General features: G+C 45.7%; 1 protein-coding gene across 1 annotated transcript; it reads left to right on the top strand.

Annotated features, from left to right (window-relative positions):
• The first annotated feature begins 27,834 nt into the window (after window positions 1-27,834).
• Window positions 27,835-47,867, top strand: LOC120993350 (gastricsin-like). The gene is made up of 9 exons (XM_040421876.1): window positions 27,835-27,890; window positions 34,881-35,040; window positions 39,578-39,695; window positions 40,263-40,381; window positions 41,912-42,108; window positions 42,211-42,318; window positions 42,427-42,574; window positions 42,967-43,065; window positions 47,715-47,867. Exons 1-9 carry the CDS (start codon window positions 27,835-27,837, stop codon window positions 47,865-47,867), a joined length of 1,158 nt encoding a protein of 385 aa, XP_040277810.1.
• The last annotated feature ends 24,222 nt before the right edge of the window (window positions 47,868-72,089 follow it).

Genomic DNA, 72,089 nt, shown 5'->3' with positions numbered 1-72,089 from the left:
TGATTCTGCGCTGACATAAGGCCAGATTCTCTGTTACGGGACCTCTCTCCTCTGTCTGGGTGCCGGGGCCTAAATATGTGACAGTGGCCTGTTCCAGTGGTGGGTGACGTGAAGCCTGATTCTCTGCTATGACACGAAGACTGATTCTGTGCGACATAAGGCCAGATTCTCTGTTACGGGACCTCTCTCCTCTGTCTGGGTGCCGGGGCCTAAATATGTGACAGTGGCCTGTTCCAGTGGTGGGTGACATGAAGCCAGATTCTCTGCTATGGCATGAAGAGACTGATTCTCTGCTGACATGAAGCCAGATTCTTTGCTATGGCATGAAGAGACTGATTCTCTGCTGACGTGAAGCCAGATTCTCTGCTATGGGACCTCTGTCCAATTGATATTTGTTAATTTTTATTTTTTTAATTTTTATTTTAATTAATTTCCCTATCCACATTTGTTTGCAGGGGATTTACCTACATGTTGCTGCCTTTTGCAGCCCTCTAGCTCTTTCCTGGGCTGTTTTACAGCCTTTTTAGTGTCGAAAAGTTCGGGTCCCCATTGACTTCAATGGGGTTCGGGACGAAGTTCGGGTCGGGTTCGGATCCCGAACCCGAACATTTCCGGGAAATTCGGCCGAACTTCTCGAACCCGAACATCCAGTTGTTCGCTCAACTCTAGTCATCGTGTATCAGGAGAAGGGGTAAGGCCGTCGAGGGACAAGATAGCGGCTGTTCAAGATTGGCCGACACCGACTACCCTGCGAGAGGTAACATAGTAACATAGTACATAAGGCCGAAAAAAGACATTTGTCCATCCAGTTCGGCCTGTCATCCTACAAGTTGATCCAGAGGAAGGCAAAAAAAACCCTGTGAGGTAGAAGCCAATTTTCCTCACTTTAGGGGAATAAAAAATTCCTTCCCGACTCCAATCAGGCAATCAGAATAACTCCCTGGATCAACGACCCCTCTCTAGTAGCTATAGCCTGTAATATTATTACACTCCAGAAATACATCCAGGCCCCTCTTGAATTCCTTTATTGTACTCACCATCACCACCTCCTCAGGCAGAGAGTTCCATAGTCTCACTGCTCTTACCGTAAAGAACCCTTTTCTATGTTTGTGTACAAACCTTCTTTCCTCCAAACGCAGAGGATGTCCCCTCGTCACAGTCACAGTCCTGGGGATAAATAGATGATGGGATAGATCTCTGTACTGCCCCCTGATATATTTATACATAGTAATTAGATCTCCCCTCAGTCGTCTTTTTTCTAACGTGAATAACCCTAATTTTGATAATCTTTCAGGGTACTGTAGTTGCCCCATTCCAGTTATTACTTTAGTTGCCCTCCTCTGGACCCTCTCCAGCTCTGCTATGTCTGCCTTGTTTACAGGAGCCCAGAACTGTACACAGTACTCCATGTGTGGTCTGACCAGTGATTTGTAAAGTAGTAGGAATATGTTCTCATCACGGGCATCTATGCCCCTTTTGATGCAACCCATTATCTTATTGGCCTTGGCAGCCGCTGCCTGACACTGTTTTTTGCAGCTTAGTTTGCTGTTTATTAAAATTCCTAGATCCTTTTCCATGTCAGTGTTACCGAGTGTTTTACCATTTAGTATGTACGGGTGACTTGCATTATTCCTTCCCATGTGCATAACTTTACATTTCTCAGTGTTAAACCTCATCTGCCACTTATCTGCCCAAGCCTCCAATCTATCCAGATCCCTCTGTAGTAGTATACTGTCCTCTTCAGTGTTAATTACTTTACACAGTTTAGTGTCATCTGCGAAAATTGATATTTTACTATGCAAGCCTTCTACAAGATCATTAATAAATATATTGAAGAGAATAGGGCCCAATACTGACCCCTGAGGTACTCCACTAGTGACAGTGACCCAATCTGAGTATGTACCGTTAATAACCACCCTCTGCTTTCTATCATTGAGCCAGTTACTTACCCACTTACAGACGTTTTCTCCGAGTCCGAGCATTCTCATTTTATATACTAACCTTTTATGAGGTACAGTGTCAAATGCTTTGGAGAAGTCCAGATACACGACATCCATTGATTTGCCGCTGTCAAGTCTAGTACTTACCTCCTCATAGAAACTGATTAAATTAGTTTGACATGACCGATCCCTCACGAAGCCATGCTGATATGGCGTTATTTGCTTATTTCCCATAAGATGCTCTAACATAGCATCTCTCAGAAAACCTTCAAACAGTTTACCCACAACAGATGTTAAACTTACCGGCCTATAGTTTCCAGGCTCTGTTTTTGGACCCTTTTTGAATATTGGCACCACATTTGCCATGCGCCAATCCTGTGGGACATTCCCTGTTAGTACAGAGTCCGCAAATATCAGAAATAAGGGTCTGGCTATGACATTACTTAATTCCCTTAGGATACGGGGGTGTATGCCATCCGGTCCTGGCGATTTGTCTATTTTGATTTTTTTAAGTCGCTGTTGTACTTCTTCCTGGGTCAGACAGGACACTTTTAATGGCGAATTTATTTCAGCATTCAGCATTTCATCTGACAGTTTATTTTCCTCAGTGAATACATTGGAGAAAAAAATATTTAACAGCTTTGCTTTCTCCTCGTCGCTCTCTGCGACTCCCCCCTCATTACTCTTTAAAGGGCCGACACCTTCAGATTTATACTTTTTAACATTTATATAATTGAAGAACATTTTAGGGTTAGTTTTACTCTGTTTGGCAATTAATCTCTCGGTCTCTAGTTTGGCCGCTTTTATTTGTTTTTTACATGTTCTGTTTTTTTCCTTATAGTTTTTCAGTGCTTCCGTGCTACCCTCCTGTTTTAGGGTTTTATATGCTTTCTTTTTGTCATTTATTGCTTTCTTTACAGTTCTGTTTATCCACATTGGTTTCTTTTTGTTCCTTAACCTTTTATTCCCATACGGTATGTACCTCTCACAATGAGATTTTAGGATGTTTTTAAAGATATCCCATTTTTTGGCTGTATTTTTATTTTTGAGGACTTTGTCCCAGTTAGTTAGGCCTATGGCCTCTCTTAGTTGGCTAAATTTAGCTTTTTTGAAGTTTGGTATTTTTGTTTCTCCCTGTAGAAACGCTCTTTTGAATGATAATTGGAAGGTTATTACTTTATGGTCACTATTTCCCAGGTGTCCCCCAACCTGCACGTCTGTTGTTCTGTCAGGTCTATTGGTTAATATTAAGTCCAGTATGGCCGTCCCTCTAGTCGGGTCCTGAACCAGTTGGGAGAGATAATGGTCTTTGGTTATTGCCAAGAATCTGTTTCCTTTATGAGATATACAAGTTTCAGTTTCCCAGTCTATATCTGGGTAGTTGAAGTCCCCCATAATAACCACCTCATTATGATTTGCCGCCTTGTCTATCTCGTTTAGTAGTAGATTTTCTGTGGACTCTGGTATATTAGGTGGTTTATAGTAGACTCCTATTAGTAATTTATTGTTGTTTTTAGCTCCATGTATCTCTACCCACAGTGACTCCACATGTTCATGTCCCTCACTTATATCTTCACGGAGTGTGGGCTTTAGACAAGATTTTACATAAAGGCAGACCCCTCCACCTCTCCGGTTTTGACGATCCTTTCTGAACAGACTGTAACCTTGTACATTAACTGCCCAGTCATAGCTATCATCCAGCCATGTCTCAGTTATTCCCACTATGTCATAGTCCTCCTCACACATCACTAATTCCAGTTCTCCAGTTTTATTAGTCAGACTTCTGGCATTAGTATACATACATATGAGAGGTTTATGTATATTTTTTACCCTACACCTTTCCTTCTGAACTGTTCTTGTCCCTCCTTCCATTTCTCCCCCAGTCCCACTACCTTGCCCCCGGTCTCTATCTGCACTATCTTCCCCTTCTATAGTGTAATTACCCTCCCCCCCAGTCCCTAGTTTAAACACTCCTCCAACCTTCTAGCCATCTTCTTCCCCAACACAGCTGCTCCTTCCCCATTGAGGTGCAGCCCGTCCCTACGATAGAGGCTGTAGCCGACAGCGAAGTCGGCCCAGTTCTCCAGGAACCCAAACCCCTCCATCCTACACCAGTTCTTGAGCCACTTGTTAATTTCCCTAATCTCCCGCTGCCTTTCTTGTGTGGCCCGTGGTACCGGTAGTATTTCGGAAAATACTACCTTTGAGGTCCTTGCCCTAAGCTTTTGCCCTAAATCCCTGAAATCATTTTTAAGGACTCTCCACCTACCCCTAACTTTGTCATTGGTTCCGATATGGACCATGACCGCTGGATCTTCTCCAGCCCCTCCCAGTAATCTGTCAACCCGATCCGCGATATGTCGAACTCTAGCGCCAGGAAGACAGCACACTGTTCGGCGATCACGGTCTTTGTGACAGATTTCCCTATCTGTTCCCCTAATAATTGAGTCGTGTTCCTGGGAGTAGCCGGCTACTATCGACAGTTTATTAAGGACTTTGCTAGGGTAGCAGCACCACTTAATGCTCTCCTATGAGGCACCTCCGGGGCTCCGAAGAACTGGTCTGTGAAATGGGGCCCTGAACAGGAACACGCCTTCCAGGAATTGAAGGATGCTTTTACAACGGCCCCAATCCTGGCATATGCTGATTACCACTTGCCCTTCCAGCTATATACGGATGCAAGCCTGTATGGTCTCGGAGCAGTGCTCTCTCAGTTCCAGGATGGCCAAGAGCGTGTCATAGCGTATGCCAGCCGACCTTTGCGAGATTCTGAAAGAAACCCTGACAATTATAGTTCATTTAAGTTAGAACTGTTGGCACTGGTATGGGCCATGACTGAGAAATTCTCTGAGTATTTGACCGGAGCTGAAATCTTAGTACTGACTGACAACAACCCATTAGCTCACCTGGAGAATGCCAAGCTCGGGGCTTTGGAGCAGAGGTGGATAGCCCAAATGTCTAAGTTCAATTACCGCTTTAAGTATCGGTCCAACTGTAGATGTGGGGAGCCGAGTCCGTGTCTTGGCCCCGAACGATTCTTTGAACTACCTGGGGGTCGAGATCGGGGTTCCAATAAGTAGGTATTATGACTTGAATTTGGCCCCAGCTTTGAATAAAGTTGGGGCCAAAGTTGGCGCTTGGCGGAAATTAACATTGGCACAGACAGATCGAATTGCACTGATCAGGATGATTATTTTGCCTATAGTTCTGTTCCCGATGTGTGCCTCTCCTATCTGGATTGACGATATCTTTTTTCATAGACTGGAGACCTTGATTAACGATCTAATCTGGGGCAGAAAGAGAGTGCGTATAAAGCAGAGATATCTATGGTTGTCGGAGGCAGATGGTGGGCTGTCGCTACCTTTTTTTCAAGGTTACTTTTTTTGTGCACAGATTCAGCGGTGTTTTTATTGGAAAGAGAGTTTACTCGCACGATATCTGAATAAAGTGATTGATAGGCCAATAGAGAATATTTTTGCGTGTTTGGAAACTGGGACTATGGGAATGAGGAGGTCCTTGCTGATCCCTTGCTCACTACAGAGGGTGTGGAACAGGCTGAAGGAGATCCTTAAAGTCTCCGGTCCGTTTGGATTCACCCCTCTGTGGGGGAACGGGGGGCTGGAGGAGTTCTTCAAAATTACAGATTATGGTTATTGGTCACGAAAGGGCATCTATATGGTGTCTCACCTTTTTTATTTAGGACGCTTTAAATCACTTTTGGAATTCGGTTTTAATCAATATTCACTACTTGATATATTTATGTATGCACGTTTGAAACATGTATTTGAAGCTTCTAGGAATAGGGGCTGTATTTTTCCACGAGAGAACATTTTCTTTGATTACTGTGATGCCCAGAAGGATGACAAGGTGAAAATATCTAGACTATATACTAAACTCCGAATGGCACTGGCAACTGTAACGCCTTTTAAAAGCCCAAGCAAATGGGAACAAGAGTTGAATTGCCCTCCTTTGCAGTGGCCTACTATCTATAGGAGCGTGAGAAAGGCGACAGTTTCCAGTGCACATAGACTAATTCAATTTAAAATCCTCCATAGGTTGTATTATACGCCCAAAATCCAGGGGAAATTCCCCCAAAATAGGGGCCGGGACTGTTGCTGCCCTAAATGCGGCTATGTTGATGCGGACTATGTCCATCTGCTTTGGAGTTGCACTAAAATAAGAAAATATTGGGACGAGGTTTTCTTTGCTTTACAACAGGAATCCCTAATGAACTATAACCCGGGGATATTGATAGTGATCTTCGGTGACTATGGTTCAGAAACGGAAGTCCCCCCCCAGATTAGACGGATTTGGATGAGAGGTCTGATGGTAGCGAAGGCTATATTGGTTAAGTACTGGGGCTCTGTCTCTCAGCCCTCTTTTAGGGAATGGGATCTATACCTTCAACAAATCAAAATCTATGAGGACATTGAAAGGAAGCGGAGAGTAGCACGCAGAGCCACGTAGATATCTTTAATGTTTGTATTATCTGTAGTATTTGAATGAATTGAGGGAAACGACAGCCAATGGGGGTGGGGGGGGAGGGATAAAAGGATATTTATGTTTAAGACTATTATATTATTTACAATGATCTGTTCTGAATCGGTCTTTGTACTAATTGTATGTCTCTTTCAAAATAAAAATATTTATTTAAAAAAAAAAAAAAAAGTATCGGTCCAAGACAGAGAACCAAAATGCCGATGGACTCTCTAGGGTAACTACCCAGGCGCCCAGCGGAGACGTGGATCATGAGTTAGAGCATGTGGAGGTGCCTGACTTCAGCAGATTTTCACAAGCCTTGGTCATTGCTATGCAGTGTGCAGTGGAAGGGACCGAAACAGCTCCTTTCTTTGGCCCCTCACGACAGGAATGGGTGCAAATACAGCAAGCCCATGAGGGGCTGGCGAAAATGATCAAGTATGTTAAGAAAGGCAAGAAGCCCTGTAAAGAGGAAAGAGAACGACTGACACGTGAAATGCTATCAGTCCTGAGTCAGTGGGAAAAGTTAGAGATGAAAAATGAAGTGCTATGCCGAAAGGTATATCTACCTTCTGAAATCGACATTCGTTACCAAATCGTAGTGCCTAGTGAACTGGCTCAATCATTGGCTCTTGAGGCTCATAATAAGAATGGACATTTTGGTCATGAGAAGGCCTTTCGTTGGCTACAGCAACTGATTTACTGCCCAGGCCTCCGTCAAATGGTCGAAGAAGTATGTCATAGATGTCGAACTTGTGAGATCCATAAGGCAATAGAACAAAGAGCTCCCCTGCAAACCATAGTGACCCAGGAACCTTTGGAGATCGTCATGATAGACTACCTAATGGTGGGCCCATCCAACAGTGGGCACCAGTACTGCCTCGTAATGGTGGACCACTTCACCAAATTTGCGGTGGTGACCGCCACCAAGGACCAGACCGCTGAGTCGGCAGCTTGAGCCCTATGCCAAGATTTCATACGATTGTACGGGTGTCCACAACACATACACTCTGACTAAGGGGCTTGCTTTGAGGGACATGTAATGAAAGAAGTTCAACGTATCTACGGGATAAAGAAGTCGCACATGACTCCATACCATCCCCAAGGAAACGGAGCCTGTGAACGATTCAATAGAACTCTGCTACAGATGGTGCAGACTTTGGAGGAGGACAAAAAGTTACAGTGGCCTCAGTTCTTGTCTGAGATGGTGTGGGCCTATAACAATCAGGTCCATTCTACAACAGGGTATTCTCCTTATACTGTCCTCTTTGGACGGTCTGGGCGAAGTGTCGGAGAGTTACAGTTAAATGATGTGGATGGGTTCCCTCCAAGAGATCCAGCCTCCTGTGGGTGCGGGCACACCGGCAGAGACTTGAGACAGTTCATCGATTGGTGCAGCAGCGTCTGCAAGAAAATTCTCATCCTGATAAGACCCCAGTGCAAAGGGCACCATTGCAGCCAGGTGACCTGGTGCTGGTACGTGTCAAGAAGCCTCAAGGAAAATTGGACAGCAGGTGGGAGGCTGTGCCGTATTGTGTAGTTGCCCGCAAGTATGCAAATGGGCCAGTGTACGAAGTCCAGAAGGAAGGAACTGATTGTGTCCGAGTACTTCACAGAAATATGTTGCGACTGTGTCAATCTGAAGAAGCAAATTGTGAGTGAACTGATAATGTCAACAAGCTCCAACAGTCAGAGACTGGTGGTGTGGAATGGGCTTACGATGATGAGGATGATTGTTGGCCAATCCCTACTCCTGAGGATGTTCCACCTGTGACTACTGTGCCCCCATCCTTCTCAGCCTATGGCTACAGCACCCCAGAGTGTACCAGTGGTTCTCAGACGCACCACTAGACAAAATGCTGGCACTCCCCCTGTTCGGTATGCGCAGGATGAGTTTATTTGGCCTGCCATACAACAGTACATTACCACTCTACGTATAAGAGTACAGCCCTCTGGATATTCAGTCATTGGCAGGGACTGCCAATCTTAAAGTGGGGGGGGGGGGGGAATATGTAAGAAACAGTCATGTAATGTCTCTAAGTTTCATTATCCTGGTAAACTGTGTTAAAATTTAATGTAAAATGCCTGCAGTATTTGTTTGGTCAGTAGATGGCAGCATAGGACCACTTTGCGCTGGAGTTTACCATAGAGAAAGTGTATTAGTGATACTGGTTCTTTAAGGCAGCAGCTAAGTGTTGAAGTGACAAGCCCCTTGTGATGTCAGCCTGCCTCAGTGTGAGCAGGAAGAAGGAGGAAGAGAGATTGGAACTGCAGCTGCCGCCATATTGGCAAGATAGAAAACAAGTTCTGTGTTGTGTAAGACGTGTGTGGAGATACTAAAGGATATTCCTGTTCAGCCAAGCTGTGTGAACTTCGGTCTAGAGACGGATGGAGTACAAAAAAAACCGTGCATTTAGTGAAGCCAAGTTAAAAGGACTGTGTGCAGCAACTAACCTGTGGAGCCGACATTGGGCTGAGTGGATTGCCCCAAACAGTAAAGAAACTCACAGTGCTGTCGAGGTTTCGGACAGTAACTGTAAAAATCTGCATTATATTCAACTGGTTTTCCGGCCTGCTGAGGAGGACTTCTTTGTTGTGGATCCTGCGCTGGTTAAAGGAAAAGGACGGCATCGGGCCCCACTGTGCACTTCCACAAACTGTAAGTTGTCCACTTGGACCACTGGGATAAGGGGGGTGCGTACCCGCTTGAACGTTAGGGTCAGTTAGGGATAGTTTCTGGGACTATTATTTCTTAGTGTCCGCACTGCAAATACGGACACAGCAAAGGTGAAAATTGTTACAGTGTTTAACTTGTATTGTTTATAATGTTTTGAATATTTTGCTTGTCTTTACCTCTGTAACTGCATTGTTAACCTGCTTTTATTAATTTATAGTAAATGCAATTTTCTTAATCTTGACTTCTGCGTACGCACTCTTTTCTGGTTGAGGAGTCAAACCACCTGCCTTGCTCTCGGTTCACACAGGCACCATCAGCGACCACATTCACTTCCGTGTCCCAGCGCACCGTCCAAATATCCTTACCCCAGGCCTTTGAACGCAAGCGAAAATACCCAGCCACCCACCCACAGGCCATAGCACTAAATGCGCAGCTTTCCAAATTACTGGCCCTAAAAATTTTGCCATTTAGGCTTGTGGACACTGAGGCCTTCTGCAGCCTGATGTCGGCGGCCTTCCCGCGTTATTCAGTCCCCAGCCGCCACTATTTTTCAAGGTGTGCCGTGCCTGCCTTACACAGGGCCGGTGCAAGGATTTTTGCCGCCCTAGGCAAGATAAAAATTGCCGCCCCCCCTTATCAGATGATCTGCCCATATCATGGCATCACATATGTTCCACCCCTTTCTCAGCATTTAAATTAAAAGAGAGTTATATGTTGCAATAAAGCCCCCTATTAAGAATGGTGGAGAATAACTACCATAACTTAAGCCATAGCTAAAGAAACAAGCCTGGGGCGAAAAACAATAAGGCCCCCCCCCATGACACTTGATGACTTTTACAGAAGAAACTGTATATTGTGGTGCACAGTGTAGGCTATATGTGTATAACATAAACATATTTCATATGAAAACTTACAATAACTTGGCTTGACCCTTGGGGATCTCGGACACCACTTCAACACTTTGGCTGGGGGGCTCGGCGCAGCTGATGTTGTGTTTTATCCTAATGAGAAAGATTTCATAATAAGGATTTGGAGAAGGGGCTGAGGGATAGCAGAGCAGGGAGAGGCTGGTGCTGCTACTAGGGGGTCATACCATGGGGTAGAATAAAGCCCACCATAATGCCCCCCCCCCAGTAGAAATAATTCTCCTTATAATGTGACAGTGCAAAAAATACCCCTTGTAATGCCCCCAGTTGAGCTAATGTCCCCATAGTGCCCCCATAATGTGCCAGTATAAAATACCCCTATATAGTGCCCCCAGTAAATGCCCCCATAGTGCTCCTCTCCCCCCTTCCTCCTAGTGGCCCTCATAATGTACAAGTATAAAATGCCCCATATATAGTGCCCCAGTAGATGCCCTCAGTGTCCCCCATAATTTGTAAGTATAAAATACCCCTTCTCAGTGCCGCCGTAGATGACCCGATAGTGCTCCTCTCCTCCCTTCCTCCTAGTGGCCCTCATAATGTACAAGTATAAAATGCCCCATATATAGTGCCCCAGTAGATGCCCTCAGTGTCCCCCATAATTTGTAAGTATAAAATACCCCTTCTCAGTGCCGCCGAAGATGACCCGATAGTGCTCCTCTCCTCCCTTCCTCCTAGTGGCCCTCATAATGTACAAGTATAAAATGCCCCATATATAGTGCCCCAGTAGATGCCCTCAGTGTCCCCCATAATTTGTAAGTATAAAATACCCCTTCTCAGTGCCGCCGTAGATGACCCCATAGTACTCCTCTCCCACCTTCCCCATAGTACCCACCATAATGTGTCCCAGTATAAAATGCCCCTATACAGAGCCCCCATATAAAATAGCCGTTCTTTGTGGCCTCAGTAGATGCCCCGATAGTGCCCACCAATAATATGCCAGTAATAAGTGCCCCCAATGTGCCAGTAATAAGTGCCCCCATAGATGTCCCCCAATAATGTGCCAGTAAAATGTGCCCTCATAGATGCCCCCCAATCATGTGCCAGTAATAAGAGCCCCGCCACCATCATGTGTCAGTAACAAGAGCCCCCCCATATCATGTGCCAGTAGCCAGAGCCCCCCCTATATCATGTACCAGTAGCCAGAGCCCCCCCTATATCATGTGCCAGTAGCCAGAGCCCCCCCTATATCATGTGTCAGTAGCCAGAGCCCCCCTATATCATGTGCCAGTAGCCAGAGCCCCCCCTATATCATGTTCCAGTAGCCAGAGCCCCCCCCTATCCTGCCAGTAGCCTGAGCCCCCCATCAACATGTGCCAGTAGCCATAGGCCCCCCTATCATGTGCCAGTAGCCTTAGCCCCCCCATCAACATGTGCCAGTAGCCATAGGGCCCCCCTATCATGTGCCAGTAGCCATAGGGCCCCCCTATCATGTGCCAATAGCCATAGGGCCCCCAAATCATGTGCCAGTAGCCATAGTGCAGCGTACTCAAGTTAGGTTTAGAAATGTTACTGGGTGTTGTAGTGCAATAGACACTAACCTGAGACGGCTGACTCTCTGCAAGGGCAGGTGATGATGAAAAGTGTTCGTGACGCCAGTGCCAATTAAACGGTGGCACGCCGTTTGCTGATAGCAGGAATAACTGAGGAACCACGTGATGTTAAAGCAGAACTCAAACTTTAGTAGTCATCATATAGGGACATTAACGGAAACGCAGTTCCTTTGCAGACAGTTGTTTTCAGTACATTTGATGCAGGCAATATATGTATAGCAAGGTGACTTCAGAGTGTTAAACACAGGATTTGTAGTACAGGCAGCTTGCACTCTATTCCTGACTGATCCTGGAACATAGAAAATCTTCTCCAAGGCCCAATACCCTAGCTCTGGCGTATATCCTTGGTTTTATCTTTATCAAGTACCTCCTCTGTTGTCTTGAGTACCTCTTGCTTTTCTGAGCTTTGCCTCTGTCTCTCTCTCAGCTTCCTCAGGCTCTAGAAACTTCTGAACTCAGGTGTTCCTGCTTCTGCATAGATGAACTCAGGAGGGGAACCTTCTCTTTGAATCTGGAACCCGGTTACAGGGGCTGCAATACCCTCTCCTGGTCTGCAGGCTTCCGGCCTGGACTGGACTCTGACATTGTCTAGTCTCCAACTACAACTCTAGACTGACCTTCCTTTCCCTGACTGGGCCTTATATAAACTAGGGCTCCCTAGCTCCCTCTAGTGACTAAGAGCTGGAATGACACCCCTAGCAGGCCTGTACATGCAAGTTTCACAGTAACAGGGAAATACATAGCATTACATTACATTACATTTTATAAAGATGACTTATACCAACTTCCCCATAAATAAGGGGACACGACAGCACAACAAGTGACCCTTTTGTAGTGACGGGCATTACAGTCCCCGTACACTACAATAGGGCCCCCCTATCATGTGCCAGTAGCCATAGGGCCCCCCTATCCTTATCATGTCCCAGTAGCCATAGGCCCCCCTGGTCATGTGCCTGTAGCCAGAGCCCCCATCATGTGCCAGCCCAGTAGCCACCAGTATTGACAACAACAAAAAAAAACACTTATACTTACCTCCATGTCAGTGATGCGATGCAGGCCTCTTCCGGCCTGTGTCCCGCGCTGTACGGCTCAGGGCTCAGGCGGCGCGATGACGTTATTGCGCCGGCCTCTGATAGGTTGCCGGCCTAGTGCCGGCAGCCTATCAGAGGAAGGGGAAGGGACACACCTCTCCCTCCCCTGCTGCACAGCCATCTGTATCACTGTCCTGAGGACGGCGATACAGATGACTGGAGATGAGCGCTTCCACAATGGAAGCGCTCATCTCCGTGTGACACGTGTCCACATTCCTTCCTATACCCTATAGTTAGTTGCGGGCTGGCGCGCTGGCCCTGCTTACTAGAGCGGCGGCGCATCAGGGGTGCCGCCGGCCACTTAACAAACTGGTGGCGCTGGCTCTGGCCTTACACCAACATGTGTCCCGTAACATAACTAGTGCCCTGACCAATGCAGTTACTGGGAAGGTCCACTTTACCACGGACACATGGACAAGTGCATTCGGCCAGGGACACTACATTTCCCTGACAGCACACTGGGTGAATGTTGTGGAGGCCGGGACCGAGTCGTACCCTGGGATGGCACAGGTGCTACCGATGCCAAGGATTGCGGGCCCTACGTCGATCAGGGTTTTCACCAGCACCTACGTTAGTGGCTCCAACCCCCACTTCTCCTCCTCTGCCTCATCCTCCACTTCCACCTCCGATTCATCCGCGTGCAGCACCAGTCAGTTATCAGTCGGTAGCTGTAAGCAGTGTAGCACTGCAGTAGGGAAGCGGCAACAGGCCGTGCTGAAGCTGATATGCTTAAGAGACAAACAGCACAACGCCGCAGGGCTGTGGCACGGGATAAGAGACCAGACTGAGCTGGTTGGAATGGTTGTGTCTGATAATGGCCGTAACTTGGTGGCGGCTTTGCAGTTCGGCAAGTTCACATGTTTAACCTTGTGGTTCAGTGGTTTCTCACAACCCAAATAGCCTGAGCTACTGGTGAAGGTGCGCCGCGTGTGTGCACATTTCGCAAGTCATCAACAGCTTCAGACAGTCTGTCAACACTGCAGCAGCGTTTAAAATTGCCAGCTCACCGGCTGTTGTGCGACGTTAGCACGCACTGGAACTCCATGTTCCACATGTTGGCCAGGCTTTGGGAGCAGCAGAGAGCAGTAGTGGAATACCAACTGTAACATGGTCGTCGCCTTTCCAGTCAGCTTCCGCTATTCTCAAGCGAGGAGTGGGCATGGATGTCTGACCTCTGTGAGGTTTCAATAAACTTTGAGGAATCAACACAGATGGTGAGCGGCGATAATGCTATTATCAACATAACCATCCCACTTCTGTGTCTACTCAAATGCTCGCTGCTCACAACGACACTTTGCATGTGGAAGAGGTGGAAATGGGGGAAGACATTACACAAGGTGATAGCCAGACCACCCTCAGTTCATCTTCTCAGTGCGAATTGGATGATGAAGAGGAGGAGGAGCAGGAGACGGTTACCTCCGCTACAGAGGGTATTACCCATGGAAGTTTAATTCCATCTGTTCAGCGTGGATGGGCAGAAGAGGAGGAAGAGGATGAGGAGATTGAGAGAGATCCTCCTGATGAGGACAGCGAAGTCTTGCCTGTTGGTAGTCTGGCACACATGGCTGACTTCATGTTAGGCTGCCTTTCCCGCGACCCGCGCGTTATACGCATTTTAGACAACACGGATTATTGGTTGTTCATCCTTCTTGACCCCCGCTACAAAGAGAACTTCTCATCTCTCATTCCTCTGGTGGAGAGGATGAGCAAAACCGTGCAATACCAGAAGATCCTTGTTAAAAAATTGCTCCAAAAATTTCCATCTGACAATGCTGGCGGCAGAGTCCGTAGTTCCTTGGGCAACCAAGGAGGGGAGACAAGGGGAACACACAGCAGTTCAAACAGAGGCAGGGCAACACTCTCCAAAGCCTGAGACAATTTCATGACACCCCGCCAGCACCCTCACCCTGATGCGCGGCTTAGTGTCACAAGGAAGGAGATGGTGAAGGAGTACATAGCAGACGATGTCAGCGTCCTCAATGATCCCTCAGTGCCTTACAACTACTGGGTGTCCAAGCTGGACACGTGACACGAACTTACGCCTTGAAGGTGCTGGCCTGCCCTGCCACCAGCGTTTTGTCTGAGCGGGTATTTAGTGCTGCTGGTGGCATTATAACTAATAAGCGTATCCGCCTGTCAACTGAAAATGCTAACAGGTTGACTCTTATAAAAATGAACAAGGCCTGGATTGACCATGACTTCTCGACTCCACCACAGAAAAGCTGATAAACATAAAGGCACTTTAAATGTGTAGTTTATAATGTACTGAATGCACTGTATTCCCATGCACCTCTTCCACCACAAACAAGGGTATATGGTTGAATCTTCCTTTTCTCATCCTCCTCTCCTCGCATATAATTTTTTAGAGGGTCAGCTCACCAGCAGGCCTTCACCTACAATCTTTCACAGGGTCAGCTCACTTGAAGGCCCTCGCATATAATGTTTAAGAGGGTCAGCTAACCTGCAGGCCCTCACCTACAACCTTTTAGAGGTTCAGCTCACCAGCAGGCCCACACCTAAAATCTTTTACAGGGTCAGCTCACCAGCAGGCCCGCACCTAAAATCTTTTACAGGGTCAGCTCACCAGCAGGCCCTCGCATATAATTTTTCAGAGGGTCAGCTCACCAGCAGGCTCTCGCATATAATGAACAAAGTGGTTAGAATTTGAAGTTGGAGGGCACTCAATTACCAGGAGATCAAATGAAGATTGGTACTTTCATTCAAATAAAAACCTTATTTATTGATATATGCTAAAATACAATATAAAAGAACTACAATAGCGATGAATGTAATAGATACTATAGATAGAAAATGCCAATAGTTATATACAATGCCAATAATAATAAGCACTATGTGTTAGACTTGAGTCTAAATGTTGCCAATACTTTATTCCAAGGAGAATCCCTGTGTGGGACCCCGCGTGGACGGTTTGAGTGAATACCATCGCTCACTCCTTAGGTCAGGTAGCGTTTGCTGTTTGATGAGCGTTGTCCCCCACCCAGAGCGTTAAACAAACAGCACCCACAAAGGTTGTAGCGATCGATTGATCAGAGTGACACAATTATAAAATACATGTATATATTATAAATCCATAGCGAATTCACAAATTATACACATGTATCCACAAAAAAGTGATGAAAAAATAATAATCGTGATTAAAAAATGAGTGAACAACAATGAATAACAATAAAAATTAGTATAAATACAGTGCAAATTAGTGAATTGGAGGATGCTGTAAAAAAAGGGGGATGAATGTCTGTTCCAGATGCTTACCAATAATCACATAAATGACCAGTCCCGCTATATTGTAATATAGAAATGTAAAAATTCTGCCAGGATATCGGTAAACTGCAAGGTACGCAGATGGAATTCAAAGTATCCTCCTATAGACCATTACATCAAACACCCTCAGTGGAATTCACCCAACAGCAACGTAGTTTACCTTATTAGTATCAGGGGTGTATATAGATGTATATACACTGTCCAGACAGCTCTGTGGTCCCCCGTAGATTACCGCTGTTTGGCCACTGCGGTTAGGATGTGAATATCGCCGTGCTTGGTATCATCATTCAACGGCATACATTACCCCTTGAGGCATTAATTTTATATTAATAATATTTGTATGTTTGCCACAAGGGCTACATTACCCTCCTGTGGACTTGGTGGAATGTTGCTGGCTTGTATATATCCTGCGATACTTGTGATGATCAGCGATGCATGCGATGATGAGCGCTCCAGTCGGCATCCCTCGTGGCGTCCCACGTGTGCTGGGATCACCGTTCTATTTTCTGCAGCGCTTTCTCTAACTCAGAGATACTCGTTCTCAATTCTTAATCAGGTAGCTACCTTAATGTATTTGAGTATTTTAGGATTGGCATCAGTCCATCTGATAACTTGAATTCATATACTGTCTTTGGCACCAGACGCGTTTCGGGACTATGGTCCCTTCCTCAGTGGTAGACAGTAGACTAATGTCCGTACCTTTTTATAGCATTCCAGTGGAAAAGAGGGCTCAGAGAGATGTAATAGGTGGAATGGATTCCAATAGATCGACCGGTAGTTAAGCTGCAGACCCATTTCATAAGGGCTGTGCATCTTCCATGCGATCATAATATACTATGAATTCCATATAGGTTAGTATATAGGAGTAAACCCATTTTACTTAGTGTATAGGTTATGGCTACATGTTCTATTTAGTCCATATATTGCATCCAGAGGTTAAACACAGACATTTTGGCATTTTTTTTATTTATAAAAGCTAATCAGATAGAGTAATAAAATAACATAGAGTAATAAAATAACAATGACAATAATAATATGTATATTACATCCAAAAGTTGATCCGAACTGTATGTATAAAAATTCTCCCTGCATTAAAAGATTTTTCAATGCATACATGTATACAGAAGGTAAAAATTCATTGGTAATGCAGAATATATTACACATTGAAAACAGATGCTTATAATTGTGTCAGGTCAATTACAGTATTGACTGCAGGAACAATATCATATCCCTCATAAAAATCATTACGGTAATAAATTAATTCACATGGACTGGTCTAATCTGTCGTACAGCATCACTGTTCCTGGCTGAATATTATTGTAAAGCCTGTGAGAATGATGGATGAAGGAAGTATATATCGCTTAAGAATTCAAAGAAATCACTTAAAAATATTAAGCATTATTTGAAAGAATTATTAAAAAAATTTAAATTATTTAAACTATTATTATAAAATATTTTATATATATATATATATATATATATATAAAATGTATATATAAAAAGATGTGTTAAAAAATTTATATATTTTTTTTAGAGGAAAATTGGTACAATTCATACATACATGGGAACGGTGTAAAAATGGACGTTTGATGGTCGTAAAGGGATGGAGACCAATGTGGAAGGAGAGGTCAGGACGCTGGTAAACAGCCTGGCCCCGACCTCCCATTCCCCTGTTGGCATCCGCCCCATCAATTATATTTGATTCATAAAAAGCCGAACAATTCCATCTCTGCGTTAAGTCCCGTGGGGGCCAATGTATCAAATTCGTAGATTTTTCTTGCCTCTGCTCTGGACATTTTTGCAACAGAGTTTACCCTCACAGCCATAAAGGCTGCATTGAAACTGACTGAAAAAATATGAGACTTCTACTGTTATAGCTGGCTAAGTGTACATCTATACACATGACAGCTGCCCCAACACACCCAGCACTGCTATATCTCTATATGACAGCTGTCCCAGCACACTCAGCTCTGCTATATCTCTATATATGAGCAGCTGTCATGTGTATAGATGTACACTTAGCCAGCTATAACAGTAGAAGTCTCATATTTTTTCAGTCAGCAGCAAGGCACCTCTTATGGTCTTGTGGTTAGGTGCTTTGCCTCTGATACAGAAGGTCGTGGGTTCGAATCCCAGCAGAAACTTTTCTGAAATACAAGCACTGACTCCATATATGAACATACAGGGCGGGACACAGGAAGAGGCTGCATCGCATCGCTGACATGGTGGTAAGTAGAGGTTGTTTATTATTTTTTTTTAATACCCGACTGTTACTGCCATGGGGGGAGCGGGAGGCACTTGATACTGGCATCTGGGGGGGGAGAGGCACCTGATACTGGCACCTGGGGAGGGGAGAGGGGTTGGCACCTGATACTGGCACCTGGGGGGGGTTGGCACCTGATACTGGCACATGGGGGGGGGAGGGAGAGAGGCACTTGATACTGGCATTTTTTTTGTGGGGGGGGAGATGGCACTATGATACTGGGACATGGGGGGGAGGAGAGAGGCACTTGATACTGACACCTTGGGGGAGGGGGGGTTGGCACCTGATACTGGCACATGGGGGGGGAGAGGCACCTGATACTGACACCTGGGGGGAGGGGGGGTTGGCACCTGATACTGGCACATGGGGGGGAGAGAGGCACATGATACTGGCACCTGGGGGGGAGGGGGTTGGCACCTGATACTGGCACATGGGGGGGGGGGGAGATGGCACTATGATACTGGGACATGGGGGGGAGGAGAGAGGCACTTGATACTGGCATGTGGGGGGGGGTTGGCACTATGATACTGGCACATGGGGGGAGAGGCACTTGATACTGCCACTTTTTTGGGGGGGGAGATGGCACTATGATACTGGGACATGGGGGGGGAAGAGAGAGGCACTTGATACTGGCACATGGGGGGTTTGGCACTATGATACTGGCACATGGGGGGTGGGAAGGAGAGAGGCACTTGATACTGGCACATTGGGGGGGAGATGGCACTATGATACTGGGACATGTGGGGGGGAGGAGAGAGGCACTTGATACTGGCACATGCTGGGGGGCATCTATGGGGACACTTACTGGCACATTATTGGGGGGCATCATGGGGGACACTAGGCCGGCAGCCTATCAGAGGCCGGACACTGAGGGGCATCTACTGGGGCACTATATATGGGGCATTTTATGCTGGTACATTATGAGGGGCACTAGCAGGAAGGGGGGAGAGGAGCACTATGGGGGAATTTACTGGGGGCACTATATAGGGGTATTTTATACTGGGACATTATGGGGGCACTATGGGGACATTAGCACAACTGGGGGCATTACAAGGGGGTATTTTTGCACTGTCACATTATAAGGAGAATTATTTCTACTGGGTGGGGGGCATTATAGTGGGCTTTATTACTCCCCCATGGTATAACCCCCTAGTAGCAGCACCAGCCTCTCCCTGCTCTGCTATCCCTCTGCCCCCTCTCCAAATCCTTATTATGAAATCTTTTTCATTAGGATAAAGCACAACATCAGCTCCGCCAAGCCCCCCGGCCAAGTGTTGAAGTGGCGTCCGAGATCCCCAAGGGTCAAGTAACTGTAAGTTTTCATATGAAATATGTTTATGTTATACACATATAGCATCCACTGTGCCACACAATATACAGTATACCTCTACACTGTGCCACACAATATACAGTATACCTCTACACTGTGCCACACAATATACAGTATACCTCTACACTGTGCCACACAATATACAGTATACCTCTACACTGTGCCACACAATATACAGTATACCGCTACACTGTTCCAAAGGAGTGGGGTTTACACAGGAGGAGGGAGGTGCGAAGCGTGCTGGAGGGGCCCTTACAAATATTTGCTGTGGGGCCCAGTCACTTCTAGTTACGCCCCTGACCCCATATGTGGTCCTAAACTACTGTTTGGCCAAACGGGTGGACATAGAAGGAGGGGAACGCCATATGGTATTTGCAAGGCAGATTTTGCAGGACTGGTTTTGTTTATACTATGTCCCATTTCAAGCCCCCCGTTGCACCCCTAGAATAGAAATTCCAAAAAAGTGACTCCATCTAAGAAAGTACACCCCTCAAGGTATTCAAAACTGGGTTTACAAACTTTGTTAACCCTTTAGGTGTTCCACAAGAGTTAATGGCAGATGGAGAAACAATTTTGGAATTTCTATTTTTTGGAATATTTTCTATTTTAACCATTACTTTATTACTGGAAAAAATAGGTTAACAGCTAAACAAAACTCAATATGGGTTGCCCTGATTATGTAGTTTGCAGAAACACCCCATATGTGGTCGTAAACTACTATTTGGCTAAACGGCAGGACATAGAAGAAGGGGAACGCCATATGGTTTTTGGAAGGCAGATTTTGCTGTACTGGTTTATTTACACCATGTACCCTTTCAAGCCCCCTGCTGCACCCCTAGAGTAGAAACTCCATAAAAGTGACCCCATCTAGAAAACTACGGGATAAGGTGGTTGTTGTTTTGGGACTATTTTAGGGTAAATATGATTTTTGGTTGCTCGATAGTACACTTTTTTGAGACAAGGTAACAAAAGATTTAAATTCTAAAATTGGTTCTACATTCGCTATTTAGTTTTGTGTAACACCTAAAGGGTTAACAAAGTTTGTAAAGTAACTTTTGAATACCTTGAGGGGTGTAGTTTCTTAGATGGGGTCACTTTTTTTGAGTTTCTAGTCTAGGCTACATCAGGCGGGCTTCTAATGGGACATGGTGTAAATAAACCAGTCCATCAAAATCTGCCTTCCAGAAACCATATGGCGTTCCCTTCGTTCTATGCCCTGTGTGGCTATATAGCCATTTACGACCACATATGGGGTGTTTCTGCAAACTACAGAATCAGGGCAATAAATATTTAATTTTGTTTGGCTGTTAACCCTTGCTTTATTACCGGAAAAAAAGGATTTAAATGGAAATTTTGACAAAAAATGTTTTGGCACCGTTTTTATTTAGTATTTTTAATAATATTTTTAACGCTATTCATCCGAGGGGTTTGATCAAATGTTATTTTTATAGGGCAGATTCTTACGGATGCGGCAATACCTAATATGTCTACATTTTACAATTTATTTAGATTTTAGACTATATTATCATTTTAGGAACAAAAAAATATATTTTAGTATCTCCATAGCCTGGGAGCTAATATTTTTTTTTTTGTTGGTCGACTATCTAATGTAGGGGGGCTCATTTTTTGCGGGATGAGATTGCGGTTTTATTGGCACTAATTGGGGGTGCATATGCCATTTTGATCGCTCGCTATTACACTTTTTGTGATGTTAGATGACAAAAAATGGCTTTTTTTTTTACACGGTTTTTTTTTTTTTTTTTTACGCTGTTCATCCGGGGGGGTTGGGTTAAATTTTATTTTTATAGAGAAGATTTTTATGGACGCGGCGATGCCCAATATGTATGGCTCTCAGACTTTGGAGACACTAAGCAGGCATCCTCAAACTGCGGCCGTCCAGATGTTGTAAAACTACAATTCCCACCATGCCCTGCTGATAGCTGTAGGTTGTCTGGGCATGCTGGGAGTTATAGTTTTACAACATCTGGAGGGCCGCAGTTTGAGGATGCCTGCACTAAAACTAATATTTAAAAAAAATAATTATTGTTTCCGTTTCTCCAAAGTCTGAGAGCCATAGTTTTTTATGTTCTCTAGGGGACTGTTGGGGATTATAAAAATGTAGTACTCCATGGAAGTGTGGCACTCCCTGAAGCAACCAATAATGCAGAGGCCCGGATGATCGGGGCAAGTGTCACATTAAGTGGTGGTGTCCTTCCGTATCCCCCTCCTGTGACACACTCTGCACTTTTGGGTCCATCCCTTCTTTCCAGTATGGGGGACAACACCTGAAAAGTGTTGGCCAGGGACGATCCGGGTGCTTCCAGTTCCCGAGGTACTCCGGCCTGCTCTTTCCCGGTCAGAAAAGATCAGGTCCTTGAGGACTGCCTCATAGAACTGAAGGAATGTCCCTGTTTTGCCAGCGCTCCGGGACAGCACAAAAGAGTTGTACAAGGCAACCTGTACCAAGCAGACCGCAACTTTTTGTACCATGCCCGGGTTTTGCGCATGGCATTATATGGCTTGAGAACTTGATCAGAGAGATCAATTCCTTCCATATACAGATTGTGGTCGACGATACAATCGGGTTTGAGGACCGCTGCCGCGGTACCTCGCACAGGGACAGGGGTGATGCTGTTACCGTGGATTGTGGACAGTATAAGAACATACCTCTTGTCCTTATACCTGACCAGCAACAGGTTTCCACTGGTAAGGGCACGGGTCTCACCCCTGGGGATAGGTACCTGGAGGGGGTGGGCATGGAGGCCGCGCTGATTTTTCTGCACGGTCCCACAAGCGGACGTGGATCTGGCGGCAAGGGACCTGAACAAAGGAATGCTAGTATAAAAGTTATCCACCTACAAGTGGTAACCCTTATCTAGCAGTGGGTGCATAAGGTCCCACATGAGTTTCCCGCTAACACCCAGAGTGGGGGGACATTCTGGTGGTTCAATACGGGAATCTCGCCCCTCGTACACACGAAATTTGTAAGTGTACCCTGAGGTACTCTCACAAATTTTGTACATTTTCACGCCATACCTCACCCGCTTAGTGGGAATGTATTGGCGGAAACTGAGAGACTCATCAACCCCTTCCAGGTACGTAGGCCTGCGCAAATTTGGCCCCCAAGTGATCGATGACCGGCCGTATCTTATCCAGGCGGTCATAGGCAGGATCACCTCGGGGGGGGGGGACATGCTGCATTATCTGCATAATGCAGGCATTTCCGGCTGGCCTCAACCCGGGGGCGTTTCATGGCCATACTGTAGAGTGGGGTCTGGTAGAGGACGTCCCCACTCCAGTATTGCCTGACACTCGGTTTTTGCACTAGACCCAAGTGGCAGCACTTCTGGGTGGGTCTAGGGTCTCACAGCTGAGTGCTATGGACCCCAACCACCAGAAACAATAAATCAGATAAAGTTTTTTGGTTTTTTTCCCCTAACTAACTCTTCCTTCTATCCCTGCCTAATCGTGCCTCTCCCTCACTGACCCTAACCTACTTGGAGGGTGATGGGTGCAGGAGGGTGATGGGTTCCGACGGGGGGATCGCAGGAGCTGGTGCAGAAAGGTGCAGGAGCAGCATCAGGAAGAGGAGGGGAGAGAGGAGCGCCGGGAGTTTGAATCTCCCGCCTCTCTCCCCGCACCAATCAGCTCGGACTGTGATTGGTGGGTGTAATCACACCACCAATCACCGTCCTTTTCCGGTTCATCGGGACACCGGAGACCCGAATGGACCGGAAACGCAGCAAACCGCAGGTCTGAATTGACCTGCGGTTTGCTGTAATCGCCGATGCGAGGGGGGGTCACATGCCCCCCCCCCCCCCCGGCGTTGTGACAGGATGCCCGCTGAATGATTTCAGCGGACATCCTGTTCCAAATAACCCCCGCCGCAATGTCGTTTTAAAGTTAGGACGTATCGGTACGTCATGGGTCCTTAAGGACTCGGCAAACATGCCGTATCGGTACGTCCTAAGTCCTTAAGGGGTTAAATAGGCACCCCAAAACAGCTATCTGCAGACGAGCTGCTGGCCTATTTAATATCCAAGTCATGTCTCAAGGCCTATTTAAAGGGTAACTGTCAAATTGGATTGGTCTGACTAAGGCTACTTTCCCACTGGCGTTTTGGCTTTCCGTTTGTGAGATCCATTCAGGGCTCTCACAAGCAGTCCAAAACTGATCAGTTTGGCCCTAATGCATTCTGAATGGAAAAGGATCCGCTCAGAATGCATCAGTTTGCCTCCGTTCCATCTCCATTCCGCTTTGGAGGCGGACACCAAAACACTGCTGCAGCGTTTTGGTGTCCGTCTGACGAAACTGAGCCAAATGGATCCGTTCTGACACACAATGTGAGTCAATGGGGACGGATCCGTTTTCTATGACACAATAGAAAACTGATCCGTCCTCCGCTGACTTTCAATGGTGTTCAAGACGGATTCGTCTTGGCTATGTTAAAGATAATACAAACGGTTCCGTTCTGAATGGATGCAGACTGTTGTATTATCTGAACTGATCCGTCTGTGCAGATCCATGACGGATCCGCACCAAACGCGAGTGTGAAAGTAGCCTAAGTTTAACTTAGTTCCCTAGTTAATTCTTTTGCTTAGATATTGAATTACCTAGTAATTGCAGCATGTTCTTTCCTCCCCCAGGCATTTCAGTGGTGCGGCTAAAACAGCGTTGCTAGGTGTCCTCCAGCTCCTATCTTCTATATACAGAAGACGGAGGACATAGTAGTGGGCAGTCCCGAATGCAGCGTGCGCGCTCCCGTCGAACCGGGATAGTGGCGATATTTGCGATAAAAATTTGCGTACAACTACTCAGGAGGAAGAGGGCGTGTTTAAGTCTGGAGAAAGCCGATCGTTTGGGGTGAGGCTTCGCATTCCCAAAATGAGCCGAATTAATTCTGGGTAGTTAGGGAGGGAGGTAGGTCTTAGCCTTAGGCCTCATGCACACGACTGTTGTGTGCATCCGTGGCCATTGTTCCGTTTTCCGTGATTTTCTGCAGACCCATTGACTTTCAATGGGTCCGTTGAAAACTCGGAAAATGCACCGTTGTTCATCCGCAGCCGTGATCCGTGTTTCCCGTCCGTCAAAAAAAATGACCTGTCCTATTTTTTGGACGGACAACGGTTCACGGACCCATTCAAGTCAATGGGTCTGTGAAAAAACACAGATGCACACAAGATTGGCATCCGCGTCCGTGATCCGTGGCCATTGGCAACTTTCACACAGACGGATCACAGATCCGTCTGCATAAAAGCTTTTTCAGATATGAGTTTTCACTTCGTGAAAACTCATATCCAACAGTATATTCTAACACAGAGGCGTTCCCATAGTGATGGGGACGCTTCAAGTTAGAATATACTGAGAACTGTGTACATGACTGCCCCCTGCTGCCTGGCAGCACCCGATCTTTTACAGGGGGCTGTGATCCGCACAATTAACCCCTCAGGTGCCGCACCTAAAGGGTTAATTGTGCGTATCATAGCCCCCTGTAAGAGATCAGGTGCTGCCAGGCAGGAGGGGACAGACCCCCTCCCTCCCCAATATTATATTTATTGGTGGCCAGTGCGGCCTCCCCTCTCTCCCCCCCCAGTTAAAATCACGTTCCGAATCCCCCATCATTGGTGGCCAGTGCGGCCTCACCTCTTCCCCCCGTAGTTAAAATCACGTTCCGAATCCCCCATCAATGGTGGCCAGTGCGGCCTCACATCTCCCACCCCCCCCTAGTTAAAATCACGTTCCCCCATCATTGGTGGCAGTGGAGAGTTCTGATCGGAGTCCCAGTTTAATCGCTGGGGCTCCGATCGGTAACCATGGCAACCAGGATGCTACTGCAGTCCTGGTTGCCATGGTTACTTAGCAATTTTTAGAAGCATTATACTTACCTGCGAGCTGCGATGTCTGTGACCGGCCGGGCGATCCTCCTACTGGTAAGTGATAGGTCTGTGCTATAGGCAATGCGCCGAACAGACCTTTCACTTACCAGTAGGAGGAGCGCCCGGCCGGTCACAGACATCGCTGCTCGCAGGTAAGTATAATGCTTCTAAAAATTGCTAAGTAACCATGGCAACCAGGACTGCAGTAGCGTCATGGTTGCCATGGTTACCGATCGGAGCCCCAGCGATTAAACTGGGACTCCGATCGGAACTCTCCACTGCCACCAATGATGGGGGAACGTGATTTTAACTAGGGGGGGGAGAGGTGAGGCCGCACTGGCCACCAATGATGGGGGATTCGGAACGTGATTTTAACTAGGGGGGGGGAGGTGAGGCCGCACTGGCCACCAATGATGGGGGATTCAGAACGTGATTTTAATTGGGGGGGGGAGATGTGAGGCCGCACTGGCCACTAATGATGGGGGATTCGGAACGTGATTTTAACTGGGGGGGGGGGAGGTGAGGCCGCACTGGCCACCAATGATGGGGGATTCGGAACGTGATTTTAACTGGGGGGGAGAGGGGAGGCCGCACTGGCCACCAATGAATATAATATTGGGGAGGGAGGGGGTCTGCCCCTCCTGCCTGGCAGCACCTGATCTCTTACAGGGGGCTATGATACGCACAATTAACCCTTTAGGTGTGGCACCTGAGGGGTTAATTGTGCTGATCACAGCCCCCTGTAAGAGATCGGGTGACAGGGGACAGTCATGTACACAGTTCGTAGTATATTCTAACTTGAAGTGTCCCCATCACTATGGGAACGCCTATGTGTTAGAATATACTGTCGGATCTGAGTTTCACGATCTAACTCATGGTATATTCTAACATAGAGGCGTTCCCATGGTGATGGGGACGCTTCAAGTTAAAATATACCATCGGATTGGAGAAAACTCCGATCCTATGGTATATTAACTCCTGACTTTACATTGAAAGTCAATGGGGGACGGATCCGTTTTCAATTGTACCATATTGTGTCAACGTCAAACGGATCCGTCCACATTGACTTGCATTGTAAGTCAGGACGGATTCGTTTGGCTCCACAGAGGCTGCAAAAAAGTGTCACACATGTGGTATTGCCATACTCAGGAGAAGTTGGGCAATGTGTATGAAAAAATGGGAAAAGTTGACTTTTAGAGAGATATTTCTCTCACCCAGCATTGGTATATGTACAAATACACCCTAAAACACATTGCCCTACTTCTTCTGAGTACGGCGATACCACACGTGTGACACTTTTTTTGCAGCCTAGGAGCCCAAAGGGGCCCAAATTCTAAAGAGCACCTTTAGGATTTCACAGGGCATTTTTTAGGCATTTGGATTCCAGACTTCTTCTCACACTTTAGGTCCCCTAAAATGCCAGGGCAGTATAAATACCCCACAAGTGACCCCATTTTGGAAAGAAGACACCCCAAGGTATTTTGTGATGGGCATAATGAGTTCATGGAAGTTTTTATTTTTTGTCACAAGTTAGTGGAATATGTGACTTTGTAAGGAAAAAAAAATAAATCATCATTTTCCGCTAACTTCTGACAAAAAATAAAAACTTCTATGAACTCACTATGCCCATCAGCGAATACCTTAGGGTGTCTACTTTCCGAAATGGGGTCATTTGTGGGGTGTTTCTACTGTCTGGGCATTGTAGAACCTCAGGAAACATGATAGGTGCTCAGAAAGTAAGAGCTGCTTCAAAATGCAGAAATTCACATTTTTGTACCATAGTTTGTAAACGCTATAACTTTTGCGCAAACCAATAAATATACACTTATTGCATTTTTTTTTATCAGACATGTAGAACAATAAATTTAGAGAAAAATTTATATAGAAATGTAGTTTTATTTGAAAAAGTTTACAACTGAAAGTGAAAAATGTCATTTTTTTGCCAAAAATTCGGTCAATTTCGATTAATAACAAAAAAGTAAAAATGTCAGCAGCAATGAAATACCACCAAATGAAAGCTCTATTAGTGAGAAGAAAAGGAGGTAAAATTCATTTGGGTGGTAAGTTGTATGACCGCGCAATAAACCGTGAAAGTAGTGTAGTGCAGAATTGTAAAAAGTGGTCTGGTCATTAAGGGGGTTTAAGCTAGGGGAGCTGAGGTGGTTAAAGAGTTGAACATTGACTTATAGGATAGCTGCTTACATCTGATTACAGTTGATAAAATTGTTAGGAATTGGTTGATAGAAAATGTTTCAGGGTTCCAAAGTAAACCTAGTAATCAAGAACATTTGTGGAAAGTTATATGAAAATATTTACAAGCGATAACGCAAGGATGTTTTTCATGTATAAAAGGCAAAGTCAAGTGTCTCACAAGTTCACTCAGAAGGTATTTTGAACGCTGGTGTTTCCATTCTGTAACCATGAAGTGGTTGATCCTTGCGCTGGTTTGTCTCCAGCTGTCAGAGGGCTTGGTCAGGTCTGTACATACAGATATTTGTACCCCAATTTTTAATATTCAGATATACATAGTGATGAGCGTCATAGGCAATATTAGTTTTCGCAATATTTTGCGATTTTATTGGCATAATATTCGCAATAAATTAGCGAATTCTAGAATTTGTACTCTCAAGTCATTATTTTCGCGATTGCACAAATCGCCACTAATGATGCACATATTTTTTGTGCAATACATGCAACTTCACATTTTATCAGGTCTGAGTAGATATTACTGATTGGGAGTATTGTTGTGACATCACAGCACTATGTCTGTAGCATGTATGTATGGACAGCAGAGAAACAGTAATTCCTATCACACTACCTAACACCCTGCACTGGAACCTATCAGCTACACTATATCACTATCTAACCTACACTGACTATCTCCCACTAACTATCTGTATTATATATATGAGCTAACTATCTAATGTAATTGGATAAGGAATAGGATCCAGGTGAAAGCACAGAGCACAGCAATGACACTTCTCTCTCTCTCAGACCTGTAAAAAACTGCAGAAAATGGCTGCTGGGGAGTTTCTTATAAAGTAAGGGGTAGGCAACTTTCCTATTGGTTGCTAGGGATGTTGTTAAGCTCTGACAAACATATTGCAGCCCTCTCATTGGCCCACAAGCAGGAAGGGAGGTTACTGTTAAAAAAAAAATCTAGAATATTCACGATTACGAATATATAACACTATATTCTATATTTCTATAAATATTCTTTGCAAATTCTCGAAGTGCCGATATTCGCGATAAAAATTTGCGATTTGAATATTTGCGATCAACACTAGTTATACATATAATATTTAGGGTTTCTGATGTGTCATTCAATTATATTTTCTCAATTTATATTTAGATATTGAAATCATACTTTTTGACAGTTGTTTTTAGATATTTGTAGTATAGGAACTGGATCCTTCATATACAGTGGGGAAATAAGTATTTGATACACTGGCAATTTTGCAAGTTTTCCCACTTACAAAGAATGGAGAGGTCTGTAATTTGTATCACAGGTACACTTCAACCCGAGAGACAGAATCTAAAAACAAACTCAGAAAATCACATTGTATGATTTTTAAATAATACATTTTCATTTTATTTTCATTTTATTGCATGAAATAAGTATTTGATACAATAGAAAAACATAACTTTAAGGGGTTGGCCACTTTCTGGCTACTGTTGACCAATGTGTTCGTCAGATAGTTATATGAAACTTCCTAATATAGCCTTTGTTGATATTCTGCAACATTTTCTATATTTTGTAAGGTATGCTCCCTTGTTTACAAAGTCATTTGTGCTGTCCACACAGAGGTCCTGTGCATAAAATGGCTGCCAATGGAGGGTCATGTGACCAGACAAATCACCTTCATGTGAGGCCTCCTCCATTCAAACGCACTACACCTATGATCTGCACTTGTTTTGTTGGGAGTTTAGTGCAGGTGCAGTGTGTGAATGGAGGAGGCAAAGATTGCAGTGCAAAGTCATAGATTGCAGTGCAAATAACCTTTGCAATCTGCACCATAGTAAATGACCACCTATGTTTACAGCACTATTACTGTCAGGAACAATGTTTGCGGGGCACAATTATTTTTGAGAGCACCATGTATCAATAATTACTGTGACATACAAATATTTTCAGGGGGACTATCTGCCTCTGCAGTGTAGTATTGGGGAACACAGTGGGCACAGTATTGGTTGGGGCAGGGCAGGGCCGGTACAAGGCAGGGGCCGAAGGAGCGGGTGCCCTGGGCGCTACCATTTGCGGACAGGAGGGGGGCGCAGGCAGGGCCGCTGATAGGCCAGTACAGCTGGCCCAGTTGTACCGGGCCCGGCTGGCAGGGGGGCCCGGGCTGCCGACTCCCGAGCCATTTTAATTTTTTTGCTGCGCGCTTCTAAAGGTTAAAGGGGCGGGGACTGAGTCAGTGACGTCACGGGGGAAGCCTCTCTGGGCGGCGCTGTAATCGGCTGGTGCGCTGGAGGCCGGGGAGATCCTCCTGCTGCAGTGTTGTTGTGCCGAACGAGCGCTCAGGCTGGTGCTCCGGGGGTAGCGCAAGTTGGAAACGGCAGATCAAAGGGGGTGGATCAGGCTGATGTGCTGATATCGTAGTGGCGATCTCCAGTAACAGCAGGCAGTGTGGGGGCGGCGCTCACTCACTGACGTCACACGCTTCTCCTCCCACTAGGCGGCGCAGGCGCGTGACGTCAGTGAGTGAGCGCTGCCGCCCGCACTTGTTACTGGAGGGTGGAGGGAGGAGGCAGGAGCTGAATGTAAGGTCGGTATGTGTCATCCACAGATCCCCCTCTATAACAGTGCCATCCACAGATCCCCCATAACAGTGCCATCCACAGATCCCCTCCATAACAGTGCCAGATCCACAGATCCTCTCCATAACAGTGCCATCCACAGATCCCCTCCATAACAGTGCCATCCACAGATCCCCTCCATAACAGTGCCATCCACAGATCCCCTCCATAACAGTGCCATCCACAGATCCCCTCCATAACAGTGCCATCCACAGATCCCCTCCATAACAGTGCCAGATCCACAGATCCTCTCCATAACAGTGCCATCCACAGATCCCCTCCATAACAGTGCCATCCACAGATCCCCTCCATAACAGTGCCATCCACAGATCCCCTCCATAACAGTGCCATCCACAGATCCCCTCCATAACAGTGCCATCCACAGATCCCCTCCATAACAGTGCCATCCACAGATCCCCTCCATAACAGTGCCATCCACAGATCCCCTCCATAAAAGTGCCATTCACAGATCCCCTCCATAACAGTGCCATTCACAGATCCCCTCCATAACAGCGCCATTCACAGACGACCCCCCAGCGCCATAAATATCACTTGTAGACAAATCTGCATGTTGTTTCAAGGCGGCGTCTGGGGAGGGGCCAAGGGCGGGGCCAGGGGTGTGGCTGAAGGAGGGATCAGGGGGTGGAGCTGAAGGGGGCCCCGTCATGTATGCTGTACGGGGCCCCATGATTTCTATCAGCGGCCCTGGGCGCAGGTGAAGTGCCAGCAGTGTACAGCTTCACTGTACCACATTAGCCAAGCGCCACTTGCTGTACTTGCTGTGCTTGCTGTGCTGAGTGCGCTCCTGCACCCGCCTACACCGTCCACACCAGCCATGTCAGCGCTGCTCCTTCTCTCCCCCTATGAATTTTGTGCCGACTGCGCTCCTGGCTCGGGCTCCCTTTCCTCCTCTGCGTTTCCTCGCCCCCCCCCCCATGGAGGATTCATTTGGTTGATACCACCGGCGTGCGCCGTGTGACGTCACGCGGCTCACGCCGGAGGCGAGGTGTGAGGTGAGAGAGGGAGGACTCGCGCAGCCTACAGGGAGCTGTGTCGGCGCGTGAAGAACAAGCCACGAGGAGCCTGCCTTCACTAGCTGCTACTCACACACAGACTGTAAAAAGTAAGAAAATAATGTAATACAAATAACAAACTAATTTTTTTCTTAAAAACGGGGGGGGGGGGGGGGGGGGGGGGGGGGGGGGGGGGGGGCGCAGTTTGCCATCTTCGCCCTGGGCACCAAATGGCCTTGTCCCAGCCCTGGGGCAGGGTGAAGTGTTCAGAAACTGGGGAACATGATGGAAAAGTAGGAACCTAAGATGTCTGTGTGACAAACTCTGCAGAGACTAGACATGTTTGAAAGATGTCATAATGGCATTCTGGTCTGAATGTAGAAAATAAGGAAAGAGAACATCTAAATCCGTGGACGCACCTAGCCTTTCTGCTGCATAAGGCATCAATTGACATTTGCCAGTACTGTACTGCAGAAACAGCTAATCCCTCTGAAAATATTTGTACCAAACAGATGGTGCCACCTTCAATAATTATTTTCACACCATGCCCTGAAAAATAACTGCACCCAGCAAATAGTGCCCCTGACACTAATAGTGTCGTAAACATAGTGCCCCCCCAAAACTCATTGCGCTAAGCTGATACTGTGTCAGGGTGCCCCCACAGTAATATTGCTTCCCAAAGTCCCACCAAAAGTTATAATTTTCTGCCATAGTGCACTTAGTAGTAACCATGCCCCTACAGTGCCTCCAATAGTAATAATGTCCCCCATTGTGCCCCAGAAGTAAAAATGTCTCCATCATGCCCATACTAGTAATCATGTTCTCCATTAGTCTCCTAGTAGTAATATAGCCCACCATAATGCCTCCAATAGTAACAATTCCCCTTTCCACATTCCTAATGTGTGCCAGTACAAAAAATACCCCTTTATAATGTACACGAACCAAAGATAAACTGAGACTAAACGTTTTTTTGAAGCAAAATATAGATATACTTTATTGAATAATTGTCATAAAATATTAGATGTAATATATCGGATAAAAAAGCGGACTACACCTGAGGGGACATAACACAATAAACCAGTAGGTGGAGGATAATAAAAAAACAACCACAATTGGCTGGAATACACACTAGGTACACTGATGTATACAAAAATCACACAAATATCCAAGTCATATCAAAGTGCAAGTGTATATCTCTGTAAACATGAAGGAAATAACCATCAATACCCTAGAATTGGGCCGTAAGCAGAGATGTATACATACATATAACTTTGTCACTTAAATGGCCGTGTCCACTGTTAGTGAACACAAACTCTATAACAAAGGGATCGCAACAAGTAAATGCAACAAATAATCCCTCTGTCACATATAGCAAATGGCCAAGTGTACTAAAGACATATAACATATGCAGGCACCAACCACTTGTACAAACACCTCACACCATGGAATAACATACCCATAAACCAGTAGTGTCCACCTCAGGAGAGCCACGTACCCCGATGCGCATTTTGGCTAAAATGCCTTCCTCCATATGTTGACTGCAAATGTTATATGTCTTTAGTACACTTGGCCATTTGCTATATGTGACAGAGGGATTATTTGTTGCATTTACTTGTTGCGATACCTTTGTTATAGAGTTTGTGTTCACTAACAGTGGACACAACCATTTAAGTGACTAAATTATATGTATGTATACATCTCTGCTTACGGTCCAATTCTAGGGTATTGATGGTTATTTCCTTCATGTTTACAGAGATATGCACTTACACTTTGATATGACTTGGATATTTGTGTGATTTTTGTATACATCAGTGTACCTAGTGTGTATTCCAGCCAATTGTGGTTGTTTTTTATTATCCTCCACCTACTGGTTTATTGTGTTATGTCCCCTCAGGTGTAGTCTGCTTTTTTAACCGATATATTACATCTAATATTTTATGACAATTATTCAATAAAGTATATCTATATTTTGCTACAAAAAAACATTTAGTCTCAGTTTATTTTTGGTTCGTGTACATTATAAAGGAGTATTTTTTGTACTGGCACACATTAGGAATGTGGAAAGGGGAATTGTTACTATTGGAGGCATTATGGTGGGCTATATTACTACTAGGAGACTAATCTATCTTTGATTCGTGTATGTTGATGTACACTGAGTAGGCACGTTATTTTAGGGTACACTTTTCACATAGGATCACTATATGTGAATGTAAATCTATGTGTATTTTGTGACCGATATTGTTTAACCCTTTATAATGTACTAGACATTATGCCCGTTACAATAGCGGGCGCTAGAATAGGCCGGCGCGCAGAGCAATCATCACACCGCGCTCCGGTCTATCAACGCCGCCCCCAACACGCTGTCCACACCATCCACCGTCCGTACAGACCACACCCCGTGCGGCGAAGGCAGCGCATGTGCACTGGCTGGACGGCAGAGGGGGAACTGTGGCAGGAGCGGATGGCGGCGGGGGAGCTGTGGTAGAAGCAGACGGCGGTGGGTGAGCTGTGGCCTGCCCATAGGGTGACACCCTGCATGGAAACTTGTGTGTAGTGCTGTGTCCGTGTGGAGCACTGTGTCCTGATTGAATGCCGCGCATGCCCAGTGCAAAACTGGTGACACACACACGGACACAGCGCACTCACACAGGGATTTTATTATTATAGATGCCAGTACAAAATATACCCCCTTATAATGTGTGGCAATACTGTCTGCCCCTATAATGGCTGCCAGTACATAAATAACCCCTTATAACGTGCTAGTAGAAAAAATGCCTCTTATAATGTATGCTATTCTTTCCGTCAAATCTAAAGGAACTGCTGACAGATGCTTATAACAGAGCCTGTGACAGCATCGGGAGAATATCTTAATATGGTTATTATTTGTCACTGTTTACTACTTTGGGATTAATCGGTTTGAAATAAGGGATACTTGGCATGAAAATGTTGAGAAGCACTGACCTATAGCACGTGCTAACCCTCTTAGGGGTGGGAACAGCTCTTTCAGAGCTATAGGCAGTAGTTTCATAATCAGGATACCCCAGGCCTAGGTCCCAAAACTATCAGTACTGATTAATCGTAAAACACATTTTTGTTTCTGCTTACATTTAGATATGTATGTACAGTTACGGTATGTCATACAGCATCATCAACAGCGTAGACACAATGGCCCACATTTACTTTTCAGGCTGTGCTTGAATTCTGAGGTAAATTGTGCCAAGATATTACACAATTTGCTGCATCTCATTTTAAATATCCACAGTGCCTATTCTGCCAGGATGTCATCATTTACCAGTGTGCCTTAATGGAAAAGGGGACATGGCTTAAGGCAAAATGGCTCCAAACTTTGGGCTCAAAATAAGCCAACCAATAGGGGGTATAAAGTTACATAAAAGTGTATTTCCAGGAACTTGAGGAATCCTGAGCCACTGTGATCCATCTGATGCATCTGTAGACAGCCTGTCGAAACTTACACTGTCTACAATTTAGACAGGATTAATAAATCTTTCCCATTGCTCAGCTAGAAATAAAACCAATTGCTATAGAACTGTCAGTGAGTAGTTTAATTCCTCAACTACTTCAAAACTACTCAGGCATGAAGGTTATATCTATATGTTATGCAAAATACTCATCAATCCACTCTCATCAATCAGAGTCCCTCTGACAAGAACAAAATCTATAAGGGAGAAGATGAAGGAGAAAGGCGTTCTGGAGCAGTTTCTGAAAACACACAAGTGGGATCCAGCCATGAAATACAGCTTCAACCACCACAAGAATGACTTTGCAGTGGCCTATGAGCGAATGTATATGGATGTAAATATTTTTACAAATCTATTGCTATCAGCTAATATTACCACATTAACTAAAATGTGTTAAGAACTTACTGTTGTCTCAGTTTGTAGCCATGTGAGATTTTTTTTTATTTAGTGCCAGAATATATTGTTTTTATATTCCTCATGTAAATGGAATGTACTCACCCACATGTATTCCTCAGTGTGGCTTATATAGGGGTTGTTCACCTTTTATTAAGTGATGGTCCATCCTCAGGAAAGGCCATCGCTAGCTAATTGGTGGCAGTCCCACATGAGCTGTTCGGCAATAGCTCAGGCACTGGCAAGTAGACAGTGCTCTCAAATTTGTAGTTGACTGAGTTGTAGTTGACAACACCTTTATAATCAATTTTACATAATTTACACCTTATCACTCTGTGTTTAATCATAGTAAGAAAAAATAATTTAATGGGGTTCTCTGGGCTTTTTATAAAAACTAGCCTTTCCTGTAATCTGTGGATGAAATTGTTTGGTTAATATTTACCCCTCCTTTACTCTGCTGTTACCACCATCCCTACTGCACTCACACAGGCTGATACAGTCAGGTCAATAAATATTGGGACACAATTCTAACATTTTTGGCTCTATACACCACCACAATGGATTTGAAATGAAATGAACAAGATGTGCTTTAACTGCAGACTGTCACCTATAATTTGAGGTTATTTACATCCAAATCAGGTGAACGGTGTAGGAATTACGGCAGTTTGCCTCCCACTTATTAAGGAACCAAAAGTAATGGGACAATTGGCTTATTACCTGTTCCATGGCCAGGTGTGTGTTATTCCCTCATTATCCCAATTACAATGAGCAGATAAAAGGTCCAGAGTTCATTTCAAGTGTGCTATTTTCATTTGGAATCTGTTGCTGTCAACTCTCAAGATGAGATCCAAAGAGCTGTCACTATCAGTGAAGCAAGCCATCATTAGGCTGAAAAAACAAAACAAACCCATCAGAGAGATAGCAAAAACATTAGGCATGGCCAAAACAACAGTTTGGAACATTCTTAAAAAGAAGGAACGCTCCACTGAGCTCAGCCACACCAAAAGACCCGGAAGACCACGGAAAACAACTGTGGTGGATGACCGAAGAATTATTTCCCTGGTGAAGAAAACACCCTTCACAACAGTTGGCCAGATCAAGAACACTCTCTAGGAGGTAGGTGTATGTGTGTCAAAGTCAGCAATCAAGAGAAGACTTCATCAGAGTGAATACAGAGAGTTCACCACAAGATGTAAACCATTGGTGAGCCTCAAAAACAGAAAGGCCAGATTAGAGTTTGCCAAACGACATCTAAAAAAGCCTTCACAGTTCTGGAACAAAATCCTATGGACAGATGAGACCAAGATCAACTTGTACCAGAGTGATGGGAAGAGAAGAGTATGGAGAAGGAAAGGAACTGCTCATGATCTTAAGCATACCACCTCACCAGTGAAGCATGGTGGTGGTAGTGTCATGGTTTGGGCATGTATGACTGCCAATGGAACTGGCTTTCTTGTATTTATTGATGATGTGACTGCTGACAAAAGCAACAGGATGAATTCTGAAGTGTTTCGGGCAATATTATCTGCTCATATTCAGCCAAATGCTTCAGAACTCATCGGACGGCGCTTCACAGTGCAGATGGACAATGACCCAAAGCATACTGCAAAAGCAACCAAAGAGTTTTTTAAGGGAAAGAAGTGGGATGTTATGCAATGGCCAAGTCAATCACCTGACCTGAATCCGATTGAGCATGCATTTCACTTGCTGAAGACAAAACTGAAGGGAAAACGCCCCAAGAACAAGCAGGAACTGAAAACAGCTGCAGTAGAAGCCTGGCAGAGCATCACCAGGGATGAAACCCAGCATCTGGTGATGTCTATGCGTTCTAAACTTCAGGCTGTAATTGACTGCAAAGGATTTGCAACCAAGTATTAAAAAGTGAAAGTTTGATTTATGATTATTATTCTGTCCCATTACTTTTGGTCCCTTAACAAGTGGGAGGCACATATGCAAACTGTTGTAATTCCTACAACGTTCACCTGATTTGGATATAAATACCTTCAAATTAAAGTCTGCAATTAAAGCACAGTCTGCAATTAAAGCACATCTTGTTCGTTTCATTTCAAATCCATTGTGATGGTGTATAGAGCCAAAAATGTTAGAATTATGTTGATGTCCCAATATTTATGGACCTGACTGTATGTGCCTTTCTCTTCCTGTTCAACTGCATTTACTATTATTCAGCTGAACAGGAAAAGACTGCACACATCCGGCCAGGACCTGGGTGGAAGAGCCCACAGCCTGTGTGAGCGCAGTGGGGATGATGACAACAGCAGAGCAAGAGATGGGTAAGTATTTACCAAATGATCTTTCTTCCACAGGTTAGAAGAATGGCCACTTTTTTTTAAAAAGCCTAAAGAACTCCTTTATATGTGACAAAAACTCCCTAAATAATTATGGTATTTGCAAGTAAGTGGAGCACCATTATATATGGGTTCGTGTTATGCTTCTGGTATGATACCAAGCTTAGAGCATGGCCACAATTAAGCAGTTTAGTCACCAGTGTTCAGTTGTAGAAAACACCATAAAATAGGACATGAAGTTAGTCAAAGGTAAAGCCAGGAAAGAATTTGGAAATGAAAAGATCAGAGATACAGAAACACACACTGAGACCTAGCCATAATCACTAGCTAATAGCAGTATAGTGTCACTGAACCCTTTATATCACAGTTCTGGAATCACGTTGACTGGCTGGGAGGTGTACCAGCACTGCTCAGCATCCTGATGTGGTACTTCTCAGAAAAAAGACATCAGCATTAGCCAAAGCAAAATGTATGCGGTATCATATAAATGCGGCACATTTATTAAGACTGGCGTTTTAGACCCTGCACTGGCAGAGGATACGCTGAAGTTATGAAGAGGCACAGGTCTCCATAACTTCGACTCCTCCAGTGCCAGTTCTAAATGTAAGACAGCTTCCTAGCTGTCTTACATTTAGACAATTTTCTACACCGAAAACAAGAGTTGAAAATGATGAATGAGATAGGCCTGCCATCCCGTCCCCTTACCTACCAATCCACGCCTACTTAGACCTGGCAGGAGCGGGGAGAAGTTGCAGATAGCGGTGCAACTGACCATTGCGTTACCATCTGTACCTGAAATATGCCTAATATAGGCGTATTTCAGTATAATAAATGACCCCCCAAAAACTTTTTCCAGGAATTTTTTTTATCAGTTCTAATTTTCTACCTTTCTTTCTAGACTTATTAATTAAATAATAAAATAATTACATTAATTAAATAATGAGATAAGTCTGCTAAAGATTCTGTTTTCTGTGGTGGCTATTTTGGAGGCACACATTTCCTGTACTGCCAGTACAGCAGGGTGTGTGTGCTTTGTGGCTGAGGTGAATGGAAGTCAATTGACAGAGAAATGTCATAGATTATTAAAAAGGTTGTCTTACCTGGAACATTGATGGCATATTGCTAGGGTATGCCACATGTCAGACAGGTGTGGATGTTAGGTGGGTCTGTCTCGCAGCTCTCAAATAGAACAATAGTGCGCCGCACATGTAGGCTGCCCACCATTCATTTTTATGGGAGTGCCAAAAATAGCCAAGTGGTGGCTCGGCCATAAAAGTGAATGGAATGGTAAGGTGCGCTCTGCCAAACTTTGGGCGCTTTGTTCTAGAGATAGGTGTGGGTCCCAGTGATGGACCTGACAACTCCCAGGGAGATGCCACCAATGTTCCAGGTGAGACCTCCCATTTAAAAGTCTCCAAGAACTGATAGAACTACAGACCTTCCCTCACAGTCCACAATGCTACAGGAGATATGCATAGACAGCCTTATATGAATATACAGTTTACAGTGTTACTAAAGTACCTTATCTAGGCCTCGAACAGTACAATAGACCTGTAATAGACTTGCCCAGCATCTAATAATAATGTAATGACTCTTCACATTCTTTCTCAATCTATATAAAGCTGACATGTGAGCTACAGGAAACAATCTGATGTAACTGATATGCCGACCAGTGTGAAAAAACTTCAAGATTTTTTTTATATAGAACAAAGTATATAGTTTATTTATAATAAAAACTGATATAAAGAATGTCATTTTCTGATCTTACATAACTTTTAATATAATATTTTATGAAGCTTTATTAAACACTGTAGGGTTCGTAATCGTTTATTATTATCCTGAAATATGCCTATATTAGACGTATTTCAGGCACAGATTGTGGTGCAACGATTAGCTGTGCCGCAATCTGTGACTTTTCCCCATTCACACCAGGTCTAAAACAGTGGACGTGGTGTGGGCGGGGAAGGGGATGGGCCGGCAGACCCATTTCATTCATAATTCCAACTCGGAATCTGTCTTACATTTAGACTGGCACTGGATGTGCTGAAGTTATGTAGAGGCCGGCGCCTCTTCATAACTTCGGCGGATCCACCGCCAGATACAAGGGTCATTAAGACTGCTGTCTAAAACGCCAGTCCTAATAAATGACTCCCTGTGTTTTCTCTGTTCCAGGCTTGTGACATTGGACAAATTAGTGTCGGAACACCACCACAAAACTTTTTGGTACTGTTTGATACAGGGTCATCCAATCTTTGGGTTGCTTCAACTTACTGCCAGACTGAAGCCTGCCGTGAGTATTTGTGAGGATCATATGAAAAATATGCAATGGGGCAATAATAGCCAAAGTACAAAAATGAGTCTCGGTTCACAAATACATTTTCTAAATATTACTCAGTTCTTGTTGCCAGTTCCTTATGACAATTATTTTTAATATAAAAATATAAAATTCCAAAGAACTTTATTAATTAAAACAATTTTATATAGATTATATCATAAAAATAATTATCAAACATACTAAGTTCTAATCCTCATAAAACATATTTTGAAATAACAGTGGACTTCAACTTTGATGTGATTTCAACTCTGACATTTGTTAAAGCTGTCAGTTGGCAGGTGCACATACTGAGTTTTGTTGAGGCCCTATGATTTTTTTTTTGTACACTGCAGATGTGATGCCTATATATACCCCGTTTCAATAGGGTTTTGACAGTGGAACCTGCTTTTTATTTTTACTGTGTGAAAATGCTTGTTAATAAAATCTCTTGACGATATTTTTTTGAAAAGTATTATACCTTTTTTCAGTTATTTCTCAAAATGTAGGTAATTTAACTGAATAAAGAATTTTTTGCTTTTTTAGAGAACCGCCCACTTTTCAACCCAAGCGAGTCCTCCACCTATACCTCAAATAATCAGCGGTTTAACATGGTGTATGGTGCTGGCAGTCTTACTGGTATCCTTGGATATGATACTGTAACTGTAAGTAATGTATCAGAATACTTCTTAACTGGTGCCTTAACTTTTATCCTTAAATGGGTTGTCCAGGAATGTATAACAGGTGCCTACCTCCCCTACTGAAAGGATTATACTTACCTGCTCCTCACCACTTCAGTCCTCTGCAATGGATCCTGCGTCTCCATCCTTCGGTCCTTGGTTTGTTTTCTTCCTTGCCGTCATGGGCATGGTCACCTTATCCTCTTCAGCCAACCGCTGGCTTCAGCGGTGATTTGTTCCAGACTGGAAGATGGAGAAATGGGAGCCAGCATGGAGGTCAAGCGTGTGGAGCAGGTATGATCCTTTCAGTCGGGGAGGCAGGCTGCTGGCACCTGTTAAAAATTATGTATTCGTGAACACTCCCCTTAACCCCTTCCCAACCAGTGCCATAATAGTTTGGCGCGGACCGTGTCTTTAAAGATGGAGGAGCAGGCGCCATAGCCGCGGGGTGTCTGCTGTTTTTTATAGCAGACAATAGTGGCTAATGTCTGCAACTGGTGGTAATGCTGGCCGTGGACATTTTACACTTCAGATGCCGTGGTCAATCCTGACCATGGCATCTGAACATGCGATCGGAGGAACTGGAGCTTGTGTGCAGCAACCCCTGTCTTTGTGAATGACAAGAGGCTGCTGCTCAGTATTTCCTCTGGAGCCCTTCCTATGGGCTCCATAGGAAACTAGTAATTTTCTCATAGACTCCAATGGGGGTCTATGAGAATAGCAATCTAATGATTGCTTGTTATAAATAAATAAAAAAGCAAGAAAAACTATACATATAAGGTATCTCCAGATTCATACTGACCTGTAGAATGAAAGTAACTGGTCAGTTGTATCGCACATCGTAAATTAAAAACCTGCAAAACTGTGGCGGAATTGCTTTTTTTTTTAAATTTCACCCCATTTGGAATGTTTTTCCTGCTTTTCACTACATCATATGCAATATTAAATGGTGATGTTGGAAAGCACAACTTGCCTTGCAAAAACCAAGCCCTCATACAGCTATGTGAACGGAAAAATAAAAAAGTGATGGCTCTGGGCAGGTAGGTAGCGCAAAACAAAAACTTAAAAACAAAAAAAACCTCTGGGGTAGAAGGGATTAACGAAGATATGTCACTACTTTTGGCATGTCTGTTTTAGTAAATAATTGTATCCCAGAATATTACAATTTTGCAGCATCCTTTCTAAGAACTCTGTGTTGTTCTATTCATCTGTTATTCCAACACCAATGTGTCAATTTAGATTGGTTTCTAGTTGCAGTGATAGAGGAATGGTACAATGCACAGTTATAAAAACAGATGTTCAAGAGTTGTTATTTCATGGGGAATGCAGGAATTTACTAAAACACACATATCAATAATGAGTGACAGGTCCTCATTAATGCAGATATTTGAGATGTAAAAAGTCACTAAGTTAGTAAACTGTTCCTAAAATGTGCAAGCCCAAGCTCTGTTTTAACTATGTAAAATAGAGTAATAGCAGAAAAATTTAGGAAAAGCATCACCTTCTCTTACATAGGTACAAGGCCTGTCCATCAAAAATCAAGAGATTGGGCTAAGTGTGAATGAAGGCTCCAACTTTGTGTATGCTGGCTTTGAAGGAATCTTTGGAATGGCCTACCCTGCTCTTTCTTATGATGGTGCCACCACTGCTATGCAGGGCATGGTGCACCAAAATCTGCTCACTTACCCAGTTTTCAGTATCTACATGGGCAGGTATGTTTTGGTTATCGTGTGTGTGTGTTTTTTTTTTTTTGGGGGGGAGGGTAATGTTAACTGAGAAAGTTAACACTTATAGGCTTTACTATCTTTTAGCAGTCAACCGGCGATGATCGTTTTTGGTGGTGTCGACAACAACCTATATTCTGGTGAAATCACTTGGGCACCTGTCACTCAGGAGCTGTACTGGCAGGTTGCAATTGATGAGTAAGTAATTTTTGGGACAATTGTAAGCTTGTTATGGGAGACCATTGTATTCGTACAGTAATGACCCACAAAACTCTTACAGTGACCTGCAAAACTAATGTATTTCAGGTTTTCCTTCAATGGACAAGCAACAGGTTGGTGTAGCCAGGGTTGTCAAGCCATGGTGGATACTGGAACTGCTCGCCTTACTATACCACAACAGTTTATGGGAACCTTCCTTCAGTATGTTGGTGCTCAAAATAGCCAGAATGGAGAGGTGAGAATGGTCACAGAACATGAATATGCGCTGTAGCCGATCAATTACCATTTTGAGGGTCTGGGGGAGGCAGATTGAGTGCTCTGGTCAAACTATGAACTATGAGAGCAGTGTATTTTTTTGATTTATTTCTTGTGCAGCTTTAGATGCTAACAGTATAGACCTGTCGCTATAATATGCTACCCTTACATAGAGCAGCATATTAGGCTGACAGATCTGCATCAAAGGAAGTTAGATATGTGAAATAAGTTCTATATTTACATTGTGTAAATAGATAAAAAAAGCAAAAAACTTGTATGTCAAAAAACTTTCTACAATTAACATGTTGTATAATTAATCATATTTAATATGTAAACTAATAGGACATCATCAGTCTGCCTTTTCATTCATAGTACTTTGTGAACTGTAACAACGTGCAGAACCTTCCAACCATCAGCTTCACCATCAACGGTGTGCAGTTCCCCATTTCTCCTTCTGCCTATATTTACCAGGTACCTTGTTTTTGCATTCACATTCATATGAACAATGAAAGGTTAAACATTGTTGATATTTGTATGTATATGATTTTAAATACCATCTTTTATATATTTATCTACAACTAATAATTTAGTTCATTCGCTCTAGGGCCACATTCCTATTGCCATTCTTCATTTCCAATGTTCTGCTCTATTATAGGGTTGACACAATCTGTGACAGAAGCCCCCAATACAGCCTTTAACACAGATAAATGTGACCTTACACACACAATGTAGCCCGTTGGAACCTGCAGAAATGTTGGTTCATGAAAAGATCCAAGTCATATAAGGTGCTGTGAAAAACAGTAAATGTCTGCCATATTCAAAGATAGTAACAAGAAAACGTACTAAAACTGAACCTTTACACTTCAAAGTGCAAATTATATCTTAGATTCCCCTTTTCTATGAAGTGATTGACACCCAAGTTTCAAGTAATGCACACAGTAAAGCAACGTGCCCAACAAATATAGACCAGTGTCTGGTACCTGTGCCTCTAGTAAAGTATAAAACCCTAAAGAGCATATTAGGAGTATAATCTGAGGCAGATGGAGCTACAGTACTAGCCAATAAAATTCAATTTGCATGAGCACTTATTTTAATAGTTTTCACCATACTAAACTACTGACAGCACTAGGTGAGAGCTAGGAACAGCAGCAAAAACTGAGAGAGCAATTCACTGTGAAGCTCCACCTCTAGTGCAGAATAACAGAATAACATGTTCACATAACTCAGGCATGCTCAACCTGCGGCCCTCAAGCTGTTGCAAAACTACAACTCCCAGCATTCCCAGACAGTCTACAGCTATCAGACTATAGCGTACGATTATAACATAATCATGCTCTAGATGCAACATATGTGTCGTTAACTTATGTGATCATGCTCGATACTCGTTCAATATACATGTTTGATGATCCTATTGCAGAATGCCACTATTCTATGGTATTTTGGTATAGGGTACACTTTTGGATATGTATGATGTCTATTTATTTTTATTTATTTTTGGTGTGGATGTTGGAAGTGTTGTCGCATGGTGGGGGCATACATGCATCATTGTTTTACCTCTGCATTATTGATATTCTCATGACCTTATACGATATTTTGCGTCATGAATTTGTGTTTCATTGATTTATGGAGCATGTATTAACCATGTGGTGGTGATATTGTAGATTTTGGTAAGTTATGAGGTGTGTGGTGTATGCTGTCCTCCACCGTGCGAAGGTTGATGTATGGTATTGATGTGGATGTGGATAGGGATAGTAATGATTGATGATGTATGGTTTTGATATGAATAGTAATGATATATATTGTTATGATGTATGTCTGGGATATACCCAGGGCTTTTTTTCTGGCGGAACGCACCGGAACGGCGTTCCGCCACCTTTTGACATCGCAAGCTGCGATGTATCAGCGGGGAGGGACTGGGAGGAGGAGCTGGGGGCCGGTGCGTTCACTGTGCTCCGGCCCCGCAGCTCCAGTAGAGACTTATAAAATGTTTAATTAAATGAATAATGATTCCTGCTGCCCCTCAGTAGTATAACATTCAATGTATTTGTACTCACAGCCGGCTACTGACATCGTAATCCAGGCCGGCCGAGTAGACGAGCGGCAGCGTCACTGACTGACGTCACCTGCCTGGGCCGCCTGCTTCATTCATAAAGTAGGCGGCGCACTCACGTGACGTCAGTCCGTGACGCTGCCGCTCGTCTGCCCGGCCGGCCTGGATTACGATAACAGTAGCCGGCTGTGAGTACAAATACATTGAATGTTATACTACTGAGGGGCAGCAGGAATCATTATTCATTTAATTACACATTGTATAACTGTACTGGAGCGGCAATGGGGGGTCTGTGGATGACACTGTTATGGGGTGGGGGGGTTTGTGGATGGCACTGTTATGGGGTGGGGGGGTGTGTGGATGGCACTGTTATGGGGTGGGGGGGTCTGTGGATGGCACTGTTATGGGGTGTGGGGGTCTCTGGATTGCACTGTTATGGGGTGGGGGGGTCTGTGGATGGCACTGTTATGGGGTGGGGGGGTCTGTGGATGGCACTGTTATAGGATGAGGGGGGGTCTGTGGATGGCACTGTTATAGGATGGGGGATCTGTGGATGCCATCCCCAGATCCTCCACCCCATAACAGTGCCATCCTCAGATCCCCCCATTAACAGTGCCATCCCCAGATCCAGTGCCATCCCCATCTGGGGGGTTTCTTTGCTGGGCTGGACTTTTATAGCCCCCCCCCCCCAACAAATTTTACTTGCGGTCCTAGGGTTGGGTAGAGGGGGCGGTCCTAGGGGTGGGTAGGGGGCGGTCTTAGGGGCGGGTAGGGGGGGCGGTCCTAGGGTTGGGTAGGGGCATGGCCAGGGGAGGGGGGGTGAGTTCCACCACCTTTTCTCTGAGAAAAAAAGCCCTGGCATATACCTATATGTATATCTTACTTTACATTGACTGAGATACTGCCTATTTATGATATCCATTCTGTATTTGTATTTATAATTATATTTATTTATATTTATCTTTATATGATCATGCCTCTCTCCGGACAATGAGAACAATATAAATATGTACTCAGATGCATTTGAGTCGTCCTGTGATACCCCCTATGCAGACTTAGGCCTCTTTCACACTTGCGTTGTCCGGATCCGGCGTGTACTCCACTTGCCGGAATTACACTCCGGATCCGGAAAAACGCAAGTGTACTGAAAGCATTTGAAGACGGAACCGTCTTCCAAATGCTTTCAGTGTTACTATGGCACCCAGGACGCTATTAAAGTCCTGGTTGCCATAGTAGGAGCGGGGAGCGGGGGAGCGGTATACTTACAGTCCGTGCGGCTCCCCGGGCGCTCCAGAATGACGTCAGAGCGCCCCATGCGCATGGATGACGTGATCCATGCGATCACGTGATCCATGCGCTTGGGGCGCCCTGACGTCACTCTGGAGCGCCCGGGGAGCCGCACGGACGGTAAGTACACTGCTCCCCCGCTCCCCGCTACACTTACCATGGCTGTCAGGACTTTAGCGTCCCGGCAGCCATGGTAACCACTCTGAAAAAGCTAAATGTCGGCTCCGGCAATGCGCCGAAACGACGTTTAGCTTAAGGCCGGATCCGGATCAATGCCTTCCAATGGGCATTAATTCCGGATCCGGCCTTGCGGCAAGTGTTCCGGATTTTTGGCCGGAGCAAAAAGCGCAGCATGCTGCGGTATTTTCTCCGGCCAACAAACGTTCCGTACCGGAACTGAAGACATCCTGATGCATCCTGAACGGATTACTCTCCATTCAGAATGCATTAGGATAATCCTGATCAGGATTCTTCCGGCATAGAGCCCCGACGACGGAACTCTATGCCGGAAGACAATAACGCAGGTGTGAAAGAGCCCTTAGCCTTTTTTTCTAACCTTATTTTGCTTTGTATGGCTGATGCAACGCTATGCCTTAATGCGCTGTGCGCCGGGTCACGTGAGGACGCCGCTACGTTTCCTTGGGAGGCGGGCTGGAACGCATGGCTTGCGTTCCACCCCTCCTCCTGATGAATGCGGCGCCGCCATGTTTGGCTCGGCGTGCATCATCGGGCAGGAGCGTTCAATAGTAGGTACCAGCTGCTGCACTTTATTATATTATATTATGCCCGAGGCTGCATGGGGGATATAAATAGGAGCTTATGGCCACACTCACATTACCTCCTGACGAAGCTGAGGCGAAACGCGCGTCGGGGTCCTTTGCCTGTCCTGTGCCTGCTGTCTCTGCCCTCCACCATGTCTCAGGGTATGTTGTGATCTATCATCTTATACCTCAGGTTGAGTTCTTTTGCTTACAGCTTTTTTTGTTGATCTGGTTCTTGGGGTCTCATTCATTTTGAGTACCCTATATGGGCAACTTATTATATACTTACATTTTTTGTCCGTGTTTACATTGTGACACATTAGGATCCATGTGTCTCATCCTGCAGCCACGCATCTAGGTGATGATTACAGATTAGATTACCGCACTGGGTATATATTATATATCCCCTTCTTTTCTGCTCTATCACCATATTGCGTATCCCACACATGCCCTACATGTGTTCTATCTTGTGGTGGGTTATAGAGACACAGGCCCGGGGGACTGTGGCATCCGGAGTTTTTCCGCTGACTCTTTAAAATGTATCACTTTTTTGTTATTCTTTATATTTCTATTATTATGTATTATTTACTATTATGAAGTAAAAATATACTTTTAATATATTGGGCATTCAATTGTTGTTTGTCGAACGACATTTTAGGTTTATACAGTCTACAGCTATCAGCCTGCAGCAGGGCATGGTGGCAGTTGTAGTTTTACAACAGTTGGAGGGCCACAGGTTGAGCATCCCAGACATTACTCATATTATAAGCTCCACAAAAGTAATATTTGTACTACACCTATCACTGTTAGCAGCTTAGCATGGTCCAAACTGCTGTCAGACTTCTTTTAATTGTGAAAATCAGATCTTAGACAGTCCCACACACAATGATGGCTGCTTATCCCGATTTTTATGGATGTGTCTTTTTTGTCTTCATTATGTTAGTTCAAATTGGTGAGGATAACATTATTTTATGGTAATATTGAATTCACTCATCTCAGTATATTATGCTTTTAATTTGCAGAGCAATGGCTACTGCAGTGTTCAAGTACAAGTGACCTACCTGGCATCTCCAAATGGTCAACCCTTCTGGATTCTGGGTGATGTCTTCCTCCGCCAGTACTACTCTGTTTTTGATATGGGTTACAACAGAGTTGGATTTGCACAATCAGCATAAAACCCTGCGGTTACGTATCTTTTTCATATGAAAATTGGCGCAGACTTGGCTTAGGAACTAGTACCATGGAAGAGAAAGTAATGTAAAAGCTATTAACTATGAAATAAAAAAAATGCCATGACAAAAAATTTTTCCCACAACATACATTTTCCAATACAATCTGATTATTTTATTACTGTAATATGAACGCCATTGTACATGTATAATAGAGAAGGGAAAACCACAGCACTCTTATACTGTCACAGGTCTGCTTTCAACATCATAAGTGTACCGTGGTTTTGCCTTCACTATTGTTGTGGATGTTTCCCTACCACTGAGCACTTGGTACCAGAGTGATGGCCATTATTGATCTATATTGTACATGTATAAGGCATATAATAACAGAAAAACATTGAGTGAAACCTTCTACTACACAAATTTATGCAAATAAAACATTTTCTAAACATTCCCTTTGTGAGTTTCTAAATTTCTAGTAATAGCTTATCTCTACCTTCTATGATACACATATTGCATATAATATTTAGAGATGAGAGAATCGAAGCTGACGAAGTGGAATTCGTTTAGAATTTCAGGAAAAATTCGATTTGCAACAAATGCGAATTTTCTTGCGCTTCATGGTAACGAATCGCAATTTTCCTAAAATGGCGGCTACACATCTGAGGACATGGGGCAAGGAAATCTGGGAAGGCGGGATCACCCAGATTGACATGCCTGCATGCAGCCAATCAGCAGCCAGCCAGCCCTGTGATGTCACAGCCCTATAAATACGGCAGCCATTTTAGATTCTACCATTTTCCAGCGTTCAGAGTGCAGGGACAGACGTGTGAAGGCGCTAGGGACAGCAAGTGGAAAAACCATTGTGGGGAAAAAAAGACAGAAAAAACTAATTATAAGTGCTGGGAAAGGATAGGGAGGAATCATTTCACAGCATCTTAGTGCAGGGAGAGACGTCAGAAGGTGATAGGGACAATGATAGGAAAGTGATTTACAAGAGCAGAGAACGATTATTTGGGGATCCAAATAACCATTAGACAGCTCTGTCATTCCAGTTATTTGTTATTGGGCTGCAAGTGTTGAAATGCCTTTAGAGGCTTATATCTTAGTATCTTATTCAGTACTACAAGAAAAATATATACGCATTTCACTTCTGCAGTTATTTCTAGTAAAAGCGTATAGGGGCATATTTCAGTAAAAAATGAAAAATCTATACGCACTGCACTGTTGCAGTTATTTCTGTTGAAAGCGTATAGGGGCGTATTACAGTAAAAAAAGAAACATATATACGCACTGCACTGTTGAAGTTATTTCTGGTGAAAGCGTATAGGGGCGTATTACAGTTAAAAAAATAAAAATAGAGGGAATGGAGCTGGCGTCTCAACAAGACACTGATTGCAGACCCTTCCCACACCAACCAGCTCAGAGCCTCTTTGCAAGAGTACTTTAAACTAAATTCCACACCCCAAATTTCCCCCACCATTCTGTGGGAAGCCCACAAAACTCTAATTCGGGGGGAATTCATAGCCCTTGGCTCCAGAATTAAAAAGCAACGTTTAGCAGCGTTAGATTCTCTATTGGCCAGCATCGCCAAGCTGGAAACAAAATATAAAAAATTCCACGCAGAGGCTACGGCCCTGGAACTTACAAAACTACGCACCAAACTTAAAAATATGCTTAATATTACATCAGCAAAAACCCTACTTAGGGCCAAATTTAGGGCATATGCCCATGGTGATCGAGGTAATAAACTAATGACTGCATGGGTGAAGAAGCAGCATTCTGACTCCTTCATCTCTATAATTAGAGACTCCAACAGTGGTATCTCTAAATCCACCTCAGATATAGCAAAAGCCTTCCAACAATTCTATGCAGCCCTCTATAACATCCCTTCCCCAGCAGCATCGTCACCTAACTCTGTAACCTCAGCTACGGATAATTTCCTTTCTTCCCTGCAACTACCTACACTCCCACAAGACGCGGTAGCGCAACTGATTGCACCTATCTCTGAGGATGAATTACGGAGTGTCCAAGCTTCTATACCAATAGGTAAGAGCCCCGGACCAGATGACCTCCCCATCCAGTACTACAAAGCCTTTAGTGACATCCTAACCCCACAGTTCCATAACATGTGCAACTCCCTACTCCAAGGTAACAAACTCCCATCTCAAGCCCTAGAAGCCCACATCACTATTATACATAAAGAGAAAAAAGACCCTTTAAAATGTGGAAATTGCCACCCAATTTCGCTGCTCAATGCTGATGTCAAGTGGTGGACGAAGATCTTAGCCCAACGCCTCCAAAAGGTACTTCCCTATATCATTGGCTGTGAACAAGTGGGTTTTGTCTCTGGCAGACAGGGTAAAGAAAACACTGTCCGCTTAGTTCGACTAATCTCTTGAGCCAAACACACCAGTACGGCCCTAGCGCTACTCAGCACTGACACTCAGAAAGCGTTTGATAGAGTAAACTGGCATTTTATGAAGTCTGCTTTGCTAAGATTTGGCATACCGCAGATATTCGTTACTGCCATCTTTTCCCTAAATACCAACCCTTCTGCCAGGGTTAAAATCAACGGTACTTTGTCCCCTCTGTTCCAGATACGGAATGGCACCCGACAAGATTGCCCCCTATCCCCGGCTCTATTATCATAGTCATGGAGACACTCTTGCGGAAAATCAGACAAGACCCACACATGAAGGGGATCACTGTAGACACACATAACCACTTGACAGCAGCATTTGCAGATGATCTGCTTATTCTGTCCACCAATCCATTAATATCCTTCTAAAATACTTGTAGACATCTTCAAAGATTTCGGCTTCATATCTAATTTCAAAATAAATTATAACAAGTCAGAAGCACTAAATATTTCCTGTCATCCTTCCACTATTCAAACACTTAAGCGCACAACCCCCTTTACCTGGGCGACAAAAAGCATCCAATATTTGGGATTACATATCTCGGCGAACCCGAAAGAGCGGATGGCTTTGAACTATATTCCCCTTTTACAAGCAGTTAGGGCTCAGCTTAGAGGAGCTGGCTCATTGGGAATCCCGTTCCAGGCCTTGTTTTCTGAAAACATGGGGTCCATGGAAAACATATCGAGGATTTTGTCCCTGAGGTAAATATGGAGTGGGGTTCCCATAATAGAGTTCCCATGATATATCTCCCCCCCCCTCTCTTTTTACCAGAGGGTGCTGGATTCCCTCCGGTTTGGATAGGGGAAGTTGACCCTATAGATAGATAGCCTTATTGTAGAAATCCTATCAAGATTCCAGATGAGGACGTCACATAGTTTCCACCCTACAAAACAATGCCAACACCTGAAACATTACGCATAAGTATTTACTCTGTTAGAACCTGCACGCCCAACATTCCTCTCGCCCCCCTACCCTTTATCCCCGATCACAAACCTACTTCTCCTAAATAAAGGGAACACAAAAATAACACATCCTAGATCTGAGTTAATTAAATATTCTTCTGAAATACTTTGTTCTTTACATAGTTGAATGTGCTGACAACAAAATCACACAAAAATAAAAAAATGGAAATCAAATTTTTCAACCCATGAAGGTCTGGATTTGGAGTCACACTCAAAATTAAAGTGGGAAAACACACTACAGGCTGATCCAACTTTGATGTAATGTCCTTAAAACAAGTCAAAATGAGGCTCAGTAGTGTGTGTGGCCTCCAAGTGCCTGTATGACCTCCCTACAATGCCTGTGCATGCTCCTGATGAGGTGGCGGACGGTCTCCTGAGGGATCTCCTCCCAGACCTGGACTAAAGCATCTGCCAACTCCTGGACAGTCTGTAGTGCAACGTGACGTTGGTGGATAGAGCGAGACATGATGTCCCAGATGTGCTCAATTGGATTCAGGTCTGCGGAACGGGCGGGCCAGTCCATGGCATCAATGCCTTCGTCTTGCTGGAACTGCTGACACACTCCAGCCACATGAGGTCTAGCATTGTCTTGCATTAGGAGGAACCCAGCATATGGTCTCACAAGGGGTCTGAGGATCTCATCTCGGTACCTAATGGTAGTCAGGCTACCTCTGGCGAGCACATGGAGGGCTGTGCGGCCCTCCAAAGAAATGCCACCCCACACCATTACTGACCCAATGCCAAACCGGTCATGCTGGAGGATGTTGCAGGCAGCAGAACGTTCTCCACGGCGTCTCCAGACTCTGTCACGTCTGTCACATGTGCTCAGTGTGAACCTGCTTTCTTCTGTGAAGAGCACAGGGCGCCAGTGGCGAATTTGCCAATCTTAGTGTTCTCTGGCAAATGCCACGGTGTTGGGCTGTAAGCTCAACCCCCACCTGTGGACGTCGGGCCCTCATATCACCCTCATGGAGTCTGTTTCTGACCGTTTGAGCAGACACATGCACATTTGTGGTCTGCTGGAGGTCATTTCATTTTGCAGGGCTCTGGCAGTGCTCCTGTTCCTCCTTGCACAAAGGCGGAGGTAGCGGTCCTGCTGCTGGGTTGTTGCCCTCCTACGGCCTCCGCCACGTCTCCTGATGTACTGGCCTGTCTCCTGGTAGTGCCTCCATGCTCTGGACACTACGCTGACAGACACAGCGAACCTTCTTGCCACAGCTCGCATTGATGTGCCATCCTGGATAAGCTGCACTACCTGAGCCACTTGTGTGGGTTGTAGACTCCGTCTCATGCTACCACTAGAGTGAAAGCACCACCAGCATTCAAAAGTGACCAAAACATCAGCCAGGAAGCATAGGAACTGAGAAGTGGTCTGTGGTTACCACCTGCAGAACCACTCCTTTATTGGGGGTGTCTTGCTAATTGCCTATAATTTCCACCTGTTGTCTAACCCATTTGCACAACAGCATGTGAAATTGATTGTCACTCAGTGTTGCTTCCTAAGTGAACAGTTTGATTTCACAGAAGTGTGATTGACTTGGAGTTACATTGTGTTGTTTAAGTGTTCCCTTTATTTTTTTGAGCAGTGTATATAAAAAAAAAACCTGCCTTACTATTTACCTGCAAAGCATTGTATCTGCTGGTATATATTTGCTCTGTGTATAATCTGTTTCTTGTATATGTCATACATTGGATATCCTCGCACTCGGAGGATCATGTCTTACCTAAGTTTTTCATTATGTACTTTTATGATGTTCAATAAAAAGAGAGTTATATAAAAAAAAATATATATATATATATATATATATATATATATTTGTGGTCATGGCTAAATACGAACTCGGGCAGCGCGCCTGCCTGGAACCTAAACCGGCTGGTGTGTGCCTGGAGCCGGGTACGAGAGCAGCCTAAAAGGGGGCTACCCTAAGGAGGACCCTTGAAATGAAGGGAATGGGTGGGTGGGTCCATGAACCGGAACGCCTACTGAGGTGAGGGGAGTGGGGTTTATAAAGGCTCAAGCCCCTCCCACAAATGCAGGCTGAACTTCAGCCTTACCAACTTGTGGTCATGGCTAAATACGAACTCGGGCAGCGTGCCTGCCTGGAACCTAAACCGGCTGGTGTGTGCCTGGAGCCGGGTACGAGAGCAGCCTAAAAGGGGGCAAAAATGACAACAATATAGTTAAAGTGCAAGACTTTATTACCTTATAACACCAATGACCAAAACGCCTGCGAAATCTCCACCTGTGGGTTAGGTATGTATCTGGTGAAGCAAGACGGACGCCATCTCCCCATCTTTCGGATGACATGGGCGGGGACCCCCTGCCGGGAAGCCGCGGAAGCCGCTCCAATGCGGAAGGAATGGCCGGATATAGCGCCAGGGTCCAATCCTAAGCCAGCAGCAACCGTGCGGATGTGGCTGATGAACTGTGCTGCGGTGAGAGCGCCATTGAGATGTGGTAGTAGAGGGCTGTGAGGTGGCGCATCCCGGAGGGCGAGCATGAGCTGGCCAAACACCTGTACCGGACACCATCTATTACCAGTCGGGAAAAACTGAACCTCCACCGGGGGGCCTGCTTGACTAGTCTTGGTGGAAATTAACTTCAGCGTGTAATGGTCTATATCCTGCCCCAGCTGTTCTCTGTGCAGACTGCACCGTCCTGCCGTGCTGCAAGTGAACTCGCCTGGCCTAAGGAAGCCGTAAAAGGCTAAATACATAGCAGCTTTAAAAATCAAGCTGGAGAAGGGCCCAAAAGGAGCACCATCCAGGGCTGAAGACAATTTCCGGAACATCTCCCCCGTGACACCCTGCCTGCAGGACAGGGGATTGGACCTACCCTTCTGGACCCCTCGCAAGGTGGCCTTGATTGCGTGCGCAGAAAAAATTGACCCTCCCCCTGGGTTGCGGAGCATAGTGTGGTGTTGGACGCCCACCAGGTACAACTTAATGGTGTTGTAGGAGAGGTGTAACTGGTGGTGACAATGGGCGATGAAGGCCATGATGTAAGGAATGTCCGCCAGGCCAGCCTGCGGGTGCAGACGCGAAAACTCCTGGAAAGTTCTCAGGCCTGAAAGATAGTTCCTGGCCGTACTGGGGGCGAGGGACTGCTGCGCCAGGTCCCTTCCTGAAGAGACGAGCATGCCTAGTCCAATGTCAGGGAACTGAAAGGCGGGGTGGGATATCTGAGCGGCTCGGCCTCCGGCATGACCTGAAAAAAGAGTTCGAAATTAAACCTGGACAGCGCGTCGGCTGCCACATTCTTCTCACTTGGGATGTGGCTACAATGCACATGGAAGTTGTGTGACAGGGCCAGCCAAACCAGCTGGCGTAAAAGCGCCATGATCTTGGGGGACTTGGCCCTGCCCTTGGCCAAGATGTCAATGAAGGCCTGGTTATCTGTCACAAACATCACCGGCAAGTTAACCCAGAGGTGACCCCATGCCTGTGCCGCTGCAACGATGGGGTACAACTCCAACAGGGAGGAGGTGCGGATGGATTCGGCCTCCTCTAAGATGGTATTGGGCCAACGATCCGCTAGCCAATGGGGACCCCAAATGGCCGCGTAGCCGCAAGATGCAGCAGGGTCTGAAAAAATGGTCGGGCAGGAGGGAGACCAAGGCGATACAAAAAAGGAGACGCCGTTCCATCGAGATAGGAACAACTCCCACATGGCCAGGTCTGCCATGGCCTGGCCGTCCAACCGGATGACGCTGTCCTGTTCGGGTGCCGATGGAAGAAGCCGGAGCAGCCCTGACACGAAAGTCCTCCCCTGGGGCATAATCCTGGAGGCAAAATTGAGCCGCCCCAGAAGAGACTGCAACTCGACTCTAGTGAGGCACCCCGTGGCTGCCGCATTGGAAATGACCTCCCGACACTGAGTGAGCTTCTCTTCTGGTAGGCTGGCCTGCAATAGAACCAAATCCAGGACTATACCCAAGAATGAGACCCTCGTGGCGGGACCCTCAGTCTTTGACTCAGCGATCGGAACAGCCAGACTGGCGAACATCCCGAGGAGGACGGTGAGAATGCCGGACCCGCCCTGCGGATCCTCGACAACTAGAAAGTCATCGAGGTAGTGGATGACTGACCGGAGGCCCCCGTGATGGATCAGGATCCAATGTAGCGCCTTGGCCAGCTGGTCGAATAACCATGGGCTACTCTTGGATCCAAAACGTGAGCCTGTTGGCGAAAAAATACTGCCCGGCCCACTCGATGCCGTAGAACTGCCACAACTGAGGTAGGATGGGGAGGAGTTTAAACGCATCTGCGATGTCAACCTTTGCCAACAAAGCGCCCCTACCATGCAACAGGATGGCCTGAATTGCGTCATCCACCGAGGAGTAACGCATGGCAAATTCCTCTGAGGGAATCAGGGAATTAAGGCTAGGAATTCCGGAAACATGAGGGGCGGACAGATCATAAATCAATCTTTTTTTATTGGTGTTCTTCTTTGCCACTAAGCCGATGGGGTTGATACGCCAAGAGGAAAATGGGATGCGCGGGAACGGGCCTATGAGAAACCCCTTGGCTACCTCCGACTGGAGCAACTCGCTAGTTGCTGGAGGGTCCAGGGTGGCGGACAGCAGATTCCTGCCAACAGGAACGCCACAAAATCCTGATCGTGGTGATCGCGAAGGAGTGCCGCCAAGAGGTCCACGTTGATGTCCGCTAGTCAGGACCCTTTGGCAGACTTTTTGGGGAAGGCGGACCGTGGGTGGGCCCTGAAGCACAGGGAGCAGACATGGAGTGACCTGCAGCTGGCATATGAGCACCCCCCTGAATTGAAATTATTGCAGACCTGGCTCTTCCCCAAGTAGACAATGGGTCTGCCCAGCTTGTCCGTGGAAGGGTTAGATGGAAATGACCCGGAGGTCCCTGGGATGGCCCTATCCTGGGACGGGTGTGCGGTATTAGGGTACCATTCAGAAGAGTGGAAGATTGATTGACACGTCGCACAGTTGGGAGCCCTGAGGCCAGCGAAGTGACGGCAAAAGAGCTCCGTGTCAATCAAAGACCAGCTGGTGACATACTGGAACTGGGCCAGAGCTGCCGCCGCCTTAGCCGAAAAGGAACGGTGGTAGTCATAGAAGGCCGACCCACCATACTTGTGCCCCAGGTCAGTGATCAGGTATAAATAGCTGTCCAGCTCCTCTCTCCTTTCCGGCTGCGCGGTGTAGACGATGTCCCTGAAGAGGCTGAAAGCCAGGACAAATTCCGGGATTGTCAACTTGCGGTTGAGCCGTGAGTCTTTGGCCCGAAGGACCATGGACACATCGCCACAGTTGATGACCCGATTCTCGGGTACATCTTGAGCGGCAACGAGGATTGATGCCAGATTGACATCTTTCGCTGCCAGAATGTCTCTCTTGAGGTTATCGGGAATGAAGTGAGAGGGGGACACCTGGGGAATGGGTCTTGGCGTACCTGTAGCCAGCCAACCCGATGTGGATTGAGCCATCAGCGGGACGGGAGCCGGGGGTGTCACGGGTGGCCGGGATTCGAGCCCTGAAACCCTTGCCCGAACATCTGCCACCGAGTCTACCAAGGAATTTAGGGTCGACTGTAGCTGTACCAGGGACAACTGGATGGCCGATGCCTCCTGCTGCACCGCCGCAGTGCTGGGGCTGGTCATGAGTTTGTACAGCTCTGCCTTCCTTGCGGTGGCCGGGTGCGGAATGCCTCTTCGGTTTAGCTCAGCCAACAGCTTCGGGATGGTCCAGCTCCGAAGGGATGAGGGACCCGCCTGGCTTGACATGATCGAGCCGGAGATGGACAGGCCGTCCTCCATATCCGAGGCCCGAGACATGGCAGAGCAGCTAAAAGATAAAAAGGCATGACCAAATAAAGGGGGAAAAAAAACAAAAAAATGAGAGGGTGATGACGTAATGGAATTCGGATTGGTGCACGATAGAGAAACACGTACCGGTAATAGAATTCGCGGGACGGCTCAGTCGAACCTGGCCTAACCGAACAGACGAAGGCATAATTAAAGCGTGAACATGACCTGACTGGGCCCGAGGTGGCGCCAGTGCGAACTTACCTGAACAGGACCAAAAGGAACGGAGAAATAGGAACAAACTCCTGTAAATAAAGCAATAGGCGAAAAACATTTGAAAGCGCAGAGGAAATGGGTGCCCTCCAACCTGCGGAACCAGGCGAACTGGCCAGGCTGGGGCGCACGCTAAGGCCAAGTAACCATCCGAGCGCATCGGACCGGACACCTGACCGATGAGATAGAGGCTGCGCGTAGCAGCGGCCCGCCAAGGGCAGTGGTAAGACATGAACCTAGGAGTTACGGAAAGCAAGAACGACCAGGGGAGCAGCCGAAGGATGGCCCCTTAGAAGACTTGAAATAAGTCGAAGGACATGTGCGTGAACCCGTGTGTTAGAGAAGAAAAAACATGAAGACCCGGGCGTACCAGGAGTGTACCGTGCCCTGGGCGTACCAGGGAAGAAGGAGGCGCCACCAAACCGTGACCGGACACCCGACTGTGCCCAGCAGACAAAAGACCTAGTGACATGAAGACAACGGCGGCCTGGGCGAACCAGGAAGACCAGACAACCCTGGGCGTGACCAGGTGCCAGAGGTGCGAGGGAGCCGGGCTAGTCCTATGTAGGATACCCATCCTTGTATTTTGAAAAAAAGGCGTACCCTGGCGTGGTGACGCCAGGGGTATTTTTTTAATTTTTTTTTGGTGATATTGCGGGTTTATAATAATTTATTTTATTTTTTTCTATGGCGGTTTTATATTTTATTTTATTCTCTATATGGTGTTTTTTTTTTTTTTTTCTTTTGGCGATTTTATATTTTATTTTATTTTCTATATGGCGGTTTTAATTACATCTAATTTTCCCTATGTGGCGGTTTTATATCTCATTTATTTTTCTATATGGCGTTTTTTTTTCTTTCTGATGTGTGGTTCCCTTGCATTGATGGCGGGTTTTAGAACACTCAATGGCCGACTTGCCCGGGCCCTGCCCAGTGGGCCAGGACCGTGTAGTCACCTGGAGAACTAGACCTCTTCTCTCCCCCCCCCCCCTTTTTCCCTTGTCCGGCCCGGCTGCCCGTGAGCCCGCGCTCCACATGGAATGCAAGCTGACATTGTAACCAGGAAGACCGGCCAGTGGGGCGGGTGACGTCACTGCCGGCGCCGGAAGACGAGTGCGTTCCACCCTGGAACGCACGCTTCTGTGCGCCGGTTTCTAGGCCGAAGGTGCCGACTCGTGCTCCAGCCTCCCCCCAAGAACACCCCCCCATGATCGGGGAGATGCCGTGGTGCGCACACTCATCCCCGGGCCGCCCGCCGCCGGAATTCTGGAGAGCGGCCGGCGACCGGCACCAGGAAGTGCATGCGTTCCACCCTGGAACGCACGCCTCCGTGCGCCATTGTTTGGGGAAGAGGTGAGTCAGCCAGACAAGTTTCCCCCCCCCGGCACGGAAGAGCCGTGCCGGCTACCAGGTGTGCTCCCCGTCGCCAGACAGACAGGGAGACGGGCGGTGAAGGGAACCCGGAAGCGCGTGCGTTCCACGCTGGAATGCAACCGCAGAATGAAGCGGTTGGAAGGAGCCGGACTGCCGCTGTCCTCTGCCCTGTGAAAGAGCCCCCTACTTACCACTTGAAGAGACGAACTCTGCACGAGGCGGCCGTAGATACAAGGAGACACACGTAACAATAGCCAGTGAATTTCCATGAACCGGAACGCCTACTGAGGTGAGGGGAGTGGGGTTTATAAAGGCTCAAGCCCCTCCCACAAATGCAGGCTGAACTTCAGCCTTACCAACATATATATATGCACTGCACTGTTGCAGTTATTTTTGTTGAAAGCGTATAGGGGCGTAGTTCAGTACAACAAGAAAAATATATTCTCAGTTCACTTCTGCAGTTATTTCTGTTGAAAGTGTATAGGGGCATATTACAGTAAAAAAAAAAAATATATATATATAGTTGCGGAAGTTCAGGGCAGCACTCCTAGTAACCAGTATTTGAGTGCCAGCGATGAAAACACTTTACCAAGTTGTATAACGTAGAATGAATAAATGACACCGCGGTGTCATTTATTCATTCTATATATATATATATATATATATATATATATATATACGCACTGCACTGTTGCAGTTATTTCTGTTGAAAGCGTATAGTTGCGTAATTCAGTACTTCAAGAAATATATATACGCACTTCAATCAGATTCAATCAGAATTTTTTTCTGGTCAAAGCGTATAGTGGCCTATTTCCGTCAAACAAGAAATATATATTCTCAGTTCACTGCTGCAGTTATTTCTGGTGAAAGCGTACAGGGGCGTATTTCAGTACTTCAAGAAAACTATATACGCACTTCAATCTTCTGGTCAAAGCGTATAGTGGCCAATTTCAATGCAACAAGAAATATATATTCTCAGTGCACTGATGCAGTGATTTCTGTTGAAAGCGTATAGTTGCGTATTTCAGTACTTCAAGAAATATATATACGCACTTCAATCAGATTCTTTAATTTTTTTTCTGGTCAAAGCGTATAGTGGCCTATTTCCATCCAACAAGAAATATATATTCTCAGTGCATTTCTGCAGTTAATTGTGGTGAAAGCGTTTAGTGGACTATTTCAGTACAAAAATAAAAATATATTCATCACTTTTAGGGGTGTTTTAATTTTCGTTTAATTTGTTTAGTTCAGCTACAAACCGGATTCCAAAAAAGTTGGGACACTATACAAATCGTGAATAAAAACTGAATGCAATGATGTAGAGGTGCCAACTTCTAATATTTTATTCAGAATAGAACATAAATCACGGAACAAAAGTTTAAACTGAGAAAATGTACCATTTTAAGGGGAAAATATGTTGAATCAGAATTTCATGGTGTCAACAAATCCCCAAAAAGTTGGGACAAGGCCATTTTCACCACTGTGTGGCATCTCCCCTTCTTCTTACAACACTCAACAGACATCTGGGGACCGAGGAGACCAGTTTCTGAAGTTTAGAAATAGGAATGCCCTCCCATTCTTGTCTAATACAGGCCTCTAACTGTTCAATCGTCTTGGGCCTACTTTGTTGCACCTTCCTCTTTATGATGCGCCAAATGTTCTCTATAGGTGAAAGATCTGGACTGCAGACTGGCCATTTCAGTACCCGGATCCTTCTCCTACGCAGCCATGATGTTGTGATTGATGCAGAATGTGGTCTGGCATTATCTTGTTGAAAAATGCAGGGTCTTCCCTGAAAGAGATGACGTCTGGATGGGAGCATATGTTGTTCTAGAACCTGAATATATTTTTCTGCATTGATGGTGCCTTTCCAGACATGCAAGCTGCCCATGCCACACGCACTCATGCAACCCCATACCATCAGAGATGCAGGCTTCTGAACTGAGCGTTGATAACAACTTGGGTTGTCCTTGTCCTCTTTGGTCCTGTTGGGCATTTTCATACGTATACAATATTATCTAATGACATTATAATCAAAATGAATGCTCATCTCATTGCCTTTAAGAATAAGACCAGCCTGAACCAAAATTATATTATGTGGCTGAGGAAGCCAAGATGAGTTCATGGCAAGTTCAGTTTATATGAAAAAAAAAAAATAATTGTTGAACATAAATGGACATTGTATTTTAAAAAGTTATTACTTAAGATATGAGACCATCTGTAAGGAGTTATTAAAGTTCAGATAGCCATACGGCTAATGAGTTCCCGTTTAAGGTCTATTTTAAAATATAACATTTATTGAATATTCATTTAAAATTAACGGGAAAAAGAAAAGAAAAGTATTTAAAAGTTCAAATGCTCTGGTGCTTGATAACAGTAGTTGCTCTGTTTTCCTATGTCCACTGCTTGTATGACATTCTCAATCTTTGATATATATACAAATCTATCCTGAGGAGTTGATCTAACTGAATTTCCCTGCTTCAATTAAGCAGGAGTATGGCGAGATAGATCACTATCAGTCCCGCATCATAATGGATAGAGTATATGTAACTCTATCCCTTGTTCCTCTTAAGGATAGATTGTAACTATTTGTCACGGCTAACCCAGTGTCTGCAGCTCACCGGGGCCGGACTACAAGCACACTGCACTGATCTAAAACCTAAGATTGTAGCTCCCCCGACATGTTTCACCACAGATGTGGCGTCTTCAGGGGCTATGGAGCTACTAACAACACGATCGTCCTCTGATTTGCCCTTTATATATCACATGGGTGGGTCGTTAAACTTACCCTATCACCAGTGATTCGCCGGGGATCTGTTGTTAGTCACAATGGTTGGCCAATAGGAGTCCAATTCATACACCGTCAGTGTTAACCCGACCAGTGCCTGTCAGCAGTGTGCGCTTGCGTGTCGACTTGTAACCTGAAATCCTCTTTTTGTATGCCAACTCCCTAAGACATATTTGTCTGGAGGGAACATGGTTACTTGATAAGGACTCATGTCCTTGGAGCACACCTGCTGTATGAGCTTCAATTTATATATTCATAATTATATAATATATATCTTTGCATGGTATATTTAGTTTACAACATATGTTAATCAATAATTCATATAATGTGTTATCTATGTGTAACAATGTATCGATTTATATATATGTCATACTATGTATTTACCATTTAGAAGGTACAGAAACAACTCAGTAAGTTTAAGTTAATTGGATTTCAAAACAATAGTTATTCATGAGAGTACATAAATGAAATCTACAAGTTCCGATGCCCAGCATCAAAGCCACTACATAAAATTTTCATCAAGTCAACCCATATTTCAAAAAGATAGGAGAAGACAGTCAACTCCAACAAGTCCAGGATATAGGTAATTTAAAGTGTAAGGAAAAGACCTTCCTCAGTGATTTATGGTAGAAAGGTCAATGAGGTCCTGTGAAAGTATTATTAGATATTTAATTTTAATGCTTAAAAAGTTGTTATATTCACCTACAGTACCGCAGTGCCATCTGGAGTCAGATGGGCAACATTATATTATTTCATTATTTGTTCTAATACCATATTAGGAGTTGAGATAACGTCATGAGGTTAGCAAGAGGAAAAAAGGGGATCAAGAGAAAAGAAAGCTAGCTAGTAGAGGAGAAGTTGAGGTCTATCAAGATGGAAGCCATAATGAGATGCGCTATGATGGACCACCCAGCTTTCCTAGGAGCAGAAGTGAGATTCCTGCTAGGACTTGGTAAGAGACACAGAAAATGATATTCCATTTTATTAAGACTAATTTGATAGTGTGGGGGAAATTATACCATCTAGATTGCCGAATAAATAAATAATTTAATTAATTGATCATCTCCATATTGAGATGTAGTCTTAGGATATTGTGAGGCTTCATTCTACCTGCAGAAGAATCTAGACTCATAATCTAGCAAAGCATTAAATGATTGCTTTTATATATATATTGATAGAACATTCTTCGCCAAGCTAAGTGATGGATTCCCACCGGAAAGACGTCAAGTCCTTCCCATTTAAGATCCTAGATCCCTGTTATTTGTCTTAATAGTCTTACCAAAGTTATTTATGTGAATATAGTCCAGGATGGGGCGGAAGGATACAGTTGTCTCTTCTAAGTTATATCCTTGAATGAATTTGCCCATTCCTGAAGCCATGTGATGTGTAGTTGGTTAGAGGGGGGTGGAATGTATTTAGCATTCTATATTGATGTCTAGGATTAGACATGCCCATCCTGATATCATGAGGTTTTCTCTGAACAGAAGTAATGTATATAACTTATGTTCCTACTTTGATATCCTAACCTAATAATAGCTTGTGTATAATGTGACAAGTTATTTCCACTCACATGTATTGTTAAGCTTGTAATGCTTTATATTAACGCTATATATATTCATTTGCATGTATCATTGTGTTTATTTACTTATATATGTTTATAATCTTGTAACCAATAAATCTGCATATTTTTATAATAACTGTGTATTATTGTATAATATAGAACTACATTTTATCATTAACGTCATCTCACGTCAAAAATAACTTATTTATCTGAGGAAATAGTCGGACTCAGATGTGAATTGTATCAATTAGGTTGTCTACAATTCACCAGGTCATGATTTTAAGAATTTATGACAATTTTTATAAACATTTTTTTTATGGTAAATAATTTTTATGACCATAATTAATAATTCTTTATTGAATTATTACCACCCGACAGTCCGGATGACATGGCGTCCCAGATTTCCAAAAAGAACTTCGAATCGTGACTCGTCTGACCACAGAACAGTCTTCCATTTTGCCACACTCCATTTTAAATGATCCCTGGCCCAGTGAAAACGCCTGAGCTTGTGGATCTTGCTTAGAAATGGCTTCTTCTTTGCACTGTAGAGTTTCAGCTGGCAACGGCGGATGGCACGGTGGATTGTGTTCACTGACAATGGTTTCTGGAAGTATTCCTGAGCCCATTCTGTGATTTCCTTTACAGTAGCATTCCTGTTTGTGGTCAGGGCCGGTGCTATCATAAGGCAGACCAAGCGGCTGCCTTAGGGCGCACCCTGGGGGAGGGCGGAAAAATAACCCTTTTTAAAAAAAAATCACTTACTTGTGAGTTGCACCGCAGCGCCGCCGGCTGCCCGCCCCAGCCTGCGTGCGCCGTGCTGCCCCGGCCCTCACTCACAGAGCGGCACAGGCCCGGCAGCACGGCAACACGGTCACGGGTTCAGGCCAGGGCGGTGTGACTGGCGACTAACTGTGTCTGTGAGTTTGACTCGCACACAGCCAGATTGCCGCAGCAGCAGGACAGGTGGGTAGGTGATCACTGATGAGCGCACTAGCGCCAGAGTGCATGGCATAAATGTGTTTTAAAAAAATTATTACACAAACAACACTCATAAATGGAGGGGGGGGGATGGTGACCGTGACATGATGGGAGGGGGGACAATATTTATAGTCTGTGACATGGGGATAGGGCCAGGGCTGGCTGGGGGGGGTGGTGATGTGCCATGCGGGGGGGACTGAAATGTGACACGATAGGGGGTAATGATGTGATCATGATGTGACACCAAGGGGGTGATGTGACAATGTTTGGAGGGGGAGAAATGTGACATGGATGGAGGGGGAGAAATGTGACATGGAGGGCTGATGTAACATAGGTGATTTGACATGGAGGGGGAAAAATGTGACATTGAGGCCTTGAGGGGGAGAAATGTGACATTGAGGGAGAGAAATGTGACATGGGGGTGATGTGACAGAGGGGATTATGTAAAAAGAAGGGAGAGAAATGTGACATGGAGTGGGAGAAATGTGACATGGAGGGCTGATATGACATAGGGGGGTGATTTGACATGGAGGGGGAGAAATGTGACATGGGGGCTGATGGCTTACAGTACATGGGGGCATGATGGCTTACATGGGGGGCTGATGGATGGGGGTGATGGCTGACATGGGGGGCTAATGGCTGACATGGGGGCATGATAGCTTACATGGGGGGCTGATGGATGGGGGCTGATGTCTGACATGGGGGTCTGATCTGAGGTCTGATTAACATTGGGGGTCTGATTGGGGCTGTGAGCTGAGGTCTGATTAACATTGGGGGTCTGACCTGAGGTGTAATGGAAAATATTTTTTTCTTATTATCCTCCTTTAAACCTAGGTGAGTCTTAGAGGGCAAAAAATACAGTCCTCAATCCAGCGATTGTCTGAAGCAGAGAGAAGATACCAGGACCACACAGAGGAGAAGCCAGCTGCTGCAGACGGGACCAGGGCCAGGTGAGCTGCGAGGGGGGGGAGGGGGGGGCACCAAAATGTAGCTTCGCTTGTGTTGGCAAAAATCCTTGCACCGGCCCTGTTTGTGGTGCAGTGTCGTTTAAGGGCCCGGAGATCACGGGCATCCAGTATGGTTTTACGGCCTTGACCCTTAAGCACAGAGATTGTTCCAGATTCTCTGAATCTTCGGATGATGTTATGCACAGTTGATGATGGTAGATGCAAAGTCTTTGCAATTTTTCGCTGGGTAACACCTTTCTGATATTGCTCCACTATCTTTCTGCGCAACATTGTGGGAATTGGTGATCCTCTACCCATCTTGGCTTCTGAGAGACACTGCCACTCTGAGAAGCTCTTTTTATACCCAATCATGTTGCCAATTGACCTAATTAGTGTTAATTGGTCTTCCAGCTCTTCGTTATGCTCAAATTTACTTATTCCAGCCTCTTATTGCTACTTGTCCCAACTTTTTGGGGATTTGTTGACACCGTGAAAATTGGAATCAACGTATTTTTCCTTTAAAATGATACATTTACTCGGATTAAACGTTTGATCTGTCATCTACGTTCTATTACAAATAAAATATTGACATTTGCCATCTCCACATCATTGCATTCAATTTTTATTCACAATTTGTTTAGTGTCCCAACTTTTTTGGAATCCGGTTTGTACAAGTATGTCAGGCAGAAAAGTGCCAGGCCATGCACAGAGGAGTGGCAGAGACCTAAATGTTTCTGGCGCAAGCAGAGGTCTCAGCAGAGTAAGGGGGCATGGCAGCAGGAGTCGCAGCTCCCAGTGTCATCTAGCGGTTGTGTCTTAAAGGGGTTCTGCACTTTCATTTAACTGATGATCTATCCTCTGGGACACCCGGGACCCCCGCCGATCAGCTGTTTGAGAAGGCAGCGGCGCTCCAGCAGCGCCGCAGCCTTCTCACTGTTTACAGCCGGCCCACTGATGTCACGACTAGTATCAACTAGCGTGGGTGCGGCTAAGCTCTGTTTACTTGAATGGAGCTTAGCCGCGCCCACGCTAGTTGATACTAGTCGTGACGTAAGTGGCCGGCGGCCCGGCCGTAAACAGTGAAAAGGCCGCGGTGCTGCTGGAGCGCCGCTGCCTTCTGAAACAGCTGATCAGCGGGGGTCCCGGGTGTCGGACCCCCGCCGATCAGAAGCTGATGATCTATCCAGAGGATAGATCATCAGTTAAATGAAAGTGCAGAACCCCTTTAACCAGCAACCCAGCGGGTCTTGATTTGTTAACTCGGTCTTCCACGTCATCCCAAGTGACATCAGACACCCCCAGCCAACAGTCGGTGGGTTCGTCAGACACAACCCTTGGTTGGCATGGCCCGGGAGCAGGCCCTGTGCCCTCACCTGTCCTCAATCTGCCTCTGGCCTTTTCTGTTCCCTTACCGCAAGAAGTACTACATGCTGTGGGCTCAGCTCCACTTTTCAGCGAGGAAGAGCTACTAGAGGACAGTCAGCAGCTACTGCTTAGCCAAGATCTGGAGGAGACATCCACCGCTTCCTCTACTAGGCGGTCAAGTTGTGATGAGGAGAGTGGCGCGGGAGCTTGTGTTGCGAGCGGTCAGGCTCCTGACCCAGAGACCTTTGCGGAGGACATCAGTGATGTGCAGACACTACTCGATGATGATGAAGCCGATCGCACTTAGGAGCCAGGTGAAGAGTGTGGCAGCTTGCCCGTGAGCCAGCGGCAGAGCCAGCAAGTCGCTACCATGGCCAGGAATTAGCAGTGTGGCTGCAGTGGGAGGTTGGGAGCCAAACGGGCACGGGGTAGAACACCCGCTTTGCAGCAGCCTACCTGCCGGGAAAGGAGTAGTGCAGGGGTTCACGGAGGCAGCGGCAATAGCAGTCAGCCAGTGAGTAGTGTTGGGGGGAAAATCATGTACTCGGCGGTGTGACAGTTTTTTGTGAAGCCGCCAGAGGAGGTCAACATGGCCATATGTAGAATATGTGGGCAGAAGGTGAAGCCTGGGCAGGGTGCAAATGTTGGCACCACGGCGCTGCATCAACATATGCAGCGTCACAATAAAGTGGCCTGGGAGAACCGTGGCTCTGATGTGGTGGTCCACCCTGCCACAGCTACCGCTACATCACCCAGTGGCACGCACCCAGTTTCAGCCAGTTAAGGCTCCACCACCTCAGCCGAAGGGAGCATCTGTCAATCCCATCTTCTGCTGGTCCAGATGCTCCTGCTCCTACTCTTCGTCAGTCATTCCGTCAGCAATCAATCACCGAAGCGATTGCTAAAAGACAGCAGTATGTGTGCACGCATCCAACGGCACATAAGCTGAACATGCTCCTGTCCAAGTTGCTGGTGCTGTAGCCCCTCCCTTTCCAAGTGGTGGACTCTGCACCTTTCAGAGAACTGATGTCTTGTGCCAAGCTGAGGTGGAGAGCCCCAAGCCATCATTTCTTTGCGGAAAAAGGCAGTACCAGCTCTGCACACACATGTAGAACAGAAGGTGGGCCAGTCCTTGAGTCTATCGGTGTCTGCCAAAGTGCACGGCAGTGCCGACGTGTGGAGCTGTTACTACGGTCAGGGACAATACATGTCCTTTACGGCCCACTGGGTGAATGTGGTTCCTGCACAGCCACACCAGCAACTTGGCCAGGTAACGGCGCTTCCGCCTCCACGTTGTCACGCCGTTGGTCCTGCGACAATGTCCGCCTCTGCCTCCTCATCCTCCACCATGTCCTCAGCCTTCACTGCAGGGACAAGTCACAGTGCTCCTCCAGCATTCCACATGTGCTGGGCTCGGCGGTGTCATGCTGTTCTGCACCTGGTATGCCTTGGCGAACTGAGTCACACAGGGGAGGAACTGCTCCATGTGATGCATCAAGAAATCGAATCCTGGCTTTCTCCGCAACAACTGAAAATTGGAACCATGCTGACCGACAACGGAAAGAACATGGTGTCGGCGCTGCGTCAATAAAGGCTGAGCCATGCGCCCTGCATGGGACACGTGTTCAATCTGGTTGTTAAGCTGTTCCTGAAGTCTTCCACCCATCTGCAAGACATCCTAAAAATGGCCAGGAAACTTTGATGCACTTCAGTCTGCACTCGTACACCGCAAAACACACCCTTCTTGAGCTGCAGCGGCAGAACGGCATCCCCCAACATAGACTGATATGTGATGTTTCGACCCATTGGAATTCCACCCTCCATATGTTGGACCGACTATACGAACAGAGAAAAGCCTTCAATGATTTCTTGATGATGCAAGCGGATAGGAGTACACCACTGTGTAACTTCGATGTCAGCCAGTGGCAGCTCATGCGTGACACCTGACGTTTGCTCAGGCCCTTTGAGGAGGCCACGTTATTTGTCAGTTGCCAGGACTATGGAATAAACAACATCATTCCACTGCTTCATGTCCTGGAACAGATGCTGGTAACAATGACTGGTCAGGGGACAGGAGACATGGCGCCTCGATCTCACGGCCACATGAGCCCTGTGGAGGCTGAACTGGAAGAGGTGGAGGAGGGGGAGGAGGACATTGGAGCACAGGCAATGTGTAGCCAAATGGGTGTTTTTTCTACTCAGCTGACAGGACAAGAGGATCAGGAGCAGCCAGAGGAGCTACAGGGTGATGAGGAAGATGAGACAGAGGACCCAGACACACCGTGGCAGTAAGCAGTGGAGATGGAGGCAGGGGGTCCCTCCGAGTCACTTGCACAAATGGCCCGATGCATGCTCACTTGCTTGCGCAGTGACAGCCGAATTGTCACCATTCAGCAGAGGGATGACTTCTGGCTCTCCACCTTGTTTACCCTCGCTACTGGTCCAGAATGGGGGCCTTTTTTACACCCACCGAGAGGGAGGACAAACTGAACTACTACAGAGACATCCTATGTCGTCAGTTGGACGCTGCCTATCTGCGTCATCGTCCATCCTCTCGCAGGTCTCACCGGGGGGCCCTCTGCGCTCACGTTCCACTGCCATGGCAGCTGGGGAGGGGTAGGGTGGCAGGAGCAGTACCAGCTCCATTAGCAGCAGCCTAAGTCTACAGTCGCTGATGAGTAGCTTTCTTCACCCGCATAGTGAAGAAACTACTTACCAGAAGCAGCAGCAGGTAGACCTGGAGCAGGATACGCTGGACTACTGGGAAGCCAAACAGAATTTGTGGCCGCAACTAGCAGAGTTTGTCCTGCCCGGCCAGTAGTGTGGCATCAGAGCGGGTGTTTAGTGCAGCGGGGGCCATAGTTACCCCAAGGAGAACTCGCCTATCCACCCAAAATGTGGAGAGACTGACCTTTGTCAAGATGAATCAGGTGTGGATCAGCCAGGATTTCCAACCACCAATTCCTGATTCATCAGACTAGATCATCCATGGTGCCACACCAACACTTTCATAAAAGAGACCGGTTTCTTCTGACTACCTGCATCAGCTACTACTCTGAGGCTGCCACCCGCCTGATGCCACACATCTGATGCCAAGTGCTAGTTCTTTCAGCCACCTTCATCAGCGGGTACTGGAATTGCCACCCACCGCCCCACTCTGTCACCGGGTCACTTTGTGGTCTCCTGATGCAGCTGCTGCTGCCATCTCCATACTATGTCACCTTTCCACTGTGGTATCCTCCTGCTGCTGCTGCCTTATCCACACTATGTCACCTTGCCACTCTGTGGTCTCCTGATGCTGCTGCTATATCCACACTATGTCACCTTGCCACTGTGTGGTCTCCTGATGCTGCTGCCATCTCCACAGTATGTCACCTTGTCACTCTGAGGTCTCCTGATGCTGCTGCCACTTCCAAACTATGTCACCTTGCCACTCTGTGGTATCCTCCTGCTGCTGCTGCCATCTCCACACTATGTCACCTTGCCACTCTGTGGTATCCTTCTGCTGCTGCTATATTCACACTATGTCACCTTGCCTCTCAGTGGTATCCTGATGCTGCTGCTGCCATATCCACACTATGTCACCTTGCCACTCTGAGGTCTCCTGATGCTGCTGCCATATCCACACTATGTTACCTTGCCACTCTGTGGTCTCCTCCTGCTGCTGCTGCCATCTCCACACTATGTTACCTTGCCACTCTGTGGTCTCCTCCTGCTGCTGCTGCCATCTCCACACTATGTCACCTTGCCACTCTGTGGTATCCTCCTGATGCTGCCATATTCACACTATGTCACCTTGCCACTCTGTGGTCTCCTGATACTGCTGCCATATCCACACTATGCCACCTTGCCACTCTGTGGTCTCCTGATGCTGCTGCCGTATCCACACTATGTCACCTTGCCACTCTGAGGTATCCTCCTGCTTCTGCTTTCATCTCCACACTATGTCACCTTGCCACTCTGTGGTATCCTACTGATGCTGCCATATTCACACTATGTCACCTTTCCACTATGTGGTATTCTACTGATGCTGCCATATTCACACTATGTCACCTTTCCACTCTGTGGTCTCCTGATACTGCTGCCATATCCACACTATGTCACCTTGCCACTCTGTGGTATCCTTCTGCTGCTGCTGCCATCGCCACACTATGTCACCTTGCCACTCTGTGGTCTCCTGATGCTGCTGCCGTATCCACACTATGTCACCTTGCCACTCTGAGGTATCCTCCTGCTTCTGCTTTCATCTCCACACTATGTCACCTTGCCACTCTGTGGTATCCTACTGATGCTGCCATATTCACACTATGTCACCTTGCCACTCTGTGGTCTCCTGATACTGCTGCCATATCCACACTATGCCACCTTGCCACTCTGTGGTCTCCTGATGCTGCTGCCGTATCCACACTATGTCACCTTGCCACTCTGAGGTATCCTCCTGCTTCTGCTTTCATCTCCACACTATGTCACCTTGCCACTCTGTGGTATCCTACTGATGCTGCCATATTCACACTATGTCACCTTTCCACTATGTGGTATTCTACTGATGCTGCCATATTCACACTATGTCACCTTTCCACTCTGTGGTCTCCTGATACTGCTGCCATATCCACACTATGTCACCTTGCCACTCTGTGGTATCCTTCTGCTGCTGCTGCCGCCATCGCCACACTATGTCACCTTGCCACTCTGTGGTCTCCTGATGCTGCTGCCATATCCACACTATGTCACCTTGCCACTGTGTGGTATTCTCCTGCTGCTGCATGCCACATTTTTTTAAATAGTTTTTAAAAAGGCAGCAATCTATGAGGGCATATGTAGCTGGCAATGCATAAGGGCACATGCATCCATGCAATGTATGCCTCAAAATGTATGGCACATGTGTGTCAGGCAATGTGGAAACTACACATTCGCAGCTGCGCTATAACTGTACTACCAGCTTGAGTATGTGTGCCTGCTCCTGCACCCTGATCCTACATTGAGTTCTGTGGGTTACCAGTACTCACTTGGGTCCTCCCTCCTTATCCGTCCTCTTGTCACTGTTAGTTATTCACCAAATCTTGTAGTATGACACACAAAAAGAAACAATTTGCTATGGCTCACTGCACCATGCCTATTCTATGGTAATATTATTTTTGGGGTCACTATAGTTATGTCACCGTTATGTCTGCAGAACTACATTTGGGGCTATTGGACATCAAATTCTGCATAGATGAGTCATTGTTGGAAGAAGCATTAACAGTGGCCTGGCCTCAATCGAGAACATGAAGAAAGGGAACATCTACCATCAGAGATGACATCAAAGAATTTAACTAGTGCATATATTGTCTGATCAGTAGTATATTCTTCTGCTTAGTAGTGTATTCCGCCACAGTTTTTTTTTTACTTTATTACATTGCGGCATAAATAACATGTTACCTTATTTCTATGGGTCAGTATGATTACAGTGGTACAAAATTTATACAATTTTACTATTTAATTTCCACAATAAAACAACTATTTGCAAAAAAAACATTGTTTGGGTCACCCTTTTCAGACAGCTATAACACTTTTATTTTTCCATCAACAAAGCTGAGTAAGACCTCTTTTACGCTGCTGTTTAGAAGTTCTGGATCCGATATTGCCGTACTTTACTAGAATGGCCACCAGCCCCATTAATTATCATGGGGTCTGGTGGAGATCCAGCTGCTATCTGGCCAGTAGATCATGCAATCTTCTCATTGCAGATACACTAAAACATGAATAAAAAGAAAAATGTGTGTATACGCTCACTTTGTGATG

This window comes from Bufo bufo, chromosome 3, assembly GCF_905171765.1.
Source record: "Bufo bufo chromosome 3, aBufBuf1.1, whole genome shotgun sequence".
NCBI lineage: Eukaryota > Metazoa > Chordata > Amphibia > Anura > Bufonidae > Bufo > Bufo bufo.
Note: the sequence above shows the minus strand (reverse complement) of the source record. Positions and strands in the feature narration are given on the sequence as shown.

Coding starts and splice junctions, on each gene's coding strand:
- LOC120993350 (XM_040421876.1), top strand. CDS start 27,835: ATGAAGTGGTTGATCCTTGCGCTGGTTTGTCTCCAGCTGTCAGAGGGC. Junction 35,041..39,577: donor ATGAGCGAATGTATATGGAT/GTAAATATTTTT, acceptor TCTCTGTTCCAG/GCTTGTGACATTGGACAAAT. Junction 39,696..40,262: donor CTGCCAGACTGAAGCCTGCC/GTGAGTATTTGT, acceptor TTGCTTTTTTAG/AGAACCGCCCACTTTTCAAC.